This window comes from Stegodyphus dumicola, chromosome X1 (genome assembly GCF_044657685.1).
Source record: "Stegodyphus dumicola isolate Sdum_Otavi_A_Nest chromosome X1, ASM4465768v1".
Lineage (NCBI taxonomy): Eukaryota > Metazoa > Arthropoda > Arachnida > Araneae > Eresidae > Stegodyphus > Stegodyphus dumicola.
In genome coordinates this window covers 2,482,655-2,554,743 of record NC_140780.1, presented here as the reverse complement: position 1 = coordinate 2,554,743, position 72,089 = coordinate 2,482,655, and the positions used below count along the sequence as shown (strand labels likewise).

The 72,089-nt window shown below is 30.7% G+C and overlaps 1 long non-coding RNA gene across 1 annotated transcript; it reads left to right on the top strand.

The window, feature by feature from the left end:
- Positions 1-20,371: 20,371 nt before the first annotated feature.
- LOC146993055 (uncharacterized) lies at positions 20,372-45,749 on the top strand. Its single transcript, XR_015038596.1, has 4 exons — positions 20,372-20,984; positions 30,569-30,627; positions 32,036-32,105; positions 45,644-45,749. It is a non-coding gene; the product is annotated as an uncharacterized LOC146993055 (long non-coding RNA).
- Positions 45,750-72,089: the final 26,340 nt, after the last annotated feature.

Sequence of the window (72,089 nt, the reverse complement as noted above, 5' to 3'; positions counted from 1 at the left end):
GAACGATTTCTTCATTTAAAATAAAGATATTTTACTTTTGAATATAAAATAAAGATATTTTACTTGGAATATATTTAAACTAAAGATATTCAACCTCCCAATTAGCTGGGCCACCATCGCTTGAACAGAAAGATCGTTAAAAACTGATATCAGGAATCCAAAGAATTCAGGCTCACCAGCGGCCGGGCGGTAAAGTCGATGAACACTGGTAGTTCGGTCCGCGGTTTGAATTCCGGCGAATGGCTGGCTGCATGGGTGGTTTTCCGCCCATGCAGCCAGCCATTCGCCGGAATTCGTGATTTTCCCTATGTGTAACGTTTCACAGCCATTTCGTGGTTTTCCCCATGTGTAACGTGCACACTACCCAGTTTCCCAGGAAAATTACGTGTACACATAAGTGTACACGTTACACCTCCACTGAGGCTTCTTTTCCGTTAGGTACATAGCTCTCGTGTGCTTGGCGTAATCAAATACATCAAACAACAGTGATTTAAATTCCGATTAACAGGCTAGCTGCATGACAGTGACAGTTTTCGTCGTTTCACTACACGTAACGGGAATAAAATCTAATTTTCATTGAAAAGTTGTCCACAAAGGCACCTTTCCTTACAGGCTGACAGCTCTTGAGTTAATTAACTCAACTTGATCAACAGAGACAATATCAACTATCGGCTAATTGGGTTACACATTGGGCAGTGAAATGAATTTTTATTTGCCTGCAATGCAAGAAAGATCAAAATTAAAAAAAAAAAAAAAAAAAAAAAAAAAAAAAAAAAAAAAGATTTAGGTTTTTAAACTAAAGTTATTCAGTTCCCAATTTAACGGGGCTTACCTGCTGTCCAGTGGTAAGGTAGCTGGAAAATGATAGTTTTAAAATTGTCTTAATCCTGCCGAATATGCTCGACGCAGGAAGGTTTCGTGATTTTCCCCATGAGTAACGAGCTTCTTCTCTTTAGAGGTCATCCATAAAAGCCTACTTTCCCCCAGGCAGACAGATCTCGAATTTTTAAATCTTGTGTCAATCCGTTTACCTAATCCGATCAACATAAGTAATAAATACGGAGAACGACGTACACGGTTAATTCAAAAACAAAGTTACTACGAGGGCAATTAAAAAATATAGCAAATATATAATAATAATAATAATAATAATAATAATAATAATAATAGCACAAAGAAAAAATTCTGAAAGCTTTCAGATTTTATACTACACCCAAACAGGCGTTTTTTTTTTCATTTACAGACACGTTACAGACACGTTTCGAGAGCATTTTGGCTAAGGCCACATTGTACTAAAAATTTTTAAAAACAGCATATCTTTAGGATTTCCGATAGACAGTCTCGCGCACTGGAGAAAACATTATTCATTATCCTGTTTGTTCCTGTTTATATTCCCCCCCCCTACAGTGTTGCGACTGCTAGCTTTGAAATTGTTGGAATTTTTAATCAAAATTTCGTTAAAGTTTTACAAAACAGGAAACAGACACTAATACAAATTCGAAATTCCAAATTCAGGTTTCCAGGTGCCTATTTTCGAGTGGAGGACAATGTTATTCAAAATTTGATGATTCTAGGTACCGTCATTATTTTATTAACCCATATACTTTTCTTTTACTTTATATGTCTTCCATCGACAGTTTCGTTTTACGCTAATTCTTTAATCGTTCTAAAATAAACAGCTTAATTTTTCCTCAGAAAGGATCTAGTTAAGCCGTCCACAGATAATTGGGAGTTGATTGTACATGACTTTTTAACTTACGGTGTTAAAATTAAAAGTAGAAATTACATTTCTTCCGTCAATCAAAATGGTTTATTTGAAATTTATTGATCAATACTTAAACATGGAATCATTTCTAGACTTAAAACAATAAAAACTGAGCAAGATATATTAACTTCTTGCATTTACAATTAACTTTAATATTTTTTAAAATAAAAATATCACCATTTTCATCTTTCGAGGCGGCAATTTGTTTTTAGGCACCCAAAAATTTATAATTTATTTAATGCTTAGTAACGTTTACTTATCTTTTGGATTGAATTGGATTATTTAATTATGGCAAAGCACACGAGGGCTATCTGCCTAAAGGGACGTTTACTTATCTACTTTTTATCCAAAATTGTAAGCCACATTAAATATGATGTAAATTTAGAGCATAAAAATGCATAGAATACTGTATTGTCATTTAACATTATATTAATAAAAATAAATATTTGATAGGAATCATATATATTACGAACAAGCTTACATTACTTTGCCTATTGAAAATAATCGATTCGCACGTCTGAAATATGATCTCGCGTATTTTATATAAGTGAATAATGATTTCGATATTAAGAATCTTAAATTTCTAATCATACGGTTAATTACTCAACAGAAATCATACTAAGAAATCATGCGAATAAGAACTTTTCATTAGTTCTGTTAATGCAAGCAATTTTATACTATTGCATCTGCTTTCAAGAATGCTATTCAAATTTAAACCTGTTATACGATTATATATATATATATATATATATATACTAACAAACTCTCTTTTAATATTACAATTTTTCATTCTATTCCATAAGAAAACCTTAATTTTTCATTTAAAAATTACTTTAGATTAAGATATGGTTGATCTTTAGATTATGGTAACTTGGCGATTTTTTGGCGAAAATTTGGCGACCAACTCTCCTACAGCAACCCTCTATTTTTTCCCCGCCGCCATTTTGTCTTCACGAAGTAAAGACATGTTTCTTTTCTTTTTATCTACTGAACACTTCTTCCAACAATCTACAAGCCGAATTACACTTATGCTAGAAATTTTATCTAACAAAACTGCTTAATCATGACAAATATTCACTGCAAAATTGGGAAAAAGTGCACAATCCCATACTCCTTACGTGTTTTTCAAAATAACACATACACATAAACCATGTACACGTCGACTTATTTTTACTTAAAAAAAATCCCAGAATTACACAAAAATGGCATTGCGCACACTCTTCACTATATCCATGTACACTGCTTTTTTCTCATAAATTAGAAAAATTTCACGAAAATACATGACAATTTTCTGAATCTTTAAACCCGGTAAAAAGAACATATATGAAATTACCTGATCGCGAAAAAGTATATACCCTTTCCAAATATGAACATTTCCACATATAAAATAAATAAAATATCCAAAAACTTTTACCTCTAAATCATCTATTATATTCTAAACTTCACCAACGAATTCATACCGCAAGCATTACAAATACTTAGTGTCAAATATTTAAATTATTTCCATGCACGTTTACTTCAACTAAAACGTATACCAAATTCCCACAAACATAAAATTCACAAAATAACTAATTACTTTAGTTTACTTAATTACTTTAAACTAAATCATTGCTAATAACAATTTTCCCAATAATACCAAATTACTTTACTTCCACCTTACATTTAGAACAATGCATAAAAATAATATCCTCAAATAATTAAAAATAACTTCTTCAGAATCTTGATTACGTGTCCGATAAACCTTTCTTATTTCCTCCGATAAATAAAAAGCAAGCTTATGTGCGCCTATTTCAGGATCTTTAAAATCATACTTATAGTTCACAGCAAGGTACACCAAGTAAAATAAATAACTTAATAAAACATCTTTACTTCTATCTCGCACAACCTTAACACTTATTACTACCCCTTTCAATCCCACTAAATACCCATTTCGAATTCACTTTAGTTAGGGCCATGGGATCCAAAAATTAACGAACACTGTTTCACACAACACAGAATAAAGCCAAATACAAAATTTCCAGATTTTTTCCCGATTTCCCCCCTTTTTCCGATTAAAGAACCATAATTCGTCCATTAATATCACATGACATATTCCATGATCTCTCATTTTCCTCACACAAAATAATGCGTAATCGGAACTGAGTACTGCTCCAGGACTTAGGTACTGCTCACATTATTACCAAAGTCCCAGGTAGTAACCTTTATCGCCTCCAAAATGTCGCCAAACTACCAGTTACCATATTCTAAAGATCAACCTAAGATATTTTAATTTACCTTTCTGATTTTCGCTCAATTTAAAAAATTTTTCTTTTTCTTCTTATTCTTCTTACCGTTTTTCAAAGCTTAAATTCCCTTGAGCCAAATTCAAAGCTTTAAATCCCAAGTCTTTTGCAAGATCCTCTTTATGCTCAACGTTAATTCTTTTAATGTGATTAAAAGACAGTCTCGGGCACTGGAGAAAACATCGGTTCAGACGAGTGCATTTCATTTTTGCTCTGTGCAGAGGATTGCATTTCATTTTTGTTAGAATTACTCGAGTTGTTTTTGAAAAGCTTCACATCTTTAGATTCTAGTTACCCACGGCGCAAAACCCTTTCCTTCTGCATAATCTTTGGTGCCAATTTGTCAGACTTCGCTTTGGATTCAATCTCATTAAAGGTTTTATTCAAATTTCCAAATGAATTCAGCAAAGAAATGCAGTCTTTCGAAACATTTATATTCTTGTATATTTCTATGAGTTCTTCAAAAACTGCGGAATCGCTGAGTAACTCAATGCACTATATCTTCGTATTGCAATTCACTTTCTTTCATGCTTAATGATTTATCAACACTCGCTACGGCTTCATTTTTGGAATCTGGAAACTTTCTTTCATTCTGCAAAGATAAAATTTTGTTAGGAAATTTTCTAGATTCGTGCATCATTTTTGAATATCTAAAAATTTTCTTTTTTTTGCGTTCACATCATGTACAATATGCGAAACATTTAGACAATTTGCGGATTCGCTTCCCTGTTGTACTTGGAGGTTCTCCATGGTCTTCAGTTTGGCGATCATTTCTAGCGCTTTCTAAACTTATAATAATATCTTAACTATAACAGGTGTAATTATATAATATTCGGATTTATATTCGATAGAGAAAACGTTTCGTGAGTAATTTTCTGCGGGTTTTGACTACCACCATTCTGTTCTGACAAAAATGGTAACTGTTCTAACGATGTTAGAAAGGAATTCCCATTTTGCTGCAGAAGAATTTTCTTGGCTGTGTTGCACACTGCACTTGGGGTTCTTTTTAACATCACTTCGAATTAATTCAGTATATATAAACCCTTTAATTTTCCTGTAAAAAGGATCCATTAGGTATTTTTCTGACCTTCTTTCCGTGGGAGGGATGTTTCGAATTTTTTTCTGATTGGGAAAACTTCCCTTCTAATAATCTCATAGTCACCTTCCATCACTCAAATCGTTTTGTCCGAAATGGTTGAAATGCCAGGTGATGCAGATTCTTTACATGGAAAATGGTTGCTATTTTAGCATTTTTCCTGTTCTGTTTTGGGCTCACTAGCGGCCGAGCGGTAAAGTCGCTGAACAATGGTAGTTCGGTCCGAGGTTCGAATCCCGCGAACGGGCTGGCTGCATGGGTGTTTTCGTGGTTTTTCCCATGTGTAACGTGTATACGAGCCAGTTTCCATTAGAAAGTCCTCCATGAAGACATCCCTCCCCTTAGGCAGATAGCCCTAGTGTGCTTTGCCATAATTAAATACACCAACACCAACACCTGTTCTGTTTTGTCCGAAGAACGTATGGGCTTAAAGATTGTTTCGTTATTAAAGTGAAAAATCTTTCTTGGTTTCATTTGCCTTCTTAGAATGCTCTGTAGAATATGGATCGACTGTAAATATATTTTCAGTCTTCCCAACCACCATTGGTATAGAAACCGTTCTTCATTTCATGAACAAAGTGTTTAGTGTATATAGAGATAATAAATCGGAAAAATTCTTTATGTCCTTCGATACAAAGCTGCTGAGATGCAAACGCGAACGAATATAAGACGCCTTGAAAAATAGTTGTTAAAATACTTTTGGTGCATTCATAAGACATCATTGAAATGTCATTTTGACAGGTTTTCTTTAGGTATAGATCATACTCGCGCGTCAAAATGTTCACTGCTGAAACAATGTAGGATTTAAACGTATTTATCATTCTTTCAGTTGAAGCAGGAATAGAAACGTTCCTTGATGGAAATGCCAAATTCCAGCTGTACGTCTCGAAATACCTCCGGTTCTTTTAATTAAACTTCCGAACAGAATTCTTTGATCCCCCCCCCCAGTACGACAAATAAAAGTCCGCAATAGATAATTTTTAAAAATACAACATTATACAAATATATACGAAACAAATTAACAAACTTATTGCCATCCTAGAAGCAGATATCTTGATCAGTTACTTCAAACTGCACTCCTTACAATGTGAGGCAGGTAACCCTAGCGGGGTTTGCCATATGCAGTCCTGCAGTGTGTTACAATTACAAAAGGTTGTCTACCGTTTTTAAAGTGATATTTTAATTTTTATTGTTTTAAAAATGTTAAGATTTATCCCACAAAATTATTTTTAAGAAGAATATGTGTTTTTATTTATTTGATTTTACCTGCTGAAAGGAAATTCAACGTCCTGTAGATAATAATCTATTCTCAACCATGCTTAACCTCGAGTCAAGATAGCTAATATTATAGCATCTATGATACCTCACAAACAGGAAGCCTTTCGTTAGTGTTATAACCACTGAAAGGTAAGAGCTGATGTCACTCGAATGAGAACACCGTTTACAGATTTTCGATACACATATTTATTGAGGAGATAGAGCTCGACATTTTATAAATAAAGCAATGTAAGTAACAATTTTTTTTTTTTCCAAATTTCTTTCTTTTCAAGCATGCATTAATTATTTTAGACTTTCGCCACTACGAAGGCGAGAAGCGCTGGTCATTTTATTATGGAGGCATGTAATAGGCGGCTACAAATACCTCCTGTGAAGATACAGACAATTTACATCCAAGCCTTCTCCGGGATTCGAACCCAGAGCCTTCGGTAGAGCAGTCAAAGTTCCTAACCACTTTCCCGTTGGGCGGCAACATGCGATTATAAGTAAGATAGAGTTGAACAGTTAATTTATGTCGCTGATAAATTATTTGATTCTGTTTTTCCATCCGGTAAGAAAATTCGGAATAAATGAGAGAAACTTAGCTCTACAATATTGGTACTATCGCAACCATTTTGGTGCAATTTAGCAATTGTTTACGGATGAAAATGTAAAAGTTACTTAGCATGTGAAAGCTGGTGGTTTTCGGACCTTTTTTTTTTTTTTTTTTTGAAAGATTCCCAACTATCGATATTTATAGTAAAGTTTGGTAAAAAATATCAACATAGGAAAAGAAAACATACTTTAGCAGTTTAAAATATAAATTTGAATTATAAAATAAGGATTAAGCCATACATTACACTCTTCTTCGAATCTTTCTGTAATTTTTTTTTTTTTTTCGTTATTCTTCTCCTGAAGTATATAACGATCTAGTTTCACTTAAAAAACATCAGAGAATTGAGGAGACTTCTTCGCTCAATCTTCGGTTATCTTGAAAACACCTTTTTCTCGTTTTTCTCTTTAAAAAATTTTCAGAAAAATTCTAAATTACTGCCGAAATTTTAGCGTAGTTTCTTCTATTGCTGGCGAATTCCACAAGCTCATATTATGCATGGCTGCCGGAAGAATGATTATACGCAGGGTTGCCAGAGTTTTGGCCCTATCTAAAAATTTGGCTGCTTCTACTAAGATCTTTCTTTACTACTAAAGAAACTATAATACTACGTAAATACCATTAATATGGTATTAATTTGATGAGGAAAATTTTCGAATTGTAGACGTAAAAATTGATGTCAATGAGATCTTCAAGGTAATGTAATATTCTGTATTTCTAAGAGCAAGTCAGACATTTGTTAAGTAAAAATGACTTTTTATTTCACAACAAAATGTACCCTATTTTCAGAAACCGTGACATCAGATAATATTTTACATTAATATCTTCAAAATGAAGCTTCCTGCCGAAACATCGTGAAGAGATTTTATGCCTGTAATTTTTCTCTCCTTAAAATAATAAGTAATTTACTAGATATATTTACAGTAAACAGAAATCCAGGTACTTATGAATAACCAAGATTAAAAGAAGACATATGCTTTATAAATAATTAAATTTATATTTCGGCAGACTATCATTTTTGGAAAATGTGCCTAAACCAGCGGTTATCAAAATTTCGACTAACGCGTACCATCCAAACAAAAACGGAAAAACTTCAGTATCACCAACACATTTTATAAAGACTATTTTTCAATTCCTCTATAGAAATGATAAAAAAAATGTATATATATTTTACCATTTGCACAACCTATTCGGTATTTAAATTAAATATGCACACATTAAAAATATTACATATTAAAAGTTGGTTACCATTTTATTTCTTATATCCAAAAGAGCATGATCATGCCCTTTTGGATGTCAGATAAATCGCTTCGTTTCTGTATTACGCCAATAATTGCAATGTTTTCTGATTCTCTGGAGCACCCTTTATATACTCTCCACTGCAATGTACTGCACCTGCCTAATGAGATTGAGTATTTCACTTTGACATCAAAAGTAGGTGGTGGTCACTTTAATGTGGTTGGAACTGTGTATAAGCATTAGATGTTAGAATACAATGATGATCCTCTTGGGAGCAGGTTGCCGTAATTCTTAAATACATCAAATACTTACTTAAAAGATTTAGAAAAAATTAATATAAAGATTTAGAAAACGACAACAACAGATAAAAGGATATAAAGATTTAGAAAAAATTAATAAATATTAAAATTGCAATTCAAGAAGATTCATTCAAGCTCAACAACGGTTGAGCGGTAATATCTCTAAAACCTCGCACCGGGGTTTGAATTCCGGCCAACGAGCTGGCTGCATGGGCATTCTCATGCTTTTCCGTAACGTAGATGCTAGCCATTCTCCTTAGAAAGTCCTCCACAAAGGTATCCTTCCCTTAAGCACATAAACATCGTGTATGTAATATATCGCCATATGTAAATAAACCAGAAAATCTGATACAACTGACTAACATTTCGTTGGTCCAAGGAGGGAACGAAGATGAGTTTATGGAAACAAGTTGTAAGCAATGAGCATTCCTAATGTGTTCAGTCACGTTTGGATCTGGAGACTTGAATGGTCAATTTCCAGCAGAAGCACAACAGTAAGCTTCATTACACAAAAGTGTCGTTAGTAGTATAACTACCTCCTTCAATAGTTCCTGCATACAATTTTTTTTTTTTTTTTTTTTTTTTGTGTGTGTGTGTGTGTGTGTGTATGTGTTTAATTGTAATTGCATTTTTAAACACTCTACGTCTATGTATAGCTTTTGTTTCATTTTGCTGCTTATTGTTACAACGGAATTCTGTCTTCGCTTCAGTTGTATTATAAATATTACCTTGTTCAATTCTATTATGATAATTGCTTCATTCAATAGAGTAAGTAACATTAATAGCACCTTCAATGCATTGTTCAATAGTATTCTGTGAAATTAGCCTGAAAGTGGTATAATATATGATAAGTATTCTAAATGTTAAGTCATATATCTGTATGTTAAGCCATACATCTGTAATGCAGTCTCATGTATCGCAGATTGTAACCGTAATTGTTAAGTCCTAAATTTAATCTCTATCTGAACACAGGACCTTCAGTGATCTCACTTAGTCGGTGATTAGAACAAGAGTGACTATGAGGAGTTAGGCATCTCTGTAAATAGCCTTGTGGATTTCTTTTTAATCATGTGTTGTAGCAGTTTGTTCTGCCGTATGCGGGATGCGATCTGCGGGATGGCAGCTTCAGTTAAATGAATATTCAACAGCTAAGGAGTTTAAAATTTCAAATTTGTAAAAGAATCTGACCAGTCTCAGGTTCACGAATCCTCTTACTTTTTTAATATGCTGCACAATGTTTTGGAGATTTGCAGCAGTTAAAATATGCAATGCATCAAAATATACAAAGAAAGAAACGGAAATAAAAATTTTTTGACGATGGAAACACACAATTATTTACATCTTTCATAAAATTATCAGGTCATCGGAAATTAGAGAAATGTAAGTAAAATTTACGATACTGGAGGAATATACATATTTATATCACAAATATATTTAATCTAAATTGCTTTATTGTAGAAATATAACTTCAAGTTACACGCTACATAATAAACTACATAAAAGCTGTTTGCATATTTAATCTACAGATTATGTTATGAAATGATCGAACTAATTGCCCCCATGTACATTGATGACAATTTTTTAATAAGTAATTTCCTCTTACACAAATTACTTTCCTTTTATGTTCCTCTTATACAAATTAATTCACAAAACTTTGCAAGGTATTTCTCTATTTTTTTTTTTTTTTTTTTTTGTCCGTGTGTTGCTATTATTTTCAGTGTGTATACATCAAAATTTTTTCAATAAAAAAATAGAAAAAGAAAATTATCACAGTTTTTCATGTAAATACTACTGACTAATATCTGTTATATACTGTCTCGAATTTCAAGAAAGCTCATTGTGAAACATGTTTAAAATAATTCAAAGGTAAGATTCTTTGTTCTAGAATATGGAAAATTTGATTATAACAAAACACTCGAGGAACCTGAGAGAAAGGGTGGTCAGTATTTTCTAAAGAAAAATGTTTCCTTTTCATATATACACTTAGAAAACAACGGAAATACCCATCTAGGCATCACAAGATTCACATCATTCCGTGATCTTCGACCGTTCCTGCAGAGTGAAAAGACAAAAACCGAAAGAAAATATTTTAATTTTCAGCAAACTTAGGTTTTTTGAGTATGTTGTTAGAAATTCTTGAAATATTGTAAATCATTTAATATGCCCCCCCCATATGCTATCAGAATTTTAGTTTTCTATGTAGTTATATTTATTCTAAAACTTTTAAATAAGTTGCAGAATATTAATACTATATAATAGACTATATAAACCACAGCTTGAAAACCGCACGTGACAATTTGGTCCCTTAAGTACGGCTCACATTGTAAAACACGCTAGTTTTATTTTTTAGATACAATTATAATTTAAAACATAAAACATGCTTTTCACTAACCCAATTTTTTTTTTTTAAATTACACCATGGGCATGGACACATTTAAAATTAATAAATAATTTTAAATAGAATTTAACCAATGGTCGTGCAACAAAATAAGAAAGAAAAAAGACAAATAATTCGTTTCTGTAATTTTCTAACATCATAATTTAAGAACAGAAAGGATGCTTTGGCAGTGGGCTATCAGAATTTTACGAAGGGTAAATACGTTGAAAATATGCTCTGTTGATGACTCATCTCAAATCTTAGCGAAATGTGGGACGAGTATGCATTGTAATGTGTGTATGTGGGGACGAGTATGCACTCTTTCATGCAATTAGAAAATGAAGGTTAGATTCATTAGAAAATGAAAGTTAGATCAGTTCTCATGAAATAAGTTATATAACTGAATCATTTATGTCTAATTTGATATCCGTATTTCTGTGTGGAGTTTAATTCTGTTGCAGAGGCAATTTATTTTTTGATATTTATGAACAAATTTTCGTAAGCTGAAAGTTTATTTTAGAATAACATTCATAACTGAAACGTCTCTGGAATTCCGTTCATTCCATCCTCTGTAAATCTATCTATATAAATAAATGAAAACATAATAAATTGCTTCAACTTTTTATCGAATTATTGCGTTACTTTTTATCTCAATGACAAGCTTCATCAATGCATGTGGAAAATCTTCTTCTTCTTTTTTTTTTTTTTTTTTTTTGTTTGTTTGTTCCGTTGCGCATTAAAATCAATTTAATCACTCAAGGGCACCTACACACGTGATGGTCCTGAACCTGCATGCATTATATTCTCCCATTTTAAAATTAACGTTTAAATACGTTTTTATTTCATATTGTGACTCCGAGATGGCAGCACAAGCTCGACTTTCTTAAACGCTCTCAACCAAGGCCAAGAGTTATATGTTGGGAATAATTAGAAATTTCACGGAGGCCAGAGAAAACACAAAAGAATATTTTCACACTGGCAGGCCTTGAGTATAAGTTGGCCTTGGACTGCTGAAGCCGAAGTGCAGTAATTTTTCTCAGCAATTCTTCGGAGGAGTTCCAATGATTATCTCTTAGAACAGGGCTCCTTAAACTTTTTTCAGTCGCGACCCCCAGGACCCCATAATATTTACAAAAATTTTGTATGACTTAATAAGTATTGCGCAAATCCGACACATGCGTGAGTGAAACTGTCATTTTTTTAACTTGTACTGTAATATACTATTGCAGTTTCAAGTCATTAATTTCTAATTTTAAGACATGTGTGAAAGTTTTAAATAAGTAATAGACGAAATGACAGCGTCACGTGCAAAGCAAGAAAAATGAACGTTTATATTATAAAAAGAATACATCGAAACATTTTTGCTTTTTTCTTTATCTGTCTTTATTTATTTTCAGATACATTGTATAAAAATATTTGGTAATTTTAAAATTATATAATTAATAAGAAATATCAAATTTTGGCGACTCCCAGCTGCAGGTCCCGAGACCCCATTGAGTCGCAACCCACAGTTTAAGAAACCCTCTTTTAGAAGAATGCTGCAAATCATATGACTGTTTGAGCTAAGCTAAAGACAGCTGCCAAGAAACATTCCATTGCAAAACAATGTTATAATTAATCAATAACGTGCATAATTTTCACAATTGCTACTTAATTTTTTTACATCAAAAACACTCAATCTCACAATTGTTAACTGGCCAAAGAAATCCGAAATAAAATTCTCTGCCCATGACAATATAGTATATTTAGAATATGTTTTATAACATCTTTAGGAACAAAACTCCCACAGCCTCCATTCTTTAACGAAACGCAATTATCCTTTTATTTTCTATAACGCAATTATCGTTTTATAAGATATTAATTTTTTCCATGGTTACAACTTAAGTGCAAGTTCTTAGAAATTTGCTAATTTTAAGATAAAGAGTTCATGCTTTTTATCAGAGAGGAGAATAATTACTCTTGACTTGCTTCTTTAGCAAAAAGGTAAACAATAGCTTCTAATTTAATTGGAAATCTGCATTTTCCCAAATATTCATAAAATAAATTTCGTAATAGTTATCACGTGGCGCCATCTGCTGGGAACTTATTATAACAGTCATTATTACTATAGCAGTTACAGTGAAATTTTAATTTACTTGAATTTCTCCTTTGGGTAGTTTCGTTAGGAGGGTCTCAATTCTAACCGAAATCCTCTCGGGTTGTCGTACGAATTGGCGAAAACTTCTTGGCGAATTCGTTTTGCAAAATTTTACCACCGCCATTTTAGTTTTGTGGTACGATTGTATGCCATCCGTTGTTCTTGCATAATATTGTAGCATTGTGTACAGTTATTTCATTATGGATAGATTATTCTTAAAAAATGAAATTTGCACTTTTTGCGAGAAGGTATTTTTAATTTCGTTCTAATTTATTTCATATTTACGTAATGTGCATGATGTACGTCCTCAATCAGTAGGAAGTAGTTTAATACGGCAGAAATTCATTAACCTAATCAACAATTAAGAGAGCATATTGGGGATATGCACGATATTGTACTTGAATGTGGTGAACTTAACATTTTCTAACATCGAAGGTAAGAAAATATTTAGTTTATATTTTTTTAAAACAATTTGCAACACTGGATTAAGGAAATAAGATTTAGTCAAACATGAAAAATAATTATAATAATGAAATAGCGTACTGATTGTAATGTACGGTAATTGTGCTTATCGTTTATAGAACAAACTTTTTGCAAAATCGTGTTTTCCACGTGAATTCCGTATGGAAAACATCCATTGATTGCATCCAAAATTTTTAATTTATTTCTACCATCATCTATGCGTAACGCCATCAACTGGAAAAGAAATATGCTCTTTTTTCCCTGGTAAATTACTTTTATCTCGCTGTAATCTCTTTCATCAGTGAAATGTACATGCCATCTATCTTGGAAGAGACAAAATTCACTTGTCTTAATCGAAATTTCGCCGAAATTTGCATCATTTCTAAAATTTATTTCATCACTAGATTTGAAGAATGAATAGGATGCATTTAAACGTATCATAATAATAAAAATTGGGCATATGTGATGATAGCACTCATGGAACAGGTACGAACCCCTTATGATTCTCATAGATGAATTTGATTCTGGATGTTCTGTTGCATTTTGTGTAACAAATACAATTGATTACAGTGCAATCCGGTTATTTTTTAATTCTATTAGAAGTACGTGTGTTTATGTATGTATCAAAACTTGTAAACATTTTATGTTTAAAAATTATTCGCGTAAGAGTAAATATATTGATTTGATTTTATAATTGGACCTGTACCCAATGGCGCTTGTTTCCGAGATTGTCTGTTTTTAAATAGCCTTCTGGAAATGAGTGCTTTTAGGACATTTAGAGAACAATTTTTTTAAATGAAAATTATAAAACATTGATAAGTTTGCTATCCAAGTTAATGTATTGAAATTAAAAATTTTCTTGTATTAATGCAATTACTTTATTTACCCATATTTCAACTAGCTTAACTTTGTGCATGTATTTTAGCAATTATTATTTATGACAATTTTCCGTTAAGGTTTACTTTCAACTGTGTATTGTCATGTGTAAAGATCTTTTCCACTTTACGAGTCTTAATTTCAAACAATGTATTGTTAATTTCTTATTTACCTGGAGACAATAGAATCACATGTGTTATTTCTGTCCTGAATGTTTTTAGATCAAATCGCTTTTAACTAGAAATGCAGTTAAGAGACTTTCTCTTTGATCGCCGTCCATTTATGAAACAAACTTCATTAAAGAACTTGAAAGTTTACAAATTCAGGATTCCATATACCGTATATATTCATGTGCAAGTCGACAATCGTAAGAAAAGAAATCAAAGTTTGAAAAATGGTTTCGACTTATATGTGGAACCTAAAAAATAAAAATGATCTGTCGATCAGTGACACGTTGGTGAAATTGATTATTAAATATATCGGCTTTAGTGTAGAATTGGGTGCCCCATCGATTAGCGACATTTTAAAAAAAATTTTGTCGATGAAACCTCACTTTTGGTTACCACTATAGTTTTAACTTTATTTTAGCTTCCCGATTTTATTCAAATGAAAATAGATTGATGTGTACATGGACATATTTAAGGCAGTGCGCAATGCCTAGTTTGTGAAATTCTAGGATGTTTTTTTAAGTAAAAACAGATCGATGTGTACATGGACACAGATCTTATGCAATTCTTCGACTTCTTTTGGTTTTGTGTAGCGGCCATCTTGAAATTGTGACTTCCTGGCGCCGATCTTGGCATCAAAAAAGAATCGCACCCAATTGTAAACTTTTAACAATATATCATTCATGAAATTTTTATTTATTCTTTCCATTTTATCTCTTAGTTTTTTTTTATTAAATTTGTTTCGATTTTATTTTCTGTTTACAAAGTGAGGATAATGACACTAGCTGTAATGAATCGAGTGGTGAAACTTATGATGACTCGCTAATGACTGAAAAAGAATTTCATGATTTATTTGCAGTTTCCGACTTTGAAGGATTGGAATGAAATTCTTTGAAAATTTTGTACATATTTAAAAATTTTATCATGTGCTAAAATAGAAATAAACAAAAATTCACTAAAGTGTGAGTAATTTTATCAAGTACATTGGCATGCTGTTTTATCGGCGCCACCGCTGATGCAACAAATTTGTTTTTCCGAAAATTCTTTTCAAAAGCCGGGGTATCGACTTACACGCGGGTTTATTCAGTATTTTATGCTTTAATCTGAAGGATATTTTTGAAGAAAAACAACGTTGATTGTCTGGATCAAAGTTTCTTAAACTATGGTCATGACCACAAATGAGGTTGCAAATTGAAATTTTGGGGTTGCAAATATTCAATTTGATAGTTGAATCTAAAGAAACTGCATTCAGAAGACTTTTAAAGAATTACATTAATGAGATTAGACTTTTAAAGACATTAATGACATTAATTACCTGTTCTATAAAGTGCAAAAAGACTGTAAAGCTATTTATTATCTTTGTAAAACTTGAGTTTTCAGAAAAATCCTTGATGAATTCTGGATCAGAGTTAGAACTAAATTTCTCACTACTTCTGAAATAGCATTAAATGTCTCATTCAGCTCCACATGTTCTTATAAAACTAGTAGAATTAGAATGAGATATTAATTTTCATTTATAATATCGACCTTTATCCCTGAAACTTACCACTAGTATTAAAAATCATAACATGCTGCTTTCCCCAAATCATAACATGCTACTTCAGCTTTAATGCTAATTAAAACCAAATGACGTTCAATGTTGAAACGTGTTGAAGATGCTTTATGTCCAGCAGTATCAATTATTACAGCAACATTTAATTTGTTATGCAGCAGGAAACGAGCACATCTGTTTCGTTAGAATTTACTTGCATGTGTGGGATGCTTTAAGATATAATTTCAGTTATCTGAAAATTGCACTTTCAGAAGAGTGGCATGCAGTTCCACAAGTCTTGATGAACACTTGCGAAAAGTCTATGAAATCAAGCTGTGAGGTATGTATATCTGTGGGAGGTGACCTTACACCATATTAAAGAAAAATTTTTCCACAAGAGGAGACTTAATTTTTCCATCATTTTTCAATTTCCATAAATGCAATTATGTATATATATATATATATACACACACATATATATAACTGTGCAATTGCATTTATCATTCCTGCAACATTGCAGGAATGATTAAGGAGGTTAGAATAGAAGGAGGGAGGGTTCGTAGTTTCCTCCACTATAGGGGAAAGAAACTCCACCGGACAAACAGCGTCCATGTTTGTAACTTCAAAACATTGCAGTGAAACATACATCTGTTCCGTGCATGTAATTTCCAGTAAAAATATGTTAAATTTATAATGAAATGCTTCGCTATTGTTAAAATTTTGTTTTAAAGTAACAAACCATAATTTACTATGAACGGAAAATTATTAAGAAATAGTTCGAAATCTAAATGCATGTGTATAACATTAAATCCTTTAAAAATGATGTTTCTGCATATTTCAAGGATTTGTTTAAGTTTTATTAGCTACCTGTTGGTTGTACTTTTCCAATTTTTCCTTTAAGAAGGCATATTTCTGATTTATTCACAATATTATCATAAATTATTAAAGAATTATTTCATATACGTAGTTTAAGAGATAGAAAAGAAAGTTATTTTATTTTAGTATACTTAAATACTTCAAATTTAAACTGCAATACACTAAAACAGAAATTCACATATTTAGCAATAATTATCTAAAATATAGTCACAGGTTATATTTTTTAAATGAAAGTTTTAAATATATCCTTGTCAGAGCCAAAAGAAGAAAAAAATATTAATAAAATAAAACAGATTTATGTGAATTTAATAATATCATCAGTGAAACACGGATGTGTTTCATATTTATGAATCTCATAGAAATTGCCTTGAATTAAGCTGAATTACAGAAAATATACCTATATAAATTCTTGGATACGTCTTTCCACATGTTCAATTGTGTTAATATTTTACTTACTTTTATCGCTATACTGCCCAGAAATTTGTAAGTTTATGCGAACAATTTTTTAACAACAGAATAGTTTATCTTGATCAAATGCACAAATTATATTCATAACAGTTCATGAAACTTAAAAAATGAATAATAATTAATACATAAAAGTATTACTTTATTTAACATCTTTACAATTCATAAAAATAGTAACAATTGATTTCTTACTCTCCATGAAAATTATAAAACGATTTACCTAAAATGTTCAAATTATACAATTTAAATCTTAGCATTGTATGTTAAGAAACGAAGATACCAGCTATAAACAGAAACATTAAAATTTATTTAACATATTTTGATTATTATGAAGTCCCTTTTTTTTTAAATCTGGAAAGAAAACAACATGACATTGTGTTATTTTTTAACATATTTATCAAATTACATAAAAAAAGGAAATCAATACTTACGCGTGAAAAGTAATCCCAGGAATCTTTTTCGAAAATCTATTTGTGCATCCATATGAGCTGACATGCTTCAAAAAAAAAAAAAAAAAAAAATGTTGCAATTACAAACTTCCTTGCACAAGTCACAGCGATAACAGTAACATGGCCGCCAAGCTTCACCGGTGAGTTGAACCTTCCCTCTTTATATTCCTACCTCCTTGGCATGAAAATATTTTTTGTCATTCATGCAGCTGCCAAAAATCTAGTTCTAAGAGTCTTACCATTTGACGTGATATAAAATATTTATACATATGACTGTAACTGACCATCTAAAAAGTAATAATTGAACAAATGTAAAGTAATATATGTAATAGTTATGTTATTATCTTATTTTTAATAAAATTTCTTAATTACAAATGTATAATGCATTAAACATATTTAACTAATAACTTTATAAACACTTTTAGCATTGATGCAATTAATAAAAAGTGTTGATAATATTATGTACACAATGTTGGGACTCGACCAGTTTGCTGTAGCAGAGTAATGTTAAAAAAATGGTTCAAAATTGAATTGTAATAATTCATCGGGATATTTTTAATTACTTTGTAGCTAATTTTATCATTTATTTAAGAAGCAAATTAGTTCTTAAAATATTCTTATCTTGTAACTTCATATGTGTTATGTATGTTTATAAATTTTTTGTATCCCATCTCTGAATATACCCCATCACTGTTAATTACACGTAGTGGTAGAGAATTATATTTAAATAAAAAAAATTGCTTCTATGCACATTTGTGTATCTATTGAAGCACCTATGCTAATATAAAGGTACTGTTTCCACTGGAAATATTAATAGCATTACATCCTGCTTTGTACATCTAAATACATTTACTGGGAATTCATATAGAAATTAAGAGATGGCCACTTTTCCCTCTGTAAACACATTTTAAGGTTACTGCAGAAAAAATGGTTGGGGGGATAATAAAATTTATCAAATAAAATATATGATATAAATATGCTCTTATGTACTTAATCGTTTAATTCTCTGAGGTTAAATATAGGTATTTTTTGGAAAGGGGACCTTATTATTTATTTAAAATGCTGTGAATGGAATTCAACAGACAGTACGATAAAAAAAGGAAGACGTTTAAAGATGTCTGCTGAAAAGCATATTCTTAAGAAGTACTACCAAAAGATTTTAATGTAAAATTTTAGTAATGTAAATTAATTTTCCAGTCTCCTAGCTGGTACTGAATTTCTTGAAGCACTTGAAACAGAGATTCGTAAGAGATTAAAAACCAGCTTCTTGCATTAAAATTATTATTGCAAAAATGTTCAAATTTTATAAAGAAGAATATAAGATTATATATGTCCTGCTAAAACTTTTTTTGGGGAGGGGAGGTAATACTGTGCACCTGTTAATATGTGTAATAATTTCTTTCTCATATTTACTGTTGAAACATAATTAGTGTTAAATTATATGAAATTTCTGAAAAATGACTTAAATTATGACAGATTTTTTAAGTGACATTTAATTAAGTTGGATAATATGGCAGCTTAAGAAAAATTATTCAAATTCCTGAGTATTTTTAACAAGGCTCTTAAATTAGTGTATATTCAGGATTAATAAGTTTAGAAGCAAACAGTTTTTCAAGAGCTATTAAATGTACTATAGACGATGTTGAACTACATATGATTTGCATTCTGAAAATTTTGAAAATGTAAATTGAATAAAGTGTAGCAGCAAATTAGAAAATATATTTTGAGTCATAAAACAGACATTACTTTTTCTGTTATAGATGATTGTATAAACAAAACAAAATAAAAAAAAAAAAAAAAAAAAAAAAAAAAAAAAAAAACATTGTTTTAATAATTGTGGTAATTTGCAAGTTGATACAGTTATTCAATGACTCCCTTTAATTGTTAAAATTCATTAAGTGAAACCAGTTTATTATTTGGAGTTTTTGTTGTACTTCTCAGGTATCTGTTAACAATATGTTAAGAAGAGGATTTCAGAACTTGGTCATTGAAAATTTTTAATGACTTTTATTAATTATTTATTAATTATTTTTAATGACCTTTATAAAATGCACTCTTTTTTAAGTATTAATGTATTTTAATTGAGCACTCTTAACTTAATTTTGTTCATCATATATGTGGCATTTTGTTTTCATAAATTAAAAAATAATTGAAATTAGAATAATTAAAATTTCCTACACTGCTATCAAAGATAATGTAAAGCGCTTAGAAATTAAAAATTTGAAATTTTATTTGCGAAAAATGTACTCGAAATGTCAGTAAATTCAAAAGTAGCATGTTCAATAATTTATTTCCATATTTATTTTTATGAAAATAATATTAATAATAGTTGATTTGGAAAAATGTTTTATCTGAATTGGTTTTGTCCCAATAATTTGGATAAATGAGATTCTACTTGAATATTTTACTACATGTACTTCTTAAAAAAAAAAAAAAAAAAAAAAAAAAAAACGTTATTTTATGTTAAATCTGAATTTTTTTTTTTTTAACAATAAGATTTTTGAAAATTAATTGCGTTTCAATGCAATTTTTCGTCATTTGCTTGCTTAAAACTTAATTTACGTTCACTTCATTTTATTTATTATCTTTTTTATGCTTTGTAAGTTACGTTTATATCACTGCAGTTCAAAATTATCTACGTAATTATCTATTAGACTGATATTGAGCAACACAGATTAATTTGATTTGCATTTTTCTTTTTGCCAAGTAAATGATAAAAGGCTAAATATGGTAACCGAAGCAAAATCACGGAATTTCTAAGCAGCCAATAGCGTTGCAGAATTGCAGGATTTCGGTTAAAACGGAGACATAGGTTTTTCGTTCTTGTTGCAACAATACAAATAATTTAGTCTATAGAAAGCTGCTTCAAGGTTAAGTAATTTCGGGATTCAATAAAAATTAAAAAAAAAAATACAAGCACTGAATATTTTCGCAAGTGAAAAATTGGAATGAATGAATGAAAGTCCAAGGAAATCTCATACCCTTAGACAAACCCGTAACCGCATAATGTACCGCGTAACTTTGAATCACTTATATTTTGTTTCCGATGTCTGACATGTTCTTTTCACGCCTTTGACAGTAAATTAAATAAAAGTACTAATTTTTATCTTAAGTAGTGTTTATTGTTTAATTTTTGACGATATGTATTTTCTGGTGACTTTTGGTAAATAGTCACCGGGTGATTTGTGTTTTCTGAACCTAGTTAGTTTCCTCTACTTCTTTTCAAATTTCTGATAATTTGTGTTACATTTTACGATTTTAAAGTAAAGGGCAAAATTATTTTATGTAAAAATAATATTTGAAAGGTGATTTTGAATATTGTTAGTTAGAATCCTAATTTTGATCTCAGTGATTCTGTGTTAGCGACGTTGTTAATAAAGACAGTTTGAAATATATGTTAGTTTGAAATAAATCTTATTCATATTTTCGAGATGTGTTCCTAAAATGCAGGGAAAAAAACGTTGTGTAGGTAGCTCTAACACATATTTTGAATTGGACCTTAAATGTATAAAGATGACCAGTGATTTTAAAGTGATTGTTAATTTTTTATTTATTTTTTAAATTATTTTTGTTAATATAAATGCAGATCACTTTTCTATAACAGCCAATATGTGCTTTAATTCATCCATTAAAAGGGAAATTGTAAAAAAAAAAATTAAGGTTTCAAGGTCACATAATGCAAATTCATTGCAAAGGAATGTTTATTGGTTAATAGTTTTATACAAAATGTTAAAATTAAAAATATTTATCTAAAAATTTATATAAAAGATAACTTTAGATTTATATGAATTATAAATGTTTGCTGTTTCAGTGATATAAGAGTTAATGTAAATCAATACATTATTGAAGTATGTATTGACAGTGTGACAAGGACAAGTGTGAGGCAACTCATACTCATCCTGGTTATGCTTCAATTATGCTGAGGTGAAAGGAGCCAAGTTAACTGTAAATTTTTAAAATTAAATTGCTAAAATAGGCACTACATCCTTGAGGACAATCGCACCCACATAATCAATTCAAATGAAATCAGTAAATTAGTATTAATGATTTCATATTTTAAGTGACACAGAAAACTCATATTATATTTTTATAAATTAAAACTAAAAATTATTCTTCATATTTATCTAAATGCATCAGATTTATATGAGACTTCCTATACGCCTCTTTAAGTAAATCAGTTTCAAATTTTTATTTGTTTAGAATTTAATAATGCAAGAAAAAAAAAGTAAATAAAGTTTTACAATCAAAAGGCTTTTAAAACTGCATTCTTAACAAAGTGATTGGCTTAATGTTTACCTGCAGATGGGTTTGTTGTAAAATTTAATTTTTCAAGGTCACACAACAATTCTGTTATGTTAATTATAATATTCTATTATAGTTAATATAAATGCCCCATAAAAATTCCACCACCTTTCTTTAAGGAAATAGCTCTGGTACAATATGCCATGTTGAATTAAACAAACATGTAATAAATGGATTTTCTAATTCTTTATGAAAAATGAGAGCTTTAAATATGAATGTATCAATAGAATAGGGAGAAAAGTGAAGGAAGGTTAGTAAATCAGATTCCCAAGAATCAACTGATAGCAGAACTAATTTTTCGAAAAAAAATTTTTTTTCATAGTTTAAATTATAGAAGTGACAGATGTATGTTTCAATCTCCTCAAAAAATTTCATGGCTAAAAAAGGTGATATGAAAAAAAGGCTAATCTTTGGAATATGGCAACAGGTAGTTTGGCGACATTTTGGTAAGGCGATAAAGGTTACTAGCTAGGAATTTAGCAGTGTACATGGATAAAGTCAAGAGTGTGCGCAATGCCATTTTTGTGAAATTCTGGGAAGTTTTTTTAAGTGATAATAGGTTGACGTGTGTATTAATACCGTATATGTGCAATTCTTAAAAACGTGGCACACAGTGGGCGATTCTGCACTTTCTCCCAATTTCGCACCTAATCTTCGTCATGATTAAGCACTTTTGTTCCATAAAAGTTCTAGCATAAGCGTAATTCGACTAGCAGATTGTTGGAAAAAAATTTTAAGTAAAAAGAAAGAAAAGATAAAAGGGGAGAAAAAATGCCTTTACTTCGTGAAAACAAAATGGCGTCCAAACAAAACCTAGCAGGTTGCTGTAGCAGGGTTGGTCGCCAAAAAATCACCAAGTTACCATAATCCAAACATTAACCGAAAAAAATTAAATGAGATAGTTCCCAAATTAAAATTTCTAACTTGCATAAAATGAATGTCATTGGATTCAGATATTTTGAAAGGATCAATTTAGCACTTAAAAACCACAGTATTTTAATAATTCTGGTAGTTAGAATAGGATCAGATTTTGTTTTTAAAAATAATTTAGGAATACAATTTAACTCAGTCTTATGTAAATTCAGGGGTAAAAGTATAGTTTAGGGTACCCCTTGGCGAAACTTGGCGGTACATGGATACCGATTTTGTGCAATTCTTTGACTCGTTATTTTGGTTTGCGAAGCGGCGATTTTTGCGCCAAAAATCGCAGCTACACAAAGCCAAAATAACAAGACAAACAATTGCACAAACTCGCTATCCGTGTACACATCAACTTATTTTCGCTTAAAAAGACCCCCCGAATTGCACAAAAATGGCATTGTGCACTTCTTCGACTTTATCCATGTACACGTCGACCTATTTTCACTTTAAAAAAAATCTTCGAATTGCACAAAAATGGCATTGCGCACTCTTTTAACTTTATCCATGTACACGCTGACCTATTTTCACTTTAAAAAAAAAATCCCAGAATTGCACAAACTTGCATTGTGCACTGCCTTTATTTTTTCCATGTACACATCAATATATTTTCACTTAAAAAGGAGCACCAAAGTCAACAATATAGGCAAACAAAAAAATACATAATCTCAGTAAAATACATTTTAAACCAAATAATAAAATAACATAAAAAAGGAAAAACATGTTATACATTTAAGCACTACCAAAAGCAAATATTCACTTACCATGATTTTCGAGTTCGCTTCGTACACCCAGAGCCACGTAAAAATCAAAATATCAATCATACTCAAATGACTTTTTTCAAATCATGTACTCTTTCGGATCGAACGCTTCACATAGTGACCATCTGAGCCTTTCTTCCAACAAACCATTCAAATCCATCTAAACGGTTTTAACACACACCACAAAAACGCTTACATAACATATTTCCCAGAATCATGCACCCGATTACGTCACAATAAGGTTTCCATAACATTCAACTACTCAGGCTACCATAAATAAAACAACAACTTGGCGATAAATTAAACAACTTCGCCATAATACAAGGGGTACCTTAAAGTTTACTCTACCCAAATTTAGGAACTGCATTACGAATATTTTCAATGTTGTCAATTATTACTGTGAAGAAAAAAAATTTCAGAAAAACTTATAATAACAAAAAAAAAAAAAAAAAATTTAATATATCATTGTTATTAAAAAAAAGAAAAAAAAACTTTTTCAAATATTACTGTTTTCTCTACAGAATATAAATTAAACAACCAAGTAGATTTTATGAAATAATATTGTTGATTTTACTTTGTTAAAAGCAAGAAAAACTACACTAAGAAAGAGCTTTAAAATTGATTCACTTTAAATTCTAATTTTATTGCTATTTGTATTATTTCACAGTTATTTGCTGTTTATCAAAAATGTACTTTTTTAATTAAAAAATTATAAATAATTTACACGTATGAGGTTTCTAAATATATATATTAAACATATAAGAATTATAGTGTGTAGTACCTTTGTTGAATATAAAAATGACATTTAATTTTGATTACTGCATGTTTACTTTTTTGACTCGGCCAAAAAATATCTAGGCATGGAAGAAATGTAGCATTCTTGTTTTAAAAAATAGTTTTACTTTAATATCATTTAGCATATTAGAACTTTAATATATTTTAAAAATCAATTCTAAGAATGTAAAGTTTTATGCTCTTTCTTAGATTATCAAACAAAGAAATTTCATAATAAATGCAATAGTGTTTATATTATTAACTTTCCGCAAGAGATTGTGATGTAAATACTTGCATTTTGTATTTGTTATTCAAAGCACATATAGATCCTTCAATTATAAAGGTATTTCCATATTATTTACATGGAAAATACTTTATTTAGTTTCATTACTCATAAATCTGCACATATCAGGTGTTTGTGTAAAACTGACTTAAACTGACACAACCCTTACATGATGGGTGCCTCAGTCACTGCTAAGCCTAGCTTTTGAAAAAAAATTGCATAATTAAATTGTGGTCATTCCAGTTTCCTATAACCGACTTCCCAAGATGTATGTGTGTTCGAATAGAGAGAAAACTACTTTTAGATGTTCTGAATGTTTATCTTCCGTTGGAGAAGCTACTAAAATGTCGTCTAAATATGCGAAAACAAAGTACAGTCCAAAAAACATATCATTGATGAATTCTTGAAACATAGGTGGGGCTCATTCATCATCATATAACCCAAACGGCATTATTATTGCTTTTTTTTAAATTCTTTTTTTCAATTGGAATGTGAAAGTAGCTTTAAATATTTAAAATTTTGAAAATATTTTCCTGGGATTTTCGACACTTTAAAAACTGTTCATCTTTACTCTTTAATTTTTAATATCCGATTTGATAGCATCTTGTAGAAAGTCTTACTTCATTGTCATTGAAAACACCTTTCTTGGTATTGGAGAGAAATAGCATTCCAATATTGTTCTGCTTTTTGAACGTATTCAGTCAGCCATATCAGCATAAAAGGCAGTCTGCTAAAAATGTTTCATAAACTCAGGGGCCTTCATTGCAAGCATTTGCCCAGTTATTGTTTTTTTTTTTTTTTTTTTTTTTTTTAATATTATGTAGTTATGCTGAACTATTTAAGAAGCATCTTTTCAACATCCTTATGCTCGACCTTTCTTACTTTTTTCAGGTTTCCAGGTGTAAGTGTAATCACAAGCAAGTGTAATCTTTGTGTTGCCTGTTTTCCCACATTTGGAATAAAATTATTCTTTCATGCAAATATGTTTGGTATGCATGCAGCTTAAGCAGTTTCTTTAATATATTTTCTTATGTTATTTTTGCTCATTTTTTAGGTTTCATAATATTCCTAAATGAAGTCGGGTCTCTAATATCACCCAGTGTTTTCCCAAACCTGCTTTTCCGAGTCTCATCACAAACTCTCTGCTTTTCTGAGTTTTTCATTTTGTGTCTTTAGGGTTTATAGCAAGCTTTTTCTTTTTATTTCTTCACTAATTAATCGATTTAAATTGAAATGCGTAAATTCCTAAAATGTTTTTTGACTAATATTGGGAGCACAAAGAAATTTCTGAGCAGGCTAACCTAATACATTGCCTTCTAAAAGAAACATGTAATTAAATCTTCATTTTCTCCTTTATTGCTTGAAGTCTTTTTGGATACTGCTTCAAGTCTTTTTGAACACAAGATGAATACATCCTTTTAAAGAGTTGGCAAGGCTAACTATAAAATGCTATAAATGTTATGAAGAAGATGACTTAATGCTGAGAAATGTTATGCATCTAAGTTTATCATATCACTGTTAAACTTCTTAGTAAAATAACTTACAAAACGTTTTTATTCCTTTTTAATTATTATTTTATTTATTTATTTTTCAAATTTTGTCTATTTATCACTTCACTTTCGTCAACTTTGGAGACCTCTCTCAAGAAGGAAATACTGCTTTGAATTTGTTTTCCAACCTGCTATATGATAGCTGCTTCAGTTAACTGTATATGATAAAAGCTTTGATGAGCTCAATGCTTTTCGCACACAACTTATAACTCAATTTAGTATGCGAGAATCAGACAGAGCATAAAATGGGCTAGGTTTTGTTTTTAAAAGTAAACTCATTTCTTTACCCTTTCATGTTACATTTCTGACCTGTCCATTCTGAATGTCAATGTTACATTTTTTTAAACATTAGTATTATATGCCTCCAAAACTAATAAAAAGAGTTCTTCAGTTTCACTTTCTCTGCAAATAACAAAGTATGTAATAATTGTCATTTTGTTCTGGCTTATCTCCATCTCTTGTGCAGTTTATTGAACAAAATATAGCTTTTCAAACAGATGTCATAAATTTTCCTCTTATTGCATAGCTTAAGGTATGAAATATTTCATTTCTTTACTGATATAGTGAATGTAATCTTTTTTGTTATGCAGCTATTACTTTGAAGAAATTTCCATCATTTCTTTGATATGATATATCTAATGATTCTCTAAAAAATTAATGCTGACCAAGGCATTTTGATACTTCCGTTATTTTCACAAAAACAATGGGCCAATGTTTCTCTTCCATTTTACACAACCAAATGTGTAAAATTCAGCAGTAGTTTTATTTTTAAGATTTGTCTTCAATTGGTTTAATTTTAAGAAAATTTTCAAGTGTTCTATGGTTTTTCTCCATCCTTACGATTTTCATGGTGTAACAGGAAAGCATATTTCGTCAGCAGTCTGAAAATCTGGGCTTTGAGTCCTAAATGCATTACTCATTTCTCACATTTCTGTTATAATGAGCTTAATGCTTCTATAGCAGCACCTGAACTAAAATTTAGTAGACAATAATTCATCACCACCCAGATTTGGCAATAGGGTTCTCCGCTCCCCAGTCGCCATTTAAGTTTGCCAGATGTATAGTTTTTCTCCTCCATTAGTACGTGTCTTTGTGGTGTAATTGGAAAGCACAACTGGCTGCCAGTTACAAGGTCTGAATTTCGAGACCCAGCAAGGGCACTAGGCATTTTTCACATTTCCTCCTGCTATAGGCCCAATGATTCTATGGTGTACCGATGTAATGTCTTGCCCCAGTCATGTTTTCTTCTGTAAAATCCTTTGCATCTTATTATAACTGTAATATTATATTTTTAACAGGTCCCATTTCTAATGTTTCCGATAATAGTCATAATTTATCATCAATATTTGGCTGTTTTGCTGATTCTTCTAAATCTGCAATCACTAATGGTTCTGAATCATCTTACATTTCTTCAGGATGTGAATAATTTACTACTTCTAAATATATATTATCAGTTTGATAAGACTAATAATGATCTAATAATACGGATTAATAATATTACACTTCTAAGAAAAAAATATTAACTTTAGTCAAAGTTAGATTTAAAAATCTTGATAATAATATTTCATAAATCCTGAAGGAGAAAACCTGGCTGCTAAATCCTTGGTTAATGATGTGAATAAAAAGTTCTTAAATTAATAACAGCAGAGTGAAATAAAATGCAAAATTTATTAACTTTGTGAGCAGCTTAAAACAGAGCATAGCAATACACTTTAAATATACTTTTAAGTTAGGGGCCTTTAGCATTAGATTACATGATAGGTTGGTGCAGCATTCTGCAGTTTTCAAACAAAGTAAATCACAATTCACCAATTCAAGTGCAGTGTAATATAGCATCCAGATATTTTATTACCTGCTGAGTTTTAATTTCATTCTACAGCTATATTTTTATTAAATTCAATTCATATCATTATGTATTTGCCTTGGTTCAAATATCTGTGTATCAACATATAATTTTGAATAAAAATTGCCTTCATTGATTAATGTCAGAAAATCATATATAGGCACTCCTTACTGTCCTGTTAAAATAATGTTTATGAGTCTTACCAGCCAAGCATTTTGGTTAACGTAGCACACATTCATTCTAAGTATGATATTTGGTTAGGAAGGTGTACACACATTCATTGTAAGCATTATCTTTCATTTGGAAGGAGAATGTTTTATCCTGTTTTGATGTACAAAGTGTATATAATTGGATTTTTTTAAGCATCGAATATAAATGCTTTATACTTATATTTGTATTAAGATACAATAACACGCCGAACAAATATTAATTTAGAAGTCAAACAACAAAAAATACAACGCTTATTTTTGATGTTTGACTTCCAAATGACATTTGTATGTTAAATGTACTTAAATTGAGAGAAGTTTTTTTTTTTTTTTTTAATTTTTTTTTTTTATTTTTTTTAAATAAAATACTAAAATTTAGTTTTGCTGCCCATCATTTACTGAGAAGGGACAAGCAAACATAAATTCAATTTAGTACATACACTAAAAATACCTATCCTAGCCACAAAATACCTTATCTTAAAAGAATTTTAATGAATAACTAACTGTATTTAACTTACCAACGCTTACATACTAGTGGAGTTAACAAATTTTGCAGACTCACATTTTGGTCAGTTTTTATTATGAGGGAAATTTCCTTAAGATTAAATAGCACTTTACGATATTCTCTATGTATCTCTCTTAGTATATTTATTTATTTAGTTGATGTGGTAACACAGCCAATTTTGGCAGGCCGAGTTTTGAATATTTTATGATGGTTGTTTGGTATGTCTTTTTCCTATAAGTGCAGTGTAGATCAGCCTCTTGCACTGCATCCTAGGCAGATATTCTAATGTTGAGCAGAGTTTCTTAAGCTGTGGGTCACAACCCCAATGGGGGTGGTGGAACCTGCAGCAGGGCATTTCCAAAAATTTGAGTGGTTTTGATATTTCTTTAAATTATTGTAATAATTTTACGAGTAAAAAATATTTTTACACCCTGTATCTGAAAATAGATAAAGATAAGACAATACAGACAAAGAAAAAACGAAAACATTTTGATGCATTCTTTTTATAATATATATGTTACTTATTTAAAATTTTCACATTGTTCTGTGTCTTAAAATTAGAAATTAAAGTTAATGACCTGAAACTACAATAGTACATTACAAGTGAAAAAACTGACGGTTTTACTCACGCATGTGTTGGATTCATGCAATGCTTATAGGGACCTGCGGTTGCGAAAAAAATCTCAGTGATAAAAAGAGGTCACGACTGAAAAAAGTTTAAGAAGCCTGATGTTGAGCATTCTGTGTTTGGCACACACGGCATACCATAACCAAAAAAATGTCTAATCAGCAAGTGCCTGTTAGATTTGGTTCTCCTCTTATTTATGAATTTTTGGTTTTGAATGTTATTGTCATGAACATGATATTTTTTATGTGAAAAGTGTATTGTTCGTGTGTCGAACACTTTTCACATAAAATATATATATATATATATTTATAGTGTTTGCATAACTACTTTTTTCAGGTTTTTTAATGTTCTTAAAATCTCCATAGTTCAGTTTTAAAAGTAATCACTTGACTGTTTTTTATGTGATTATCATTTTTGAAATGTTTTAAATCATCACTAATTAATTAATTGAAATATTTGTATCAAATTTTAATGCCAGGCGAAATATTCCTTCATGGTTAGAATAATTTGGAATTTTTTTAACAAATGCAGCACCATGCAGTGTCAATGGCAAGAACCCAGCACTAACCAGTAACTGATAAACAAGTATTCGGCCCACATGAAGTCACTTTTTCCTGTGCCCAGATAAATTGGCAGCAAACTGTAAACCTTACTCATTCTTTTCCCCATTTAAGCGGCATTATTATGAGTTAAAGCCAATAAATATTGTTAGGTTTTTCACTTACACTTTTATGAAATCATGCATACAGTTCACAGCCACCTACTTTTAACAAGGATCCTGTACGTGTTTTTCCTTGAAATGGGCAGACTTTTATTTAAAGTGTATGCTAAACTAAGGTTGCTTTTTTTACATAAATTTACATTTTCATTTATCCTGTGTCCTGAAATTTGCTTAAATTTTTAACAGCTGGAAGCTCTGTGTTCAAGGAGGAATAGGCAACAAAGACGGCTGAGGTAGCTGTAAAGGTAACTTTTATGCATTATCTTTTTTAGAAAGTGAATGATATAATTGATTATATCCATTTTAACTTGACTCCATAGACCTTCCATTTTGTTGAAAGTTTATTTAATTATATGAGTAATATTATGAAAGAATGTAAAATATCCTTGAGTGTGCCTTGCAGAATGGGAAATATTATTTATTTTTATTATAGAAAAGTGTATTTGTAGCTATTGGGTGAGGAAAAACTTCTGAAGGCCCTGTTCTCTAAAGATTTTGTGGATAATTTATTGAATGACTGGATACCGTGCCAAAATTCTTTACAGTCCATGAACCATTCTTTAAGATGAACAACTGCTGCATTAAACTCTAGCAGTTTCTCATATGCAATACTTGTTAATATTCATGAAGATCTAACTACTTGATCAAGATCTACTTGTGTAAAAAGCTATTGTTTGCATCAGAATTTCTTACTGATTATACTGAAATAATAGGAATTTCTGAAAATTAGAAATGCAGAAATCTTGCCCTCGATAAAGTAACCTAAACTTAGCCATTTTTTTTTTAAAGCCTAAAAGGGCTGTTATTCTCAAAATGGCATTTTGCAATGAGTCACTGAAATGTGACGTATCACTTTTCAAATTATATCATCCTTTATAATTTTAAAAGAACTAAATAATGAAGAATCTGCATGAATATGTGTATGTTTCTCGCATTGTGAAAAAAATAATGGCACCTGGAGTCATGACATTTTGAATAATAATATATTCTTGCACCTGAATGTGGGCACTTGGAAGCCCGGATTTAGAATTTGCTTTATTGTCTGTTCCATGTTTTGTAAAAATTTGACGAGTTTTTGATTAAAATCTCAACAATTTCAAAGCAATCAGTGGGAACACTGTAGGGAATAAACTACATTTTGTCTCCAGCATGCAAGACTGTCTATGGGAAATTCTAAGGATATGCTGTTTTTAAATATTATTAACCTATAATGGCATTAGCCCAAATACTGTCAAAGCATATATTTCTCTGTAAAAGGCTGTTTGAGTTTAAAATAAAATCTGAAAGCTTTGAAATTTTTCTTTTTTGAGCAATCAAAAAATAGATTAGTATGTATGATTTAGTGAAATGTAAATTTTAATAAAATTGTAGTATTTAGCTAACAAAACTGTGAAAATCTATACATATGCATGTATCTGTGTGTTTTATATTAATATTTTGAATTATTTGAAATTACGTCAGATTTTTACTTTTTTACTTTTTTTTTACATCAGATTTTTACTACCATTTTAGTACTGTAACCTTAATTTTGATTTTTAATTGAAATTTGATTTCATTAGATAAACACTTTATGTCAGATTATTATTTAATTTTTGCATAATAATCATTATGTTTCTTGATTTTTCAATCATTTTGTTCCTTTCCATAAAACAGAAGTCATACCACAGCAGTACCACTGATTCATACCTTGCCACTGAAGGATGCATTATACATGGAAATGATGGTGAATCATATTCTTAAAATTTAAATAATTTTGAGATTAAGAACTGGCTATTTTTAGCTTTATTTTATTTTACCTGTGTATTTTGTGAGATGGATTTTATGTTTGGACTTGATCAATTTGATACAGTTTGTTTGCATTACGAAGATATCTTTGTCATATAATATGTCATATCTTTTACAGAGAATCAATTAAATTAATTGCAAAATTTTAATTATCAGGAATTCCATGTAATGATCATTTTTTTAAATGTCATTTCCTTGTTTTTATTTCACCATAACTGTAATTCGCTGGCAAATGTATTTTATAAATATATGAATGTTTAATATATAATTAATACATATATACACATACAAGAAATACATATGAATTTTGGGGATTGTTCCATTATTGGGACTGGATTCAGAATTTGCATACATGAACACATATATCCATACATGCTTGCATACAGGCATAAATTTCTGAATCCAGTCATAACGAAGAATACGGAGAAGAGTACGGAATTTTGAAATATGTTTTACTTATCTGTATGCAGTATATTTGTGATGAGAAATTGAGATTTGGTTATTGTTTGTAATGTTTTGATTGAGATTTTATTTTACTTATATTTTTATCCATCTTGTGGTACATTTTGTTTTGAAACAAATTCGCATTTTGCATAAAATACAGATGTGTGTATTTTATTCACCAGATAAAGACTGTGACCTTTAATCTTCAAATTTTAATGTCTGATTTGGCAGTATTTTGTAGAATGTCCCACTTCATTAACATTGACCTTTCTTGGTATTGGAGAAAAAAAGTCATTCCAAATGCTTTCCTTCCCCCATTTCTTGATATATGATTTTAGAATACTTCTTAAATTTTCAGATAATATTTTCTCATGAAATATTGTTCTGCTTCTAGAAAAATGTTCAATCAGGCATTACAGCACAAAGGGCAGTCGGGTCTCTAAGATCACATAGTTTTTTTCCAAACCCTTCTTGCTTTCCTCACCATGAACTGTCTGCTTTACAGAGTTCTTGATTTTGTGTCTAGTAAATTTTTTCCTTTTATTTCTTCACTAATTAAGCGAATTAAATTGAAATAAATTTCTAAAATGTTTTTTAACCAATATTGTGAGAACAACGAAATTTTTGAGCAGGCTAACCTAATACATTGCCTTCTAAAAGAAAGATGTAATTAAATCTTCATTTTCTCCTTTATTTTTGCCATTTCATTTCTGAAATTAAAATATATTTTTGATATATTATGAAGTTAGGCCTCATTTTGAAGTCATTAGTTTTATATCAAAATTTACATATTTGTTCAAAATAATGTCTGCTTCCAATAGATAACAATTCTCTTTATCTATATTGCAATTTCATTGTCACTTTCGCTGTCGGTGGTATCACATGAAATCGCCCAATTTAGATACTGCTTGAAGTCTTTTTGGACACAAGATGAATGCATCCTTTTAAAGAGTTGGCAAATGTTATGAAGAAGATGACTTAATACTGAGAAATGTTATGCATCTTCAGAGCCCACCTCATCATAATTATCTCTCTTTAAATAATAGTCATTTCTTAATTTAACTTTCACTTTGAATACTAGAATTGTGCTAATTGTCAATAAGATCTTTTTTTTTTAAAGTTAATCTTTCTGTCAATAAGACACTTTTTAATATAAATATATCTAAAGATATGAGAAACTAGCTGAAGTAAATAATTACATTTTTACTGTGATTAGATGATCAAGCTGCAAAGAGAATCTTTGTATTTATCAGGGATAAATAGAAAGGGCTAGCTCATTTCTTTGTTCGACTCCTCGCCGATGCGAGCCTAGTGGGGGGACGTAACAGGCAATAATCTGACATCACTGTGATGCCACCTGTTCTGATTTCCCGCGTGTAAAACTGTAGTTTCATTCAGCTGCGAGACGATTTTCTAGAGGTTACATATCCCAAATTAACTTTAATCATATATATATCTGTTTTCTAATAATGTATATATTTAAAATAATTTATATATATATAATTTTAGTCAGTTTTTATTTTAAATTCTATATTGTAAAGTACCATTTACGTAATATGGCTTTTTGCGCTGTAGTAACTTGCCGTAGCACTTACAGAAGTACAAAAGGATGAGATATTTTATTTCATGGGACCAAAGGATCCAAATGAGGTTTTGCTTTTGATGAAAGAATGGATACACAAATGTCAAAGACAAGATTCTATTAATGCGAAGAGCGGAAAAATCTGCAGCGAACATTTTCTATGCAGTGTTTATGAAGATGATATGAAAAATTGCTTGTTTGGATAGCCACAAAAAGAAACTGTTGAAATGGAATGCTGTGCGGAAAGTAAATTATGATGACAATAGTAAATCAAATTTTAATAATTTTGAAATAAAACTCACAAATGAAAATATAGATATTCCTGAATGCCCTAAGTTTAAGGATAAACAAGAATGCATTGATAATTTGAAGAACAAAATAATATCCTTAGAAAATTGTATTAAAGTATTGAAAAATAGTGAAAAGAAAAATTTTAGAATGTTTGTTCAGAGACAAAGAAGGTGGACGACATCTAGACAGAAATTGGTATATTACATATTACGTAAATTAAAATCTCAAATAGCGAAATTTTTTTTTGGGGGGGGGGAAGCACAAATCGGAGAATTTGAAAAAATGTCTAAAGCCTATTTTTATAAAGACGCAGATTAATGTATTACTGAAAAAGAAGGAAAAAATCAGGTGGACTAGTGAAGATATTTCACGTTGCACTGTCACAAGAGCTCTGTCATCTTAAAGCTATGATTTTTGGAAAGAAAAAAAATTCAGAAAAATACTGGAATATCTTTACCTAATATTAGCAAATTAAAGAAATGGTGCGCTAAATTTTAGTGTAGTTCCAAGAATTCAAAGTAATGTTCTTACTCTAAAGAAGGAAAGAGGCGAATATTTGTATTCTGTAGAAAAAATATGCGTTCTCAGTTTCGACGAAGTGCATATAGATTGAAAACTCTGCTATGACTCTAAACTTGACTAAGTTGGTTCTTTTCAAAATGTGCAGTTTGTTTGAATCAGAGTCTCATTTCGCGCTCTGCCTCAAATTACTGAGAAACCGCGTTTTAGATATAGGATTTGTTTTAGAAGATGTAACTGTTTGAAATTTTGATATTATTAAAGAGGTTTTAAATAGAGATTGAGAAGAAATCAAATTGTGTCACAAACTAAAACCAAATTATTTAATGGTCAAGGGAAACGAGAGACAAAAAATTGCTCCAGAGAAAACATTATTTTCAAAAAGTACAGCAAAAGATATACTCCACCCCACAGGAAATCAAAAAGCATCTGACTTCTATGAGTTAATCGATAATATCTTCGGTATTATGAATAGTACCAACAAGAATAACAAGTATTTAACAAACTAATTTTGTTAAGTACTTGTTAAAGTTATTCTTATTGTATCCTTTGTAACTAATTATTGATTAGATTTTGTGCTAAATTAGCATTCTAGATAAAATATAATAGTATAAAACATTAAAGTAATTGGCATAAAAAGACTTTCTTCCTTTACTCACACTTTTGAAAAATTAAATAACTGTATTAGGTACTCTGAGTAAAGCTATTTTGTCAAAATTAAGGTAACAATCTTGCATACATTTATTTAATTGTAATATAGATATAAGTATAAATTGCAAAATTATTAAAAAAAATTATTATATTGAATTGGAAGAGAATTATAACAATGTAAAATTTACAATTAGGCAAAAAATCAAACGTAGGTTGTAAGGATCCTAAGTTTTACTAATGTTTATTTTATTTAAAATCTTTACTATCACTTCTTATTTTCTACATCCGGCCAGAATTAAAAGCTTTTAACTTATTTATGCAAATTTGTCAAGTACTTAAGTTGTGGATTTTTGCCAAGCAAGAGAGAGGAAGGAGTTATTAGAAGCAGGCCGCTTGCCATAGTAGTTTTACTCGGTTGCTGGTTGCCTTCAAGGCCAGAGGTTTAATCCTCTTGATAATTTTAAACGTATCGTAGTGTTAGCAGTTCTCTGTACTACACACGGCTTTTGTTAAATAAACGGCCAATCTTGAAGTTAGGCACTTGTATATTAATCCAAAGTTAGTTTTAGTTAGAATTTTAGTTAGCAGTTTTATATTCTTACGTTGAGACCACAAGTGGTTGGTCTCTGTATTCCGAAGTTCCGGAAACCTCTGTAAAGATAGAAAAATAAAGGGTTTCGTATACCCTTCCTGTGTGTATTGTCTACTTCACAATTTATTGAACATAGCTTGAGTAAGCTCCCTGTTCCGAGTCAGGACAGTTCATGTTTCCAAAACAAGTAAAGAGGAATACCAGTCCTGATAAGGTTAGCAGAAATGTTGCCATGTATGTCATATATGTTTAAAACTATGTCAATGTAAAATTGTTTTTTGAGTAAATTTAAATAGCTGCTATTATAGTTATCTTAGAAGCAGTATAAAAATTCTCTCAGTTCACATGCAGATAAAGAAATGATTAGAAATAAACATTCATTAAATAAAAAATCTGCAAATAAAAATTGAAAAAAACCCTACGGAACTTTATGTTAAAAGAGTAGCACATTTTATCTATTATTTTAAAATTGAGTAAGTATTATTAAATTTTTTAATGGTTCAGTCTAAAATGCATAAAGCAGTAACATTGTCTCTTCCAAATTATAGCTATCTTTTACACACAGCTCATTTCAAACGCTGGTTCAAAATCGCTAATTTTCAAGCTGTAAATTGCATCTGCGCGCTCAGTGTCATCATGACTATGTCATCACTTCTCACTTTCTGCTTCAGAGGGAAAAGCTCTATGAGCTAGCCCTTCTCTTCTAAGTCCTGGTATTTATGGTATTCTTTCTGATATGCAAAATTGCATTGGAACCTTTTTCTGGCCAAATTCCATCTTTGAAACCTTACATTCTGTGAGCATTGCTCGGTTAAAAACTCAGTCGATTCTGATGACTTTATTTATTTATTTATTGTGCTAAGCCTGCTGGTACTGCATAAGATGATGCATTGGTATAAATTATGAATGGATTTTAGTTATCTGTTGCATGAAATACTGCTGTTTTACAGGTATCTTTCTTTAGTTCCTTAAAAGTTCTGACCTGACCATTCTGAATTCTACACTTTTCTAAACATTCAACCACCCTTTCATATACGCAACAACTTTTAGTATTATATGCCTCCAAAACTAATAAAAAGAGTTCTTCAGTTTCACTTTCTCTGCAAATAACAAAGTATGTAATAATTGTCATTTTGTTCTGGCTTATCTCCATCTCTTGTGCAGTTTATTGAACAAAATTTAGCTTTTCAAACAGATGTCGTAAATTTTCCTCTTATTGCACAGCTTAAGGTATAAAATATTTCATATCTTTACTGATATAGTGAATGTAATCTTTGTTATGCAGCTATTATTTTGAAAAAATCTCCATCATTTCTTTGATACAACATATCTAATGATTCTCTAAAAAATTAATGCTGACCAAGGCATTTTAATACTTCCGTTAATTTCACAAAAGCGATGGGCCAATGTTTCTCTTCCATTTTACACAACCAAATGTGTTAAATTCAGCAGTAGTTTTATTTTTAAAATTTGTCTTTAATTCGTTTAATTTTAAGAAAATTTTCAAGTATTCTATGGTTTTTCTCCATCCTTACGATTTTCATGGTGTAACGGGAAAGCATATTTCGTCAGCAGTCTGAAAATCTGGGCTTTGAGTCCTAAACGCATTACCCATTTCTCACATTTCTGTTATAATGAGCTTAATGCTTCTATAGCAGCACCTGAACTAAAATTTAGTAGACAATAATTCATCACCACCCAGATTTGGCAATAGGGTTCTCCACTCCCCAGTCGCCATTTAAGTTTGCCAGATGTATGGTTTTTCTCCTCCATTAGTACGTGTCTTTGTGGTGTAATTGGAAAGCACAACTGGCTACCAGTTACAAGGTCTGAATTTCGAGACCCAGCAAGGGCACTAGGCATTTTTCACATTTCCTCCTGCTATAGGCCCAATGATTCTATGGTGTACCGATGTAACGTCTTGCCCCAGTCATGTTTTCTTCTGTAAAATCTTTGGTACTTATGTATTAATGCAACCAGGCCAAAATTCGCATAAATAGCCAAATTTGGCGACCCTACTTACGGCAACCCTATGTGTTATACGTAGTTTTGTAAAAAGGAAAAATAACACTGGGCGTGTACTACCACAGCAATGGTTTTTCGGCGGAATTTGCCGAGAAAAGAAAGAGACTTTTTTGGTTACTGTACCTAACAGATGCGCCGTTACCCTCATGGAAATAATTTGCAAAAATATCAAGGAAGGAAGCATCATTTATTCGGATTGCTGGAAAGAATACAATACAAGTGAGTTCGAAAATGCTGGATTTCTGCATGGAACTGTTAATCACAAATATAACTTTGTGGATCCCAACACGGGCGTTCACACACAACATGTAGAGTGCATGTGGGGCTCAGCCAAATGGCGCAACAAAAAACAGAGAGGAACAGCCCGTCATCATCTTGACTCATACCTTATCGAATTTATATGGCGCCAAGCTCAAGCTGTTAATGGCGAAGACAGTTTTCAATCAGTGCTAAAAGCAATAGCCAAAAGATTTCCACCAAAAAATAATTCTGCAACTTATTCAAATTCGAAACCGGAAGGGTTTAATTGCTATTTTATATTTTAAAACAAAATAATATAAAAAAACTGTATTAAAAATTATCTGTAATTAATAAATGTACATTTTCTTTCTATTCATACTTTTTTACTCAAACTTACAAATCGCGCCAACCTGGTTGCGATAATACGTAAGTACCAAATCTTTTGCATCATTTTATAACAGTAATATTATATTTTTTAACAGATCCCATTTCTAATGTTTTCGATAACAGTCATAATTCATCATCAATATTTGGCTGTTTTGCCGAGTCTTCTAAATCTACAATCACTAATGGTTCTGAATCATCTTGCATTTCTTCAGGATGTGAATAATTTACTACTTCTAAATATATATTATCAGTTTGATAAGATTAATAATGAGCTAATAATACGGATTAATAATATTACACTTCTAAGAAAAAAAATATTAACTTTAGTCAAAGTTAGATTTAAAAATCTTGATAATAATATTTCATAAATCCTGAAGGAGAAAACCTGGCTGCTAAATCCTTGGTTAATGATGTGAATAAAAAGTTCTTAAATTAATAACAGCAGAGTGAAATAAAATGCAAAATTTATTAACTTTGTGAGCAGCTTAAAACAGAGCATAGCAATACACTTTAAATATACTTTTAAGTTAGGGGCCTTTAGCATTAGATTACATGATAGGTTGGTGCAGCATTCTGCAGTTTTCAAACAAAGTAAATCACAATTCGCCAATTCAAGTGCAGTGTAATATAGCATTCAGATATTTTATTACCTGCTGAGTTTTAATTTCATTCTACAGTTATATTTTTATTAAATTCAATTCATATATGTATTTGCCTTGGTTCAAATATCTGTGTATCAACATATAATTTTGAATAAAAATTGCCTTCATTGATTAATGTCAGAAAATCATATATTGGCACTCCCTACTGTCCTGTTAAAAAATGTTTATGAGTCTTACCAGCCAAGCATTTTGGTTAACGTAGCACACATTCATTCTAAGTATGATATTTGGTTAGGAAGGTGTACACACATTCATTGTAAGCATTATCTTTCATTTGGAAGGAGAATGTTTTATCCTGTTCTGATGTACAAAATGTATATAATTGGATTTTTTTAAGCATCGAATATAAATGCTTTATACTTATATTTGTATTAAGATACAATAACACGCCGAACAAATATTAATTTAGAAGTCAAACAACAAAAAATACAACGCTTATTTTTGATGTTTGACTTCCAAATGACATTTGTATGTTAAATGTACTTAAATTGAGAGAAGTGGTTTTTTTTTTTTAAAATTATTTTTTAATAAAATACTAAAGTTTAGTTTTGCTGCCCATCATTTACTGAGAAGGGACAAGCAAACATAAATTCAATTTAGTACATACACTAAAAATACCTATCCTAGCCACAAAATACCTTATCTTAAAAGAATTTTAATGAATAACTAACTGTATTTAACTTACCAACGCTTACATACTAGTGGAGTTAACAAATTTTGCAGACTCACATTTTGGTCAGTTTTTATTATGAGGGAAATTTCCTTGAGATTAAATAGCACTTTACGATATTCTCTATGTATCTCTCTTAGTATATTTATTTATTTAGTTGATGTGGTAACACAGCCAATTTTGGCAGGCCGAGTTTTGAATGTTTTATGATGGTTGTTTGGTATGTCTTTTTCCTATAAGTGCAGTGTAGATCAGCCTCTTGCAGTGCATCCTAGGCATATATTTTAATGTTCAGTAGAGTTTCTTAAGCTGTGGTTCGCAACCCCATTGGGGGTGGTGGAACCTGCAGCAGGGCATTTCCAAATATTTGAGTGGTTTTGATATTTCTTTAAATTATTGTAATAATTTTACAAGTAAAAAATATTTTTACACCCTGTATCTGAAAATAGATAAAGATAAGACAATACAGACAAAGAAAAAAAGAAAACATTTTGATGCATTCTTTTTATAATATAAATGTTCATTTTACTTTCTTTGCATATGAGCCTGTCATTTCGTCTGTTACTTATTTAAAATTTTCACATTGTTCTGTGTCTTAAAATTAGAAATTAAAGTTAATGACCTGAAACTACAATAGTACAATACAAGTGAAAAAACTGACAGTTTTACTCATGCATGTGTCGGATTTATGCAATGCTTATAGGGACCTGAGGTTGCGGAAAAAATCTCAGTGATAAAAAGACGTCACGACTGAAATAAGTTTAAGAAGCCTGATGTTGAGCATTCTGTGTTTTGCACACACGGGTTATGGTAATAACCAAAAAAATGTCTAATCAGCAAGTGCCTGATCTGTTAGATTTGGTTCACCTCTTATTTATGAATTTTTGGTTTTGAATTTTATTGTCATGAACATGATATTTATAGTGTTTGCATAACTACTTTAGTATTTTTATTTTATATATTTATTTGTTTAGAAATACCTTATATATATTAATGGATGTAAAAAATTTTATTCTTTTAAATCCGTTAGTAACTCCTACTCATATTCAGCCTGAATGATATTTTTTGTTTGCTTATACAATTTTACGTTCTATTCCAAGAAAGATTGGAGGAGTTATTGCTTTAGTAATATCTGTAATAATTTGATATTTTTACCTTTATTTATAAACATAATTTTCGCAGAACTGGGTTTTATTCATTTATAAAGTTTATGTTTTGAATATTTTTAGTAAATTGAGTTTTGTTAACATGAATTGGGGCTTGTGAGGTAGAGTTGCCTTATAGAGAATTAGGAGTTTTATTTAGATTTATTTATTTTATTTATTTATTTATTTATTTTTTTGTATGTAGTTTTTTGAATAAATTATAGGTTTCAGGCTATAGTAATATGATTTTATTAGTAGTGTTTTGAAAGCATTAGTTAAGGGTTATCCTTTAAAATTATTTATTAAGAAATTATTAATTTAAGTAGCAAAGGGATAATGTAGTTTAAATAAAATAAAAACTTTGTAAGTTTTTGATTTAAAAGATAAATGAATAAAATATTATTGGAAAAGAGATAGAAAAGAGAATTAAGGGTAAAAAAAATTTTTCATCTTATATTTATATCATATCGGAATCGAGGAAAAGTTCCTCGAGCTCAAAGTATTATAATTGTAATTATAATTAAAATAATTAAAGAAGTTGAATGAAGAGAGTAAAAGAAAATTAATGTGGAAATTAGTCTAAGAATAAGTATTCTAGTATATTCAGCGAGAAAAATTAAAGCAAATCCTCCTCCTATATAATCTACATTGAATCCTGAAACTAATTCAGATTCTCCTTCAGCAAAATCAAAAGGGGAGCGATTTACTTCTGCTAAACATCTTATTATTCATATAAAAAATAAAATAGAATTTCATCTGAAAAATCATAAATATGTTTGTTGTTCACTAATTTGAGGAAAGGAGTAAGAGAATGAAATAATAGAAATAAAAAGGATAATTAAGAATGAAACTTCGTAAGAAATTATTTGTGCTACTCTGCGGATAAAGCCAATATTTACATATATAAGAATATTTAGAATTTCTTGACCATCCAATTAGTAAAATTGAATAAACTGAAAGTCTAGAAAGAATAAAAAAAGTTAGAATATTATGTTTATTGTCAAATAAGATGAAAAAATAAAATGGGATAATGGGAATAATAATTAGAGAGATTAGTAAAGCTATTGCAGGAGAAGAGGAAAATGAAATATTAGTTATTTCAGGTCTAATTAAGTTTTTATTAAAAAGTTTAATTGCATCACTAAATGGTTGTATAACTCCTATTAGGCCTACTTTATTTGGACCTTTACAAATTTGAATATAACCTAAAAATTTTTGTTCTAGAATAGTATAAAAATGGATTTTAAAATATTTTCTGGTCCTTTCGTACTAAGAATAATAAGAAGAAGATAGAAACCAACCTGGCTTACACCAGTTTGAACTCAAATCATGTAATTATTTAAAAGTAGAACAGACTTTCTATTGAAGTGGTTGCACCAAAAAGAATATTAATTCAACATCGAGGTCACAAGCTTTTTATTAAATAAGAGCTTAAGTAAAATATTGTGCTGTTATCCTTACGGTAACTTGATCAAAAAATCAAATAAATTGGGTCTATTTTATTTAAAGAAATAAATTAAAATAATAATTAATTAGCTGCTCCAGCTAAACTAAAGTAAATTTCAATAGGGTCTTGTCGTCTTTCTTAATAATAAATATCTTTTTATATTTAAGATAAGTTAAATTAAATAAATAAAAGAAAGAAATTAAGGTGTTAAATCTTTCATACAAGCCTTAAATTAAAAGACAAATGATTATGCTATCTTAGCACAGGAGATCTGCAGCTATTAAGGATCCATTGAGCAGATTTTACTTATAATTATTTCCTATAAGAAATGTTTTTGATAAACATTCACTTAATTTTGTTAAGTTTTTAAACTTTATATCAAATTAAAATAAAAAATATTTAATTATAAAATTAGGTTAAAAAATTTACTAGTTTTTTTATTATAAAAGTCGGAGAGGATTAGTATGATTTAAAAATTTAATTGAAGATAGAAGTAGTTGCAAAACTTTGAGGAAACTATTATTCCTGAAATTAAAATAGTAATTGTTAAAATATTTAATATAAGTTAACTTATATTAAATATTTAAATGTTAATTAATTCATAAAACCAGATCTGCATTTCTTCTGCGAGTTTTTTTTTCCCTCTGGTACATGTGATGTTATGGCTAAATCCATGCAGTCGTTCGGATGTTTATTTGTTATCCTCTATCTGAACATTGATTTTAACAAGTTCGTTGTTGAAAATCCTCTTTCACATTTTTTAGTAGCTCGAAAGCAGAAATTTATCTTTTTAAAAGTTTAACAGTTCATGATTTTTCTGATCTAGGACTATTCGAATGGCTTTTTGTGATATTCTTGATCTTAATTAAGATAAAAATCAGTTATTTCCATTTCTAGATCAGTAGAATTGTTATTTAACATATTTGCAATCTTTTACCATTTTTCTTAAATACTAGTATTATGTAATGGGTTTGAAGTGAATGAAGTAGTTGGCCTAATTTTAAATACACTCAAAACATCTAATTTAGAAACTAACTTAACCTTGATGAGATTTTCCAAATGTTTGTTTCAGTTTTCTTATATTTCACGCTTTAGTTCTCGAAATTTTCACAGTGGCAAAACGTACATTACATTATGGTAAAAATGTATATTCCTTATATTTGTGTAATATTTTCACAAAATTAATTTGATTTAAAATGAATTTATAATACACTTTAATTCAAAGACTTTAGTTTAGTTCTCTCCTCCCCCTCAAGTTTAAGATTTAGTTATGATGTCTGTAAGAATGGCTAAATCATAGAACCAGGTATGTTCAATAATTTCTTCATAAGTTTCGTTTCTGGATTTTTAAAATTCTCCTATGAAACTTTTGTAACAGAAGCTGGGATGGAACCTAGGCAGCCAGACAGAATGTCCCTTCCCTTAGTGAAAATTTCTATCAATTCCTTGAAAATGAACTTATAGTATTTCAGAATAAACCCTCGTAACACTAATAAATGTATATAGATTTTTTTTTAATGTTTACATAATGCGTGTTTGGTTCTTACATATTTTGAGCTATTATATTACTAATTCTGTATGTGAATTAAGACAGTTTAATGTAGAATACCTGCTTCAAGGCTAAAAGTAAAGTATTTGAATTCTGTTTTACCTTTCATCTGTTTTCAGACGTAGGTTCTATTCTACAATTTACGGAATTTCTCTTTATTGGACATCTCACATAGCTGACAAAATTTCATTCCTATGTTTAGGTTTTATAGTACAATACGTTGAGCATCCCTACATTAGTATATGGCTTAGGATTCCTTCGAAAGAAAAAGAGTATCTTAGTTTTTTTTAATTTTTGGTCAAAATTTTAGTATGTAGGTAATTACAATAGCTCTTCCATGAAATTGCATTTAAATTTTTTGCATCATTTCAAAATGCTGTATCATTCAATGGCATTTGATGTGTTTTGGCTTGCTGTATTAAAGCTGGGCCCAAACCCGAGAAGCTAGACAATATGTTCTTTCCCTGAGTGAAATATTGTTATAATTTCACTAAAGTGACGTGGTAATATTTCAGGATAATTTCTCGTACATTGCACTAAGTGTTCCTCTCTCATGGATGAGAGTACCTAAGTAAAGAACTTAAAATTAGAAACAGTTCTTACGTTAAAATGCTGAATGAAATATTTCTTTTATGGTTTATGACTTTTGTTTCCAAGATGTTCTTCGAAATCTGTTTTTAGAATGGTGTTTTTGAGCCCTTTCTAAAAAAAAATCTAAAAAAGTTTATATGTATAACTCTTTTAATGTTAATATATTGCGAGTTTGATTCTTACTCTTTTTTGATCTGTTATGTCACTAATTCTGTGTGTGAATTAAGATAGTTTAATATATAACAACTGCTTCAAAGCTAACAGTAAAGTTTATTTTGTCATTTAAAATTACCTGCTTATTGTCTTTTGGTGCCATCTTTCTACTAGCGCTGAAATTATTTACTCTTCTCGAAGATCATTATCCCTTTTTATTCTGTGTATCCGTAATAACTGTCTAATTTTTTTTTCTTTCATTGTTCATGTTTTACCCATACATTAAAAACCCCCTTCGTTTACTGTACTTCTGTCATATTAGGAAAATCATTTGCTTTTCTGTCGACTGCAGTCATGATTTTAGTAACAATGTAGCATGTTGCTAGAATTTAAAACAAAGAAGGCTACTTTTGATGTTTTATATATTAAGAAACAATATTAGATATTTCTCTTTGTGTATAATTATTCTTTAATTTCAAAGTAGTTAAAATCTAATGATTCCTTTTTCCCCACCTTGGCCTATTCTAGTGTAATTTGTCATCATTTTTGTGCACTCTTGGATTGCAGAACATGATATCATCAAAGAAAAAGAACGAAGATGAAAAGAACGGAGAAATAGTGCAGAGCAAAAAGACATCTGTGGCTGGTAATTCTTGTTTTATATTAACTTTCTTTCCACTAGAAATGCTTGAATTTTATAATTTGTATGTCCCTTTTCACATGTTGCTTTATATTGGAGTTTTACTAGTTACATGAACGCTTCACATTATGTTTTAATGTTTAGGGTAGCATTTATGCATTAATTTCTTAAGTTTTGAATTCCATATTGAAGTGTCTGAATTGGTGCTTTCATTATATTGTATTGTAATATTGGAAGTGAGGTGGAACTGTTAATCACACTGTAATTATCCGAAGTCTGAGATTTCTCAGAGTTCTGTTGCTTTGTAGTGGTTTCAAAATTACTGCTGTAGTGTAATTTTTCCCAAGTGGCCTCCTTTTGCATTACGAGGAGGAGGCTAAACATTTTCCTCTCTGTGTGGCCTAATGTTTTCCCTGTCCAACGGGGTCTTCTGTCCCCAACAGGTCAGTTTAATTGCACTGCCTGTGTATAAACGAATTTTGTTTCAGCTTTTTCCGAATTTAGAGTCTCTCTATCAAGTGCTGTTTCTCTTAAAACCATTGAAAGTTAAATGTTGAACAAAAAAGAAATGTAAATAAAAATTTAATGAGTACTTGTAAAGAAAGTTAGTGGAGCCAAATTGTCTTCTGTTAAGGCTGCTCAAAATGTGCTTTTTCTTAGTTGTTTTAAGCATACTTTATTATAGTTTCCCTTAATATGAACTATTTTGGCATATTGTGAAGTTTTAATGAATCAATTTGTCAAGATCTATTTAAAATTGGTTCCAATAAAAAAAAATTCATTTTGAAATCAAATCAGAGATGTTTTATTATTATCGAAGTAAAATTCTGCAGATTAAGTTTCAACTTTGTTTCGAAGAGCACTCTGAAAGTTTCTTTTGGACTTCTTATCCTTCTGTTGGCAAATGCATGACAGAATTATGTTTTGACAATGCTGATGTCTTTTCCTTATAATAACGACTGATGCAACTGTAACCGTGTCGCTGTAAAGAGTACATGTTTCCCACTAGTTCTTTTAAAGTGTCCTGTTCTTTCTTTAATTGGGTCAATCTCCGCTAAAAGATCAGATGTTGCTTTTGTGTTATTTAACAATTCCTTTATCTTATCTTTAGTTAAAAGCTCAATTTTCTGATTCATTGTTTGACTTCTCTGTCTTCCATATGTGAAAATCCTTCGGCATCCTTTGCTTTTGAGATTTGTAAGATTTTTTTAACTTCATTTTCAGTCGATGGAAATTGTTTAAAGTAGCAGATAAATTCTTTCCGGTGTTGATGGATGAATGTATGAATGAAATTCTAGCAGTAAACAAATTAAATGGAATCCTTGAAGATATTGCTATACGTTTAACGTAGTTTAATACAGTTTAATGTAGAATACCTGCTTCAAGGCTAAAAGTAAAGTATTTGAATTATGTTTTACCTTTCGTCTGTTTTCAGACGTAGCTTCTATTCTACAATTTACGGAATTTCTCTTTATTGGACATCTCACATAGCTGACAAAATTTCATTCCTATGTTTAGGTTTTATAGTACGATACGTTGAGCATCCCTACATTAGTATATGACTTTGATTCCTTCGAAAGAAAAAGAGTATCTTAGTTTTCTTTAATTTTTGGTCAAAATGTTAGTATGTAGGTAATTACAATAGCTCTTCCATGAAATTGCTTTTAAATTTTTTGCATCATTTCAAAATGCTGTATCATTCAATGGCATTTGATGTGTTTCGGCTTGCTGTATTAGAGCTGGGCTCGAACCAGGGCAGCTAGTCAATATGTTCTTTCCCTGAGTGAAATATTGCTATAATTTCATTAAAGTGACGTGGTAATATTTCAGGATAATTTCTTGTACATTGGACTAAGTGTTCCTCTCTCCTGGATGACAGTACCTAAGTAAAGAACTTAAAATTAGAAACGGTTCTTACGTTAAAATTCTGAATGAAATATTTCTTTTATGGTTTATGACTTGTGTTTCCAAGATGTTCTTCGAAATCTGTTTTTAGAATGGTGTTTTTGAGCCCTTTCTAAAAAAAAATCTAAAAAAGTTTATATGTATAACTCTTTTAATGTTAATATATTGCGAGTTTGATTCTTACTCTTTTTTGATCTGTTATGTCACTAATTCTGTGTGTGAATTAAGATAGTTTAATATATAACAACTGCTTCAAAGCTAACAGTAAAGTTTATTTTGTCATTTAAAATTACCTGCTTATTGTCTTTTGGTGCCATCTTTCTACTAGCGCTGAAATTATTTACTCTTCTCGAAGATCATTATCCCTTTTTATTCTGTGTATCCGTAATAACTGTCTAATTTTTTTTTCTTTCATTGTTCATGTTGTACCCATACATTAAAAACCCCCTTCGTTTACTGTACTTCTGTCATATTAGGAAAATCATTTGCTTTTCTGTCGACTGCAGTCATGATTTTAGTAACAATGTAGCACGTTGCTAGAATTTAAAACAAAGAAGGCTACTTTTGATGTTTTATATATTAAGAAACAATATTAGATATTTCTCTTTGTGTATAATTATTCTTTAATTTCAAAGTAGTTAAAAATCTAATGATTCCTTTTTCCCCACCTTGGCCTCTTCTAGTGTAATTTGTCATCATTTTTGTGCACTCTTGGATTGCAGAACATGATATCATCAAAGAAAAAGAACGAAGTTGAAAAGAACGGAGAAATAGTGCAGAGCAAAAAGACATCTGTGGCTGGTAATTCTTGTTTTATATTAACTTTCTTTCCACTAGAAATGATTGAATTTTATAATTTGTATGTCCCTTTTCACATGTTGCTTTATATTGGAGTTTTACTAGTTACATGAACGCTTCACATTATGTTTTAATGTTTAGGGTAGCATTTATGCATTAATTTCTTAAGTTTTGAATTCCATATTGAAGTGTCTGAATTGGTGCTTTCATTATATTGTATTGTAATATTGGAAGTGAGGGGGAACTGTTAATCACACTGTAATTATCCGAAGTCTGAGATTTCTCAGAGTTCTGTTGCTTTGTAGTGGTTTCAAAATTACTGCTGTAGTGTAATTTTTCCCAAGTGGCCTCCTTTTGCATTACGAGGAGGAGGCTAAACATTTTCCTCTCTGTGTGGCCTAATGTTTTCCCTGTCCAACGGGGTCTTCTGTCCCCAACAGGTCAGTTTAATTGCACTGCCTGTGTATAAACAAATTTTGTTTCAGCTTTTTCCGAATTTAGAGTCTCTCTATCAAGTGCTGTTTCTCTTAAAACCATTGAAAGTTAAATGTTGAACAAAAAAAAAAAATGTAAATAAAAATTTAATGAGTACTCGTAAAGAAACTTAGTGGAGCCAAAATGTCTTCTGTTAAGGCTGCTCAAAATGTGCTTTTTCTTAGTTGTTTTAAGCATACTTTATTATATTTTCCGTTAATATGAACTATTTTGGCATATTGTGAAGTTTTAATGAACCAATTTGTCAAGATCTATTTAAAATTGGTTCCATAAATAAAAATTCATTTTGAAATCAAATCAGAGATGTTTTATTATTATCGAAGTAAAATTCTGCAGATTAACTTTCAACTTTGTTTCGAAGAGCACTCTGAAAGTTACTTTTGGACTTCTTACCCTTCTGTTGGCAAATGCATGACAGAATTATGTTTTGACAATGCTGATGTCTTTTCCTTATAATAACGACTGATGCAACTGTAACCGTGTCGCTGTAAAGAGTACTTGTTTCCCACTAGTTCTTTTAAAGTGTCCTGTTCTTTCTTTAATTGGGTCAATCTCCGCTAAAAGATCAGATGTTGCTTTTGTGTTATTTAACAATTCCTTTATCTTATCTTTAGTTAAAAGCTCTTCTTCATGAGCGCTTTTATTATCAAGGGGTTTTGTAAGCACTCCATTCTTCTTTTGTAATTTTCTGATTCATTGTTTGACTTCTCTGTCTTCCATATGTGAAAATCCTTCGGCATCCTTTGCTTTTGAGATTTGTAAGATTTTTTTAACTTCATTTTCAGTCGATGGAAATTGTTTAAAGTAGCAGATAAATTCTTTCCGGTGTTGATGGATGAATGTATGAATGAAATTCTAGCAGTAAACAAATTAAATGGAATCCTTGAAGATATTGCTATACGTTTAACGTAGTTTAATACAGTTTAATGTAGAATACCTGCTTCAAGCCTAAAAGTAAAGTATTTGAATTATGTTTTACCTTTCGTCTGTTTTCAGACGTAGGTTCTATTCTACAATTTACGGAATTTCTCTTTATTGGACATCTCACATAGCTGACAAAATTTCATTCCTATGTTTAGGTTTTATAGTACGATACGTTGAGCATCCCTACATTAGTATATGACTTTGATTCCTTCGAAAGAAAAAGAGTATCTTAGTTTTCTTTAATTTTTGGTCAAAATGTTAGTATGTAGGTAATTACAATAGCTCTTCCATGAAATTGCTTTTAAATTTTTTGCATCATTTCAAAATGCTGTATCATCCAATGGCATTTGATGTGTTTCGGCTTGCTGTATTAGAGCTGGGCTCGAACCAGGGCAGCTAGGCAATATGTTCTTTCCCTGAGTGAAATATTGCTATAATTTCATTAAAGTGACGTGGTAATATTTCAGGATAATTTCTCGTACATTGGACTTAGTGTTCCTCTCTCCTGGATGACAGTACCTAAGTAAAGAACTTAAAATTAGAAACGGTTCTTACGTTAAAATTCTGAATGAAATATTTCTTTTATGGTTTATGACTTTTGTTTCCAAGATGTTCTTCGAAATCTGTTTTTAGAATGGTGTTTTTGAGCCCTTTCTAAAAAAAAAATCTAAAAAAGTTTATATGTATAACTCTTTTAATGTTAATATTTTGCGAGTTTGATTCTTACTCTATTTTGATCTGTTATGTCACTAATTCTGTGTGTGAATTAAGATAGTTTAATATATAACAACTGCTTCAAAGCTAACAGTAAAGTTTATTTTGTCATTTAAAATTACCTGCTTATTGTCTTTTGGTGCCATCTTTCTACTAGCGCTGAAATTATTTACTCTTCTCGAAGATCATTATCCCTTTTTATTCTGTGTATCTGTAATAACTGTCTAATTTTTTTTTCTTTCATTGTTCATGTTTTACCCATACATTAAAAACCCCCTTCGTTTACTGTACTTCTGTCATATTAGGAAAATCATTTGCTTTTCTGTCGACTGCAGTCATGATTTTAGTAACAATGTAGCACGTTGCTAGAATTTAAAACAAAGAAGTCTACTTTTGATGTTTTATATATTAAGAAACAATATTAGATATTTCTCTTTGTGTATAATTATTCTTTAATTTCAAAGTAGTTAAAAATCTAATGATTCCTTTTTCCCCACCTTGGCCTCTTCTAGTGTAATTTGTCATCATTTTTGTGCACTCTTGGATTGCAGAACATGATATCATCAAAGAAAAAGAACGAAGTTGAAAAGAACGGAGAAATAGTGCAGAGCAAAAAGACATCTGTGGCTGGTAATTCTTGTTTTATATTAACTTTCTTTCCACTAGAAATGATTGAATTTTATAATTTGTATGTCCCTTTTCACATGTTGCTTTATATTGGAGTTTTACTAGTTACATGAACGCTTCACATTATGTTTTAATGTTTAGGGTAGCATTTATGCATTAATTTCTTAAGTTTTGAATTCCATATTGAAGTGTCTGAATTGGTGCTTTCATTATATTGTATTGTAATATTGGAAGTGAGGGGGAACTGTTAATCACACTGTAATTATCCGAAGTCTGAGATTTCTCAGAGTTCTGTTGCTTTGTAGTGGTTTCAAAATTACTGCTGTAGTGTAATTTTTCCCAAGTGGCCTCCTTTTGCATTACGAGGAGGAGGCTAAACATTTTCCTCTCTGTGTGGCCTAATGTTTTCCTTGTCCAACGGGGTCTTCTGTCCCCAACAGGTCAGTTTAATTGCACTGCCTGTGTATAAACGAATTTTGTTTCAGCTTTTTCCGAATTTAGAGTCTCTCTATCAAGTGCTGTTTCTCTTAAAACCATTGAAAGTTAAATGTTGAACAAAAAAGAAATGTAAATAAAAATTTAATGAGTACTCGTAAAGAAAGTTAGTGGAGCCAAATTGTCTTCTGTTAAGGCTGCTCAAAATGTGCTTTTTCTTAGTTGTTTTAAGCATACTTTATTATATTTTTCCTTAATATGAACTATTTTGGCATATTGTGAAGTTTTAATGAACCAATTTGTCAAGATCTATTTAAAATTGGTTCCATAAATAAAAATTCATTTTGAAATCAAATCAGAGATGTTTTATTATTATCGAAGTAAAATTCTGCAGATTAACTTTCAACTTTGTTTCGAAGAGCACTCTGAAAGTTTCTTTTGGACTTCTTACCCTTCTGTTGGCAAATGCATGACAGAATTATGTTTTGACAATGCTGATGTCTTTTCCTTATAATAACGACTGATGCAACTGTAACCGTGTCGCTGTAAAGAGTACATGTTTCCCACTAGTTCTTTTAAAGTGTCCTGTTCTTTCTTTAATTGGGTCAATCTCCGCTAAAAGATCAGATGTTGCTTTTGTGTTATTTAACAATTCCTTTATCTTATCTTTAGTTAAAAGCTCTTCTTCATGAGCGCTTTTATTATCAAGGGGTTTTGTAAGCACTCCATTCTTCTTTTGTAATTTTCTGATTCATTGTTTGACTTCTCTGTCTTCCATATGTGAAAATCCTTCGGCATCCTTTGCTTTTGAGATTTGTAAGATTTTTTTAACTTCATTTTCAGTCGATGGAAATTGTTTAAAGTAGCAGATAAATTCTTTCCGGTGTTGATGGATGAATGTATGAATGAAATTCTAGCAGTAAACAAATTAAATGGAATCCTTGAAGATATTGCTATACGTTTAACGTAGTTTAATACAGTTTAATGTAGAATACCTGCTTCAAGGCTAAAAGTAAAGTATTTGAATTATGTTTTACCTTTCGTCTGTTTTCAGACGTAGGTTCTATTCTACAATTTACGGAATTTCTCTTTATTGGACATCTCACATAGCTGACAAAATTTCATTCCTATGTTTAGGTTTTATACTACGATACGTTGAGCATCCCTACATTAGTATATGACTTTGATTCCTTCGAAAGAAAAAGAGTATCTTAGTTTTCTTTAATTTTTGGTCAAAATGTTAGTATGTAGGTAATTACAATAGCTCTTCCATGAAATTGCTTTTAAATTTTTTGCATCATTTCAAAATGCTGTATCATTCAATGGCATTTGATGTGTTTCGGCTTGCTGTATTAGAGCTGGGCTCGAACCAGGGCAGCTAGGCAATATGTTCTTTCCCTGAGTGAAATATTGCTATAATTTCATTAAAGTGACGTGGTAATATTTCAGGATAATTTCTTGTACATTGGACTAAGTGTTCCTCTCTCCTGGATGACAGTACCTAAGTAAAGAACTTAAAATTAGAAACGGTTCTTACGTTAAAATTCTGAATGAAATATTTCTTTTATGGTTTATGACTTTTGTTTCCAAGATGTTCTTCGAAATCTGTTTTTAGAATGGTGTTTTTGAGCCCTTTCTAAAAAAAAATCTAAAAAAGTTTATATGTATAACTCTTTTAATGTTAATATATTGCGAGTTTGATTCTTACTCTTTTTTGATCTGTTATGTCACTAATTCTGTGTGTGAATTAAGATAGTTTAATATTTAACAACTGCTTCAAAGCTAACAGTAAAGTTTATTTTGTCATTTAAAATTACCTGCTTATTGTCTTTTGGTGCCATCTTTCTACTAGCGCTGAAATTATTTACTCTTCTCGAAGATCATTATCCCTTTTTATTCTGTGTATCCGTAATAACTGTCTAATTTTTTTTTCTTTCATTGTTCATGTTGTACCCATACATTAAAAACCCCCTTCGTTTACTGTACTTCTGTCATATTAGGAAAATCATTTGCTTTTCTGTATACTGCAGTCATGATTTTAGTAACAATGTAGCACGTTGCTAGAATTTAAAACAAAGAAGGCTACTTTTGATGTTTTATATATTAAGAAACAATATTAGATATTTCTCTTTGTGTATAATTATTCTTTAATTTCAAAGTAGTTAAAAATCTAATGATTCCTTTTTCCCCACCTTGGCCTCTTCTAGTGTAATTTGTCATCATTTTTGTGCACTCTTGGATTGCAGAACATGATATCATCAAAGAAAAAGAACGAAGTTGAAAAGAACGGAGAAATAGTGCAGAGCAAAAAGACATCTGTGGCTGGTAATTCTTGTTTTATATTAACTTTCTTTCCACTAGAAATGATTGAATTTTATAATTTGTATGTCCCTTTTCACATGTTGCTTTATATTGGAGTTTTACTAGTTACATGAACGCTTCACATTATGTTTTAATGTTTAGGGTAGCATTTATGCATTAATTTCTTAAGTTTTGAATTCCATATTGAAGTGTCTGAATTGGTGCTTTCATTATATTGTATTGTAATATTGGAAGTGAGGGGGAACTGTTAATCACACTGTAATTATCCGAAGTCTGAGATTTCTCAGAGTTCTGTTGCTTTGTAGTGGTTTCAAAATTACTGCTGTAGTGTAATTTTTCCCAAGTGGCCTCCTTTTGCATTACGAGGAGGAGGCTAAACATTTTCCTCTCTGTGTGGCCTAATGTTTTCCCTGTCCAACGGGGTCTTCTGTCCCCAACAGGTCAGTTTAATTGCACTGCCTGTGTATAAACGAATTTTGTTTCAGCTTTTTCCGAATTTAGAGTCTCTCTATCAAGTGCTGTTTCTCTTAAAACCATTGAAAGTTAAATGTTGAACAAAAAAGAAATGTAAATAAAAATTTAATGAGTACTCGTAAAGAAAGTTAGTGGAGCCAAAATGTCTTCTGTTAAGGCTGCTCAAAATGTGCTTTTTCTTAGTTGTTTTAAGCATACTTTATTATATTTTCCGTTAATATGAACTATTTTGGCATATTGTGAAGTTTTAATGAACCAATTTGTCAAGATCTATTTAAAATTGGTTCCATAAATAAAAATTCATTTTGAAATCAAATCAGAGATGTTTTATTATTATCGAAGTAAAATTCTGCAGATTAACTTTCAACTTTGTTTCGAAGAGCACTCTGAAAGTTTCTTTTGGACTTCTTACCCTTCTGTTGGCAAATGCATGACAGAATTATGTTTTGACAATGCTGATGTCTTTTCCTTATAATAACGACTGATGCAACTGTAACCGTGTCGCTGTAAAGAGTACATGTTTCCCACTAGTTCTTTTAAAGTGTCCTGTTCTTTCTTTAATTGGGTCAATCTCCGCTAAAAGATCAGATGTTGCTTTTGTGTTATTTAACAATTCCTTTATCTTATCTTTAGTTAAAAGCTCTTCTTCATGAGCGCTTTTATTATCAAGGGGTTTTGTAAGCACTCCATTCTTCTTTTGTAATTTTCTGATTCATTGTTTGACTTCTCTGTCTTCCATATGTGAAAATCCTTCGGCATCCTTTGCTTTTGAGATTTGTAAGATTTTTTTAACTTCATTTTCAGTCGATGGAAATTGTTTAAAGTAGCAGATAAATTCTTTCCGGTGTTGATGGATGAATGTATGAATGAAATTCTAGCAGTAAACAAATTAAATGGAATCCTTGAAGATATTGCTATACGTTTAACGTAGTTTAATACAGTTTAATGTAGAATACCTGCTTCAAGGCTAAAAGTAAAGTATTTGAATTATGTTTTACCTTTCGTCTGTTTTCAGACGTAGGTACTATTCTACAATTTACGGAATTTCTCTTTATTGGACATCTCACATAGCTGACAAAATTTCATTCCTATGTTTAGGTTTTATAGTACGATACGTTGAGCATCCCTACATTAGTATATGACTTTGATTCCTTCGAAAGAAAAAGAGTATCTTAGTTTTCTTTAATTTTTGGTCAAAATGTTAGTATGTAGGTAATTACAATAGCTCTTCCATGAAATTGCTTTTAAATTTTTTGCATCATTTCAAAATGCTGTATCATCCAATGGCATTTGATGTGTTTCGGCTTGCTGTATTAGAGCTGGGCTCGAACCAGGGCAGCTAGGCAATATGTTCTTTCCCTGAGTGAAATATTGCTATAATTTCATTAAAGTGACGTGGTAATATTTCAGGATAATTTCTCGTACATTGGACTTAGTGTTCCTCTCTCCTGGATGACAGTACCTAAGTAAAGAACTTAAAATTAGAAACGGTTCTTACGTTAAAATTCTGAATGAAATATTTCTTTTATGGTTTATGACTTTTGTTTCCAAGATGTTCTTCGAAATCTGTTTTTAGAATGGTGTTTTTGAGCCCTTTCTAAAAAAAAAATCTAAAAAAGTTTTTATGTATAACTCTTTTAATGTTAATATTTTGCGAGTTTGATTCTTACTCTATTTTGATCTGTTATGTCACTAATTCTGTGTGTGAATTAAGATAGTTTAATATATAACAACTGCTTCAAAGCTAACAGTAAAGTTTATTTTGTCATTTAAAATTACCTGCTTATTGTCTTTTGGTGCCATCTTTCTACTAGCGCTGAAATTATTTACTCTTCTCGAAGATCATTATCCCTTTTTATTCTGTGTATCCGTAATAACTGTCTAATTTTTTTTTCTTTCATTGTTCATGTTTTACCCATACATTAAAAACCCCCTTCGTTTACTGTACTTCTGTCATATTAGGAAAATCATTTGCTTTTCTGTCGACTGCAGTCATGATTTTAGTAACAATGTAGCACGTTGCTAGAATTTAAAACAAAGAAGTCTACTTTTGATGTTTTATATATTAAGAAACAATATTAGATATTTCTCTTTGTGTATAATTATTCTTTAATTTCAAAGTAGTTAAAAATCTAATGATTCCTTTTTCCCCACCTTGGCCTCTTCTAGTGTAATTTGTCATCATTTTTGTGCACTCTTGGATTGCAGAACATGATATCATCAAAGAAAAAGAACGAAGTTGAAAAGAACGGAGAAATAGTGCAGAGCAATAAGACATCTGTGGCTGGTAATTCTTGTTTTATATTAACTTTCTTTCCACTAGAAATGATTGAATTTTATAATTTGTATGTCCCTTTTCACATGTTGCTTTATATTGGAGTTTTACTAGTTACATGAACGCTTCACATTATGTTTTAATGTTTAGGGTAGCATTTATGCATTAATTTCTTAAGTTTTGAATTCCATATTGAAGTGTCTGAATTGGTGCTTTCATTATATTGTATTGTAATATTGGAAGTGAGGGGGAACTGTTAATCACACTGTAATTATCCGAAGTCTGAGATTTCTCAGAGTTCTGTTGCTTTGTAGTGGTTTCAAAATTACTGCTGTAGTGTAATTTTTCCCAAGTGGCCTCCTTTTGCATTACGAAGAGGAGGCTAAACATTTTCCTCTCTGTGTGGCCTAATGTTTTCCTTGTCCAACGGGGTCTTCTGTCCCCAACAGGTCAGTTTAATTGCACTGCCTGTGTATAAACGAATTTTGTTTCAGCTTTTTCCGAATTTAGAGTCTCTCTATCAAGTGCTGTTTCTCTTAAAACCATTGAAAGTTAAATGTTGAACAAAAAAGAAATGTAAATAAAAATTTAATGAGTACTCGTAAAGAAAGTTAGTGGAGCCAAATTGTCTTCTGTTAAGGCTGCTCAAAATGTGCTTTTTCTTAGTTGTTTTAAGCATACCTTATTATATTTTCCCTTAATATGAACTATTTTGGCATATTGTGAAGTTTTAATGAACCAATTTGTCAAGATCTATTTAAAATTGGTTCCATAAATAAAAATTCATTTTGAAATCAAATCAGAGATGTTTTATTATTATCGAAGTAAAATTCTGCAGATTAACTTTCAACTTTGTTTCGAAGAGCACTCTGAAAGTTTCTTTTGGACTTCTTACCCTTCTGTTGGCAAATGCATGACAGAATTATGTTTTGACAATGCTGATGTCTTTTCCTTATAATAACGACTGATGCAACTGTAACCGTGTCGCTGTAAAGAGTACATGTTTCCCACTAGTTCTTTTAAAGTGTCCTGTTCTTTCTTTAATTGGGTCAATCTCCGCTAAAAGATCAGATGTTGCTTTTGTGTTATTTAACAATTCCTTTATCTTATCTTTAGTTAAAAGCTCTTCTTCATGAGCGCTTTTATTATCAAGGGGTTTTGTAAGCACTCCATTCTTCTTTTGTAATTTTCTGATTCATTGTTTGACTTCTCTGTCTTCCATATGTGAAAATCCTTCGGCATCCTTTGCTTTTGAGATTTGTAAGATTTTTTTAACTTCATTTTCAGTCGATGGAAATTGTTTAAAGTAGCAGATAAATTCTTTCCGGTGTTGATGGATGAATGTATGAATGAAATTCTAGCAGTAAACAAATTAAATGGAATCCTTGAAGATATTGCTATACGTTTAACGTAGTTTAATACAGTTTAATGTAGAATACCTGCTTCAAGGCTAAAAGTAAAGTATTTGAATTATGTTTTACCTTTCGTCTGTTTTCAGACGTAGGTTCTATTCTACAATTTACGGAATTTCTCTTTATTGGACATCTCACATAGCTGACAAAATTTCATTCCTATGTTTAGGTTTTATAGTACGATACGTTGAGCATCCCTACATTAGTATATGACTTTGATTCCTTCGAAAGAAAAAGAGTATCTTAGTTTTCTTTAATTTTTGGTCAAAATGTTAGTATGTAGGTAATTACAATAGCTCTTCCATGAAATTGCTTTTAAATTTTTTGCATCATTTCAAAATGCTGTATCATTCAATGGCATTTGATGTGTTTCGGCTTGCTGTATTAGAGCTGGGCTCGAACCAGGGCAGCTAGGCAATATGTTCTTTCCCTGAGTGAAATATTGCTATAATTTCATTAAAGTGACGTGGTAATATTTCAGGATAATTTCTTGTACATTGGACTAAGTGTTCCTCTCTCCTGGATGACAGTACCTAAGTAAAGACTTAAAATTAGAAACGGTTCTTACGTTAAAATTCTGAATGAAATATTTCTTTTATGGTTTATGACTTGTGTTTCCAAGATGTTCTTCGAAATCTGTTTTTAGAATGGTGTTTTTGAGCCCTTTCTAAAAAAAAATCTAAAAAAGTTTATATGTATAACTCTTTTAATGTTAATATATTGCGAGTTTGATTCTTACTCTTTTTTGATCTGTTATGTCACTAATTCTGTGTGTGAATTAAGATAGTTTAATATTTAACAACTGCTTCAAAGCTAACAGTAAAGTTTATTTTGTCATTTAAAATTACCTGCTTATTGTCTTTTGGTGCCATCTTTCTACTAGCGCTGAAATTATTTACTCTTCTCGAAGATCATTATCCCTTTTTATTCTGTGTATCCGTAATAACTGTCTAATTTTTTTTTCTTTCATTGTTCATGTTGTACCCATACATTAAAAACCCCCTTCGTTTACTGTACTTCTGTCATATTAGGAAAATCATTTGCTTTTCTGTATACTGCAGTCATGATTTTAGTAACAATGTAGCACGTTGCTAGAATTTAAAACAAAGAAGGCTACTTTTGATGTTTTATATATTAAGAAACAATATTAGATATTTCTCTTTGTGTATAATTATTCTTTAATTTCAAAGTAGTTAAAAATCTAATGATTCCTTTTTTCCCACCTTGGCCTCTTCTAGTGTAATTTGTCATCATTTTTGTGCACTCTTGGATTGCAGAACATGATATCATCAAAGAAAAAGAACGAAGTTGAAAAGAACGGAGAAATAGTGCAGAGCAAAAAGACATCTGTGGCTGGTAATTCTTGTTTTATATTAACTTTCTTTCCACTAGAAATGATTGAATTTTATAATTTGTATGTCCCTTTTCACATGTTCCTTTATATTGGAGTTTTACTAGTTACATGAACGCTTCACATTATGTTTTAATGTTTAGGGTAGCATTTATGCATTAATTTCTTAAGTTTTGAATTCCATATTGAAGTGTCTGAATTGGTGCTTTCATTATATTGTATTGTAATATTGGAAGTGAGGGGGAACTGTTAATCACACTGTAATTATCCGAAGTCTGAGATTTCTCAGAGTTCTGTTGCTTTGTAGTGGTTTCAAAATTACTGCTGTAGTGTAATTTTTCCCAAGTGGCCTCCTTTTGCATTACGAGGAGGAGGCTAAACATTTTCCTCTCTGTGTGGCCTAATGTTTTCCCTGTCCAACGGGGTCTTCTGTCCCCAACAGGTCAGTTTAATTGCACTGCCTGTGTATAAACGAATTTTGTTTCAGCTTTTTCCGAATTTAGAGTCTCTCTATCAAGTGCTGTTTCTCTTAAAACCATTGAAAGTTAAATGTTGAACAAAAAAGAAATGTAAATAAAAATTTAATGAGTACTCGTAAAGAAAGTTAGTGGAGCCAAAATGTCTTCTGTTAAGGCTGCTCAAAATGTGCTTTTTCTTAGTTGTTTTAAGCATACTTTATTATATTTTCCGTTAATATGAACTATTTTGGCATATTGTGAAGTTTTAATGAACCAATTTGTCAAGATCTATTTAAAATTGGTTCCATAAATAAAAATTCATTTTGAAATCAAATCGGAGATGTTTTATTATTATCGAAGTAAAATTCTGCAGATTAACTTTCAACTTTGTTTCGAAGAGCACTCTGAAAGTTTCTTTTGGACTTCTTACCCTTCTGTTGGCAAATGCATGACAGAATTATGTTTTGACAATGCTGATGTCTTTTCCTTATAATAACGACTGATGCAACTGTAACCGTGTCGCTGTAAAGAGTACATGTTTCCCACTAGTTCTTTTAAAGTGTCCTGTTCTTTCTTTAATTGGGTCAATCTCCGCTAAAAGATCAGATGTTGCTTTTGTGTTATTTAACAATTCCTTTATCTTATCTTTAGTTAAAAGCTCTTCTTCATGAGCGCTTTTATTATCAAGGGGTTTTGTAAGCACTCCATTCTTCTTTTGTAATTTTCTGATTCATTGTTTGACTTCTCTGTCTTCCATATGTGAAAATCCTTCGGCATCCTTTGCTTTTGAGATTTGTAAGATTTTTTTAACTTCATTTTCAGTCGATGGAAATTGTTTAAAGTAGCAGATAAATTCTTTCCGGTGTTGATGGATGAATGTATGAATGAAATTCTAGCAGTAAACAAATTAAATGGAATCCTTGAAGATATTGCTATACGTTTAACATAGTTTAATACAGTTTAATGTAGAATACCTGCTTCAAGGCTAAAAGTAAAGTATTTGAATTATGTTTTACCTTTCGTCTGTTTTCAGACGTAGGTTCTATTCTACAATTTACGGAATTTCTCTTTATTGGACATCTCACATAGCTGACAAAATTTCATTCCTATGTTTAGGTTTTATAGTACGATACGTTGAGCATCCCTACATTAGTATATGACTTTGATTCCTTCAAAAGAAAAAGAGTATCTTAGTTTTCTTTAATTTTTGGTCAAAATGTTAGTATGTAGGTAATTACAATAGCTCTTCCATGAAATTGCTTTTAAATTTTTTGCATCATTTCAGAATGCTGTATCATTCAATGGCATTTGATGTGTTTCGGCTTGCTGTATTAGAGCTGGGCTCGAACCAGGGCAGCTAGGCAATATGTTCTTTCCCTGAGTGAAATATTGCTATAATTTCATTAAAGTGACGTGGTAATATTTCAGGATAATTTCTTGTACATTGGACTAAGTGTTCCTCTCTCCTGGATGACAGTACCTAAGTAAAGAACTTAAAATTAGAAACGGTTCTTACGTTAAAATTCTGAATGAAATATTTCTTTTATGGTTTATGACTTGTGTTTCCAAGATGTTCTTCGAAATCTGTTTTTAGAATGGTGTTTTTGAGCCCTTTCTAAAAAAAAATCTAAAAAAGTTTATATGTATAACTCTTTTAATGTTAATATATTGCGAGTTTGATTCTTACTCTTTTTTGATCTGTTATGTCACTAATTCTGTGTGTGAATTAAGATAGTTTAATATTTAACAACTGCTTCAAAGCTAACAGTAAAGTTTATTTTGTCATTTAAAATTACCTGCTTATTGTCTTTTGGTGCCATCTTTCTACTAGCGCTGAAATTATTTACTCTTTTCGAAGATCATTATCCCTTTTTATTCTGTGTATCCGTAATAACTGTCTAATTTTTTTTTCTTTCATTGTTCATGTTTTACCCATACATTAAAAAACCCCCTTCGTTTACTGTACTTCTGTCATATTAGGAAAATCATTTGCTTTTCTGTCGACTGCAGTCATGATTTTAGTAACAATGTAGCACGTTGCTAGAATTTAAAACAAAGAAGTCTACTTTTGATGTTTTATATATTAAGAAACAATATTAGATATTTCTCTTTGTGTATAATTATTCTTTAATTTCAAAGTAGTTAAAAATCTAATGATTCCTTTTTCCCCACCTTGGCCTCTTCTAGTGTAATTTGTCATCATTTTTGTGCACTCTTGGATTGCAGAACATGATATCATCAAAGAAAAAGAACGAAGTTGAAAAGAACGGAGAAATAGTGCAGAGCAAAAAGACATCTGTGGCTGGTAATTCTTGTTTTATATTAACTTTCTTTCCACTAGAAATGATTGAATTTTATAATTTGTATGTCCCTTTTCACATGTTGCTTTATATTGGAGTTTTACTAGTTACATGAACGCTTCACATTATGTTTTAATGTTTAGGGTAGCATTTATGCATTAATTTCTTAAGTTTTGAATTCCATATTGAAGTGTCTGAATTGGTGCTTTCATTATATTGTATTGTAATATTGGAAGTGAGGTGGAACTGTTAATCACACTGTAATTATCCGAAGTCTGAGATTTCTCAGAGTTCTGTTGCTTTGTAGTGGTTTCAAAATTACTGCTGTAGTGTAATTTTTCCCAAGTGGCCTCCTTTTGCATTACGAAGAGGAGGCTAAACATTTTCCTCTCTGTGTGGCCTAATGTTTTCCTTGTCCAACGGGGTCTTCTGTCCCCAACAGGTCAGTTTAATTGCACTGCCTGTGTATAAACGAATTTTGTTTCAGCTTTTTCCGAATTTAGAGTCTCTCTATCAAGTGCTGTTTCTCTTAAAACCATTGAAAGTTAAATGTTGAACAAAAAAGAAATGTAAATAAAAATTTAATGAGTACTCGTAAAGAAAGTTAGTGGAGCCAAATTGTCTTCTGTTAAGGCTGCTCAAAATGTGCTTTTTCTTAGTTGTTTTAAGCATACTTTATTATATTTTCCCTTAATATGAACTATTTTGGCATATTGTGAAGTTTTAATGAACCAATTTGTCAAGATCTATTTAAAATTGGTTCCATAAATAAAAATTCATTTTGAAATCAAATCAGAGATGTTTTATTATTATCGAAGTAAAATTCTGCAGATTAACTTTCAACTTTGTTTCGAAGAGCACTCTGAAAGTTTCTTTTGGACTTCTTACCCTTCTGTTGGCAAATGCATGACAGAATTATGTTTTGACAATGCTGATGTCTTTTCCTTATAATAACGACTGATGCAACTGTAACCGTGTCGCTGTAAAGAGTACATGTTTCCCACTAGTTCTTTTAAAGTGTCCTGTTCTTTCTTTAATTGGGTCAATCTCCGCTAAAAGATCAGATGTTGCTTTTGTGTTATTTAACAATTCCTTTATCTTATCTTTAGTTAAAAGCTCTTCTTCATGAGCGCTTTTATTATCAAGGGTTTCTGATTCATTGTTTGACTTCTCTGTCTTCCATATGTGAAAATCCTTCGGCATCCTTTGCTTTTGAGATTTGTAAGATTTTTTTAACTTCATTTTCAGTCGATGGAAATTGTTTAAAGTAGCAGATAAATTCTTTCCGGTGTTGATGGATGAATGTATGAATGAAATTCTAGCAGTAAACAAATTAAATGGAATCCTTGAAGATATTGCTATACGTTTAACGTAGTTTAATACAGTTTAATGTAGAATACCTGCTTCAAGGCTAAAAGTAAAGTATTTGAATTATGTTTTACCTTTCGTCTGTTTTCAGACGTAGGTTCTATTCTACAATTTACGGAATTTCTCTTTATTGGACATCTCACATAGCTGACAAAATTTCATTCCTATGTTTAGGTTTTATAGTACGATACGTTGAGCATCCCTACATTAGTATATGACTTTGATTCCTTCGAAAGAAAAAGAGTATCTTAGTTTTCTTTAATTTTTGGTCAAAATGTTAGTATGTAGGTAATTACAATAGCTCTTCCATGAAATTGCTTTTAAATTTTTTGCATCATTTCAAAATGCTGTATCATCCAATGGCATTTGATGTGTTTCGGCTTGCTGTATTAGAGCTGGGCTCGAACCAGGGCAGCTAGGCAATATGTTCTTTCCCTGAGTGAAATATTGCTATAATTTCATTAAAGTGACGTGGTAATATTTCAGGATAATTTCTCGTACATTGGACTTAGTGTTCCTCTCTCCTGGATGACAGTACCTAAGTAAAGAACTTAAAATTAGAAACGGTTCTTACGTTAAAATTCTGAATGAAATATTTCTTTTATGGTTTATGACTTTTGTTTCCAAGATGTTCTTCGAAATCTGTTTTTAGAATGGTGTTTTTGAGCCCTTTCTAAAAAAAAAATCTAAAAAAGTTTATATGTATAACTCTTTTAATGTTAATATTTTGCGAGTTTGATTCTTACTCTATTTTGATCTGTTATGTCACTAATTCTGTGTGTGAATTAAGATAGTTTAATATATAACAACTGCTTCAAAGCTAACAGTAAAGTTTATTTTGTCATTTAAAATTACCTGCTTATTGTCTTTTGGTGCCATCTTTCTACTAGCACTGAAATTATTTACTCTTCTCGAAGATCATTATCCCTTTTTATTCTGTGTATCCGTAATAACTGTCTAATTTTTTTTTCTTTCATTGTTCATGTTTTACCCATACATTAAAAACCCCCTTCGTTTACTGTACTTCTGTCATATTAGGAAAATCATTTGCTTTTCTGTCGACTGCAGTCATGATTTTAGTAACAATGTAGCACGTTGCTAGAATTTAAAACAAAGAAGTCTACTTTTGATGTTTTATATATTAAGAAACAATATTAGATATTTCTCTTTGTGTATAATTATTCTTTAATTTCAAAGTAGTTAAAAATCTAATGATTCCTTTTTCCCCACCTTGGCCTCTTCTAGTGTAATTTGTCATCATTTTTGTGCACTCTTGGATTGCAGAACATGATATCATCAAAGAAAAAGAACGAAGTTGAAAAGAACGGAGAAATAGTGCAGAGCAATAAGACATCTGTGGCTGGTAATTCTTGTTTTATATTAACTTTCTTTCCACTAGAAATGATTGAATTTTATAATTTGTATGTCCCTTTTCACATGTTGCTTTATATTGGAGTTTTACTAGTTACATGAACGCTTCACATTATGTTTTAATGTTTAGGGTAGCATTTATGCATTAATTTCTTAAGTTTTGAATTCCATATTGAAGTGTCTGAATTGGTGCTTTCATTATATTGTATTGTAATATTGGAAGTGAGGGGGAACTGTTAATCACACTGTAATTATCCGAAGTCTGAGATTTCTCAGAGTTCTGTTGCTTTGTAGTGGTTTCAAAATTACTGCTGTAGTGTAATTTTTCCCAAGTGGCCTCCTTTTGCATTACGAAGAGGAGGCTAAACATTTTCCTCTCTGTGTGGCCTAATGTTTTCCTTGTCCAACGGGGTCTTCTGTCCCCAACAGGTCAGTTTAATTGCACTGCCTGTGTATAAACGAATTTTGTTTCAGCTTTTTCCGAATTTAGAGTCTCTCTATCAAGTGCTGTTTCTCTTAAAACCATTGAAAGTTAAATGTTGAACAAAAAAGAAATGTAAATAAAAATTTAATGAGTACTCGTAAAGAAAGTTAGTGGAGCCAAATTGTCTTCTGTTAAGGCTGCTCAAAATGTGCTTTTTCTTAGTTGTTTTAAGCATACTTTATTATATTTTCCCTTAATATGAACTATTTTGGCATATTGTGAAGTTTTAATGAACCAATTTGTCAAGATCTATTTAAAATTGGTTCCATAAATAAAAATTCATTTTGAAATCAAATCAGAGATGTTTTATTATTATCGAAGTAAAATTCTGCAGATTAACTTTCAACTTTGTTTCGAAGAGCACTCTGAAAGTTTCTTTTGGACTTCTTACCCTTCTGTTGGCAAATGCATGACAGAATTATGTTTTGACAATGCTGATGTCTTTTCCTTATAATAACAACTGATGCAACTGTAACCGTGTCGCTGTAAAGAGTACATGTTTCCCACTAGTTCTTTTAAAGTGTCCTGTTCTTTCTTTAATTGGGTCAATCTCCGCTAAAAGATCAGATGTTGCTTTTGTGTTATTTAACAATTCCTTTATCTTATCTTTAGTTAAAAGCTCTTCTTCATGAGCGCTTTTATTATCAAGGGGTTTTGTAAGCACTCCATTCTTCTTTTGTAATTTTCTGATTCATTGTTTGACTTCTCTGTCTTCCATATGTGAAAATCCTTCGGCATCCTTTGCTTTTGAGATTTGTAAGATTTTTTTAACTTCATTTTCAGTCGATGGAAATTGTTTAAAGTAGCAGATAAATTCTTTCCGGTGTTGATGGATGAATGTATGAATGAAATTCTAGCAGTAAACAAATTAAATGGAATCCTTGAAGATATTGCTATACGTTTAACGTAGTTTAATACAGTTTAATGTAGAATACCTGCTTCAAGGCTAAAAGTAAAGTATTTGAATTATGTTTTACCTTTCGTCTGTTTTCAGACGTAGGTTCTATTCTACAATTTACGGAATTTCTCTTTATTGGACATCTCACATAGCTGACAAAATTTCATTCCTATGTTTAGGTTTTATAGTACGATACGTTGAGCATCCCTACATTAGTATATGACTTTGATTCCTTCGAAAGAAAAAGAGTATCTTAGTTTTCTTTAATTTTTGGTCAAAATGTTAGTATGTAGGTAATTACAATAGCTCTTCCATGAAATTGCTTTTAAATTTTTTGCATCATTTCAAAATGCTGTATCATTCAATGGCATTTGATGTGTTTCGGCTTGCTGTATTAGAGCTGGGCTCGAACCAGGGCAGCTAGGCAATATGTTCTTTCCCTGAGTGAAATATTGCTATAATTTCATTAAAGTGACGTGGTAATATTTCAGGATAATTTCTTGTACATTGGACTAAGTGTTCCTCTCTCCTGGATGACAGTATCTAAGTAAAGATTTAAAATTAGAAACGGTTCTTACGTTAAAATTCTGAATGAAATATTTCTTTTATGGTTTATGACTTGTGTTTCCAAGATGTTCTTCGAAATCTGTTTTTAGAATGGTGTTTTTGAGCCCTTTCTAAAAAAAAATCTAAAAAAGTTTATATGTATAACTCTTTTAATGTTAATATATTGCGAGTTTGATTCTTACTCTTTTTTGATCTGTTATGTCACTAATTCTGTGTGTGAATTAAGATAGTTTAATATTTAACAACTGCTTCAAAGCTAACAGTAAAGTTTATTTTGTCATTTAAAATTACCTGCTTATTGTCTTTTGGTGCCATCTTTCTACTAGCGCTGAAATTATTTACTCTTCTCGAAGATCATTATCCCTTTTTATTCTGTGTATCCGTAATAACTGTCTAATTTTTTTTTCTTTCATTGTTCATGTTGTACCCATACATTAAAAACCCCCTTCGTTTACTGTACTTCTGTCATATTAGGAAAATCATTTGCTTTTCTGTATACTGCAGTCATGATTTTAGTAACAATGTAGCACGTTGCTAGAATTTAAAACAAAGAAGGCTACTTTTGATGTTTTATATATTAAGAAACAATATTAGATATTTCTCTTTGTGTATAATTATTCTTTAATTTCAAAGTAGTTAAAAATCTAATGATTCCTTTTTCCCCACCTTGGCCTCTTCTAGTGTAATTTGTCATCATTTTTGTGCACTCTTAGATTGCAGAACATGATATCATCAAAGAAAAAGAACGAAGTTGAAAAGAACGGAGAAATAGTGCAGAGCAAAAAGACATCTGTGGCTGGTAATTCTTGTTTTATATTAACTTTCTTTCCACTAGAAATGATTGAATTTTATAATTTGTATGTCCCTTTTCACATGTTGCTTTATATTGGAGTTTTACTAGTTACATGAACGCTTCACATTATGTTTTAATGTTTAGGGTAGCATTTATGCATTAATTTCTTAAGTTTTGAATTCCATATTGAAGTGTCTGAATTGGTGCTTTCATTATATTGTATTGTAATATTGGAAGTGAGGGGGAACTGTTAATCACACTGTAATTATCCGAAGTCTGAGATTTCTCAGAGTTCTGTTGCTTTGTAGTGGTTTCAAAATTACTGCTGTAGTGTAATTTTTCCCAAGTGGCCTCCTTTTGCATTACGAGGAGGAGGCTAAACATTTTCCTCTCTGTGTGGCCTAATGTTTTCCCTGTCCAACGGGGTCTTCTGTCCCCAACAGGTCAGTTTAATTGCACTGCCTGTGTATAAACGAATTTTGTTTCAGCTTTTTCCGAATTTAGAGTCTCTATCAAGTGCTGTTTCTCTTAAAACCATTGAAAGTTAAATGTTGAACAAAAAAGAAATGTAAATAAAAATTTAATGAGTACTCGTAAAGAAAGTTAGTGGAGCCAAAATGTCTTCTGTTAAGGCTGCTCAAAATGTGCTTTTTCTTAGTTGTTTTAAGCATACTTTATTATATTTTCCGTTAATATGAACTATTTTGGCATATTGTGAAGTTTTAATGAACCAATTTGTCAAGATCTATTTAAAATTGGTTCCATACATAAAAATTCATTTTGAAATCAAATCAGAGATGTTTTATTATTATCGAAGTAAAATTCTGCAGATTAACTTTCAACTTTGTTTTGAAGAGCACTCTGAAAGTTTCTTTTGGACTTCTTACCCTTCTGTTGGCAAATGCATGACAGAATTATGTTTTGACAATGCTGATGTCTTTTCCTTATAATAACGACTGATGCAACTGTAACCGTGTCGCTGTAAAGAGTACATGTTTCCCACTAGTTCTTTTAAAGTGTCCTGTTCTTTCTTTAATTGGGTCAATCTCCGCTAAAAGATCAGATGTTGCTTTTGTGTTATTTAACAATTCCTTTATCTTATCTTTAGTTAAAAGCTCTTCTTCATGAGCGCTTTTATTATCAAGGGGTTTTGTAAGCACTCCATTCTTCTTTTGTAATTTTCTGATTCATTGTTTGACTTCTCTGTCTTCCATATGTGAAAATCCTTCGGCATCCTTTGCTTTTGAGATTTGTAAGATTTTTTTAACTTCATTTTCAGTCGATGGAAATTGTTTAAAGTAGCAGATAAATTCTTTCCGGTGTTGATGGATGAATGTATGAATGAAATTCTAGCAGTAAACAAATTAAATGGAATCCTTGAAGATATTGCTATACGTTTAACGTAGTTTAATACAGTTTAATGTAGAATACCTGCTTCAAGGCTAAAAGTAAAGTATTTGAATTATGTTTTACCTTTCGTCTGTTTTCAGACGTAGGTTCTATTCTACAATTTACGGAATTTCTCTTTATTGGACATCTCACATAGCTGACAAAATTTCATTCCTATGTTTAGGTTTTATAGTACGATACGTTGAGCATCCCTACATTAGTATATGACTTTGATTCCTTCAAAAGAAAAAGAGTATCTTAGTTTTCTTTAATTTTTGGTCAAAATGTTAGTATGTAGGTAATTACAATAGCTCTTCCATGAAATTGCTTTTAAATTTTTTGCATCATTTCAGAATGCTGTATCATTCAATGGCATTTGATGTGTTTCGGCTTGCTGTATTAGAGCTGGGCTCGAACCAGGGCAGCTAGGCAATATGTTCTTTCCCTGAGTGAAATATTGCTATAATTTCATTAAAGTGACGTGGTAATATTTCAGGATAATTTCTTGTACATTTGACTAAGTGTTCCTCTCTCCTGGATGACAGTACCTAAGTAAAGAACTTAAAATTAGAAACGGTTCTTACGTTAAAATTCTGAATGAAATATTTCTTTTATGGTTTATGACTTGTGTTTCCATAATGTTCTTCGAAATCTGTTTTTAGAATGGTGTTTTTGAGCCCTTTCTAAAAAAAAATCTAAAAAAGTTTATATGTATAACTCTTTTAATGTTAATATATTGCGAGTTTGATTCTTACTCTTTTTTGATCTGTTATGTCACTAATTCTGTGTGTGAATTAAGATAGTTTAATATTTAACAACTGCTTCAAAGCTAACAGTAAAGTTTATTTTGTCATTTAAAATTACCTGCTTATTGTCTTTTGGTGCCATCTTTCTACTAGCGCTGAAATTATTTACTCTTTTCGAAGATCATTATCCCTTTTTATTCTGTGTATCCGTAATAACTGTCTAATTTTTTTTTCTTTCATTGTTCATGTTTTACCCATACATTAAAAAACCCCCTTCGTTTACTGTACTTCTGTCATATTAGGAAAATCATTTGCTTTTCTGTCGACTGCAGTCATGATTTTAGTAACAATGTAGCACGTTGCTAGAATTTAAAACAAAGAAGTCTACTTTTGATGTTTTATATATTAAGAAACAATATTAGATATTTCTCTTTGTGTATAATTATTCTTTAATTTCAAAGTAGTTAAAAATCTAATGATTCCTTTTTCCCCACCTTGGCCTCTTCTAGTGTAATTTGTCATCATTTTTGTGCACTCTTGGATTGCAGAACATGATATCATCAAAGAAAAAGAACGAAGTTGAAAAGAACGGAGAAATAGTGCAGAGCAAAAAGACATCTGTGGCTGGTAATTCTTGTTTTATATTAACTTTCTTTCCACTAGAAATGATTGAATTTTATAATTTGTATGTCCCTTTTCACATGTTGCTTTATATTGGAGTTTTACTAGTTACATGAAGGCTTCACATTATGTTTTAATGTTTAGGGTAGCATTTATGCATTAATTTCTTAAGTTTTGAATTCCATATTGAAGTGTCTGAATTGGTGCTTTCATTATATTGTATTGTAATATTGGAAGTGAGGTGGAACTGTTAATCACACTGTAATTATCCGAAGTCTGAGATTTCTCAGAGTTCTGTTGCTTTGTAGTGGTTTCAAAATTACTGCTGTAGTGTAATTTTTCCCAAGTGGCCTCCTTTTGCATTACGAGGAGGAGGCTAAACATTTTCCTCTCTGTGTGGCCTAATGTTTTCCTTGTCCAACGGGGTCTTCTGTCCCCAACAGGTCAGTTTAATTGCACTGCCTGTGTATAAACGAATTTTGTTTCAGCTTTTTCCGAATTTAGAGTCTCTCTATCAAGTGCTGTTTCTCTTAAAACCATTGAAAGTTAAATGTTGAACAAAAAAGAAATGTAAATAAAAATTTAATGAGTACTCGTAAAGAAAGTTAGTGGAGCCAAATTGTCTTCTGTTAAGGCTGCTCAAAATGTGCTTTTTCTTAGTTGTTTTAAGCATACTTTATTATATTTTCCCTTAATATGAACTATTTTGGCATATTGTGAAGTTTTAATGAACCAATTTGTCAAGATCTATTTAAAATTGGTTCCATAAATAAAAATTCATTTTGAAATCAAATCAGAGATGTTTTATTATTATCGAAGTAAAATTCTGCAGATTAACTTTCAACTTTGTTTCGAAGAGCACTCTGAAAGTTTCTTTTGGACTTCTTACCCTTCTGTTGGCAAATGCATGACAGAATTATGTTTTGACAATGCTGATGTCTTTTCCTTATAATAACGACTGATGCAACTGTAACCGTGTCGCTGTAAAGAGTACATGTTTCCCACTAGTTCTTTTAAAGTGTCCTGTTCTTTCTTTAATTGGGTCAATCTCCGCTAAAAGATCAGATGTTGCTTTTGTGTTATTTAACAATTCCTTTATCTTATCTTTAGTTAAAAGCTCTTCTTCATGAGCGCTTTTATTATCAAGGGTTTCTGATTCATTGTTTGACTTCTCTGTCTTCCATATGTGAAAATCCTTCGGCATCCTTTGCTTTTGAGATTTGTAAGATTTTTTTAACTTCATTTTCAGTCGATGGAAATTGTTTAAAGTAGCAGATAAATTCTTTCCGGTGTTGATGGATGAATGTATGAATGAAATTCTAGCAGTAAACAAATTAAATGGAATCCTTGAAGATATTGCTATACGTTTAACGTAGTTTAATACAGTTTAATGTAGAATACCTGCTTCAAGCCTAAAAGTAAAGTATTTGAATTATGTTTTACCTTTCGTCTGTTTTCAGACGTAGGTTCTATTCTACAATTTACGGAATTTCTCTTTATTGGACATCTCACATAGCTGACAAAATTTCATTCCTATGTTTAGGTTTTATAGTACGATACGTTGAGCATCCCTACATTAGTATATGACTTTGATTCCTTCGAAAGAA